Source organism: Cibotium barometz, chromosome 20 (assembly GCF_041138505.1).
Source record: "Cibotium barometz isolate CiBa-2024 chromosome 20, ASM4113850v1, whole genome shotgun sequence".
In the NCBI taxonomy this organism is placed as follows: domain Eukaryota; kingdom Viridiplantae; phylum Streptophyta; class Polypodiopsida; order Cyatheales; family Cibotiaceae; genus Cibotium; species Cibotium barometz.
Window position 1 is genome coordinate 39,519,529 of NC_141065.1, and position 72,089 is coordinate 39,591,617.

The 72,089-nt window shown below is 41.5% G+C and overlaps 1 protein-coding gene and 1 pseudogene across 2 annotated transcripts; one reads left to right on the forward strand and one right to left on the reverse strand.

Annotated features, from left to right (window-relative positions):
- Positions 1 to 8,448: 8,448 nt before the first annotated feature.
- Positions 8,449 to 9,038, forward strand: LOC147627853 (uncharacterized; annotated as a pseudogene).
- Positions 9,039 to 25,098: 16,060 nt separating this feature from the next.
- On the reverse strand, positions 25,099 to 46,512 carry LOC147627854 (serine/threonine-protein phosphatase PP1-like). Of its 2 annotated transcripts, XM_086814829.1 has the most exons (5): positions 46,117 to 46,495; positions 45,876 to 46,073; positions 25,758 to 26,317; positions 25,440 to 25,655; positions 25,099 to 25,356 (listed from the first exon to the last, which is right to left on the reverse strand). In XM_086814829.1, the coding sequence occupies exons 2-5, from the start codon at positions 46,051 to 46,053 to the stop codon at positions 25,342 to 25,344; spliced, it is 969 nt and encodes a 322-aa protein (XP_086670955.1). In that variant the 5' UTR covers positions 46,054 to 46,073; positions 46,117 to 46,495; the 3' UTR covers positions 25,099 to 25,341. The 2 variants fall into 2 exon arrangements, with proteins under 2 accessions (XP_086670955.1, XP_086670954.1); XM_086814828.1 differs by having other exon boundaries at positions 45,876 to 46,512.
- Between the last annotated feature and the right edge of the window lie 25,577 nt (positions 46,513 to 72,089).

A 72,089-nucleotide genomic window follows, 5' to 3' on the forward strand; every position in this document is an offset into this window, starting at 1 on the left:
GATAAAATTGAGGATCATCTCTCTTCATATCTTTTTAGCCCCAAGCAAATACATCCACATATGATTTTAATAAGTTCTCGAGTTTTTCTTTAAATTATGCATCTAGCTTACTGACACGAACTATCTTTGGATCCTCCGCATCGCCCAGATGCATGTCTTCCAGCTCATGTACTGTGACCTTGTGGTCTATGCTTCATTGCTCTCTCATGATTTTCTTCTACCTGGATGAGGGCATGAACTTCCTTCGGTACACCCACATCATCTAAGATAGTGCTCTCTAATGCAGAAGATTGGACCATATCTGGAGCTGGACTATAATGGGAAACAATCTTATCCACATCCACTTCAAACAGTGATACTAAATCTAGATTCTGGTTAAGGATTTCTTCCTCTTCATCCCATCAACTCCTTCGAGGTAGTTCAATTCTTCAGCACAAAATGGGTGCATAGGTTCTTGTAACATATCACAAGATGCCACTTATATACGGACTTTCTTCTTCCGATTTCGGATTGTAATTTGATCAGTTTTCCAATTGTGTTTAATTTTTTCTTGCCTCAAACATGGTCTGCCCAACAACATGGGATTCAACCACTCCCTCCATCTTCAACACAATGAAAGTAACTGGAAAGTAACATCTTGCTATTTGGATTTTAGAGTTTTGGAGTCTGCCATTCGGCTTTACTCGCTGATCTTCTGCCATTCGGATGAGAAATGGAGCCTATTTTAATTCTTTATCCAGGATGCCCAGTTCTTGGTGGGTTATATCCGTAATGATATTTACTCCACCTGGCTGGACTTTGAAAGCACACTAATCCTCTTTGTCTTTCGGAGTACGGATCACTATGGTTAGTACCTTAACAAGGCCATCTTCTTCCCATAAGCTTCCGGACTAGTTGTGTTCAGTAATTGGGTGCCAGAGTCAGCAATTGGTCCAACGTCATATCCAACTTCATATTTTTCAGATCTTCCCAGAGATCATACTCAAAAGCTATTTTCTTTCCACTTTCAGATTGTTTCTTCCTTCCAGACTACCGGATAGTATCTTGTTGCTTTGACTAACTTATCATCTCTAGGGTCTGCTCCCCCATTTGGCTGACGATTTCTACTTCCTTGGACTTGTATTCACGTCTCTTCGGCGGAGTATCATCGATTTGGATGGTTTTCCCACATCTATGCAAATTGGCACTTTCTAACCTCCTTTGTCTATTTAGACTTCTTTCACGCATCCCAATGTGTACTGGTACTTTCCAGCCTCCTTCATCCATTGTCAGTTCCTCACGGAGGTTGGATTCTTCCTGGGCCATCCGTAACTTCTTCTTACTTTGGCCTTGGATATACAGGCTCTCTAGAAGAAGGAACGACAATCGTACTTTTCCTTATGTGCTTCTTTGATGGCAAAGTTGGACGTATCATTGGAATCTGAGAATGAACCTACTGATTGTTCCAAACCACCCCTTGTGCTTCTTACACTAACTTGATAACTTGTTCCCAGACATGCTTTTGGTCCACCCAATCTGTAGGTTTGTCCTTTGCCCGTGTCACTGCTAGTAAAACCATCGGTGGACTGTCTTCCACTGGAGTAGGCTCAATCTAAACCAAATTAATTGCTGAAGCCTCAGAAGTAGACCCCTCTGCCTGACTTTGTTGTAATTCCCCTTGCTTCTAGACTGGAGATTCAGACTTACGGTGACCTGGAGCTTTACAATAATAACAATGAAAAATTTCGCCTACTCCTCTAGATCTTCCCCGCCCATAAGAAAACAATGCGGTGGTGCATTAGCATTTGCTGGATTGACAGGCACCACTTTCTAGACATAAATACTGGGTTTCCTTGGTCCTACCGCTTGAGGTGGTCGATAAACACGACTGTTGTATTGGAAGGCTTTTGTGCTATGTGTATTGGTCATGTAGATTGCACAATATGGGGTCAGCTTACACTCCTTCTTTGTATGACCTTCATTGGAGAACTTGGTACACCAAACTCCGAATGAAATTCGAATCCAGTCCCACCCACACTGCCTCCGATAAGCTTTGCCAATACCACCAACAATCGTTCTCATCAACTTCCTTATTTGGCTTCTGACTCTATTGCTTCTAGTTTTGGTGCTTGGAATCTACATTTGAATTCGAATTTGAGTCCACATTCAAAGTGTCCTCCACTTCCTGGTGGTCATCATTCGAGGAATCTGAGTTGTGCTTATGCTTTCCCTTCTTAGAAGTGTGACTTGTCAATTGTGCTCAGCACGTGCGGATGGATTCCACCCTTCCACTAATGCATCAAAGCCCTCGGCCGTAAGATACACCAAAGTGACAACTGGTTTTAGCTTCTTATGTAATCCACAAACAAACCATTTCCCTATTAAAGCTTTAGTAGGCCAATCTACAAGATCCACCCAACTACAAAGAGTGTGGAAACGGGGCGCATAATCCTTCATAGGCAACCACTTCTATTTTAGCTGAGGAAGCTTATCCAACAATTGAGAAGATATTTTGTCTTTCCAAAACTGATGAAGGAAAGCATCCCAAAGGGCCTCAAAGGTAAGAAAATGGTTAGGACCATATTGAGCATGCCAATTGGTTGCTTCACCATCAAAAGTGCCACTGAAAGCATTGCGCTTGGTAACTATGGGAACAATGGGTGGCATACCATTAGCGCGCTAGATATTTTCAAAATTGGTGACATAAGTATCCGGATCTTCCTTTTTCTGGCCATTGAACTTTGGAAACTTCAAGGACACCCAATGAGCCATTCTGACAGGTGGCAAAGTGGCAATACCAAGGCCCAACGGAACCAAAGCAGGAACGGCAATGTCGAGACCGCAAGGAGGACACCAGAGATTAATAAGTTCCGTGCATGAACAAGGCCATCTGGGTGGTCAAGATCGATTCTTTGTCAGTGGAATTCTCCTCCCATGCATCTTTGAGATTTGAATTATACTAGGTTGGTGTCATTAAGGGAATTATCATCAACCCAGCACGCGATGAGGCAAAGTCTTTCTCGATGAGCGGCATAACATTGCCTACGGTCGGTCATGTGGTCCATGGCAATCAAGAACCATACCCTTGCTCGTCCTAGAGAGTTTTTAGACCATCTAGTTCCTATTTAGTATCAGATCAAAGAGCACACGCATGCCACTCAATAAAGGAAAGAACTGACGAAAATCATCAAACCACATGGCACAGTGAATACAATGTAAAAATTGATGGCAATAATAACCCGACCCATTTGAAAAATGAATGGTTTTGAATTCAATGCGATCAATAATACCCCAATGACTAGCTAATAAATATTTTTTGTTAGATTATCATTACCATGATTTAACGTTCTTATTGTCTACTTTTCATCTTTGGCCTACAATATTTTACCAAAGTTTTTGCTTTCTTGGCTACTATCATCATGTTTGCTTTTCTCTCTGCTCTCTTTTCACTAGTTGCCTTCATAGCTTTCTTTGCCTTCACATCCTACTCTGTCCTCCACACTCAACAGCCACCATGGTGGAATTTTAAAGGCTAACAGCAACCATGGACATCAGTCTTAACAAAAATAGGGCATGGCTGAAAAAAGTGGGCCTATTACAGTTTTCGTCCATGCCATGGAGTCAAATACAACCTGGCCCTGAAGTTCTTAAACAGTTGCTGGAGGTGTAGAAGAATGCAGTCATCAAAACTTCATATGGTAGCTTTGCCTTCACTCTCGAATATGTTTCTCAAGTATTCAATCTTCCTCCCTTAGAAAGCGCAGTCACACCAACTACAATAGAGGAGGACATAGAGTCCTATTTTGGCTCCAAAGGATCAACTAAAGGATACAAGCTCAGCAATCATTAAGACGCCCACAACAGATTGCACGTTCGATTAATCGTCTCGTTAAAATGATCATCTTAACACATAAGATAACTTACATGTTAAAGAAGGTCATGGGGTTAAATTTGTATGCCTCTGTAGGGAAGCCAGTTGCATGGGCTAGAATTTTATGCTAGCAACTACAGGCAGAATTAAGGAATATTGGGCCTAATTCCAAGACCAAGATTGGTCTGTTTATTCAGTTCATGCACCAAGAAGTTTTGCAGAGCACACTGGGTTCGCAAATCGGCCTATTGGAGGCGCATTTGGTTTCATGCAGAGGGATAAGCGCAGTAAGAAGAATCAAGTGCAAGGCAATGCCACTCTACAGAGAAGAAACACAAGAGAAGTAGTAGCATATAGAAGGCAGCTGGTCATCAACAATAGCGCTCTGCAGGAAATATCTTTTTCGGATACAATAGATGATATCAATCCGAAAAAGATATAGGCTACTTGCAAATATCTCTCCCTATGTGTAGACAAAGCGGTTTCTCTTCAGCACCACAGGGAGTAAATGATATCAGAGAAGAGCTCTGAAAAACAAAGGAAGAGTTGCAAACACTTACAGCCGTTAAACAAAGAGTATAAGTCCTTGAAGGGAAGCAAACACATTTTAGGAGTATTATTGATATGCATGCTAGGGAGCTCTCTCAAATTAAATAAGATAAAGTGCAGATGCAGCAGGAGATCACAGGACCCTACAGAAGAAGTGTATACATGCTAAGCTCCAAAGTGAACATCTGCTAAGCTAGCATATGTTTGCCATGGAGCAGCATGAAGCTCAGGCAAGGGCAGATAGAGCAACTCTACAAGTGCTACAAAGTAGAATCAGTGCTTTGGATGCACCGGATGATGCAGAAGTATACGCGCTATCTAAGTGAAGTCAACACATATGAAGCTCACATTCGTGATCTTATGGGGACACTCTGCATGGGCTACATTGAAGAATTTAAAAATATTATTCAACTAACACGCCATCCGGATGTACTCCGACAACAGAACAATGATGAATTCGGGAGCAGGTGGACCCAACAAAGGAGCTAAACAAGCTAGAGGAATGAGACATTCTGGACAAGCTACACAAAGTCAGCAGCAGTAGATAGCCGGAGAGACCACTTATACAACTCAAGAGCGGTCTATAGGAAAAGATAAAGGTGACCAAGCTGGTCCATCAAAATATCCAACATTGAATCAGCTTACAATGCAATATGTTTTGATTCAAGAGTAAGCAAGAGCCTTTTATCATAATGCGAAGAAATTCAAGAATGAAGCTGAAGCATTGAAGTTTGGGAATCAATAGTTGGAGGAGCATAATGCCCAACTAGAAGATCTAGCAACTCGGATTCGCGCAGAATTAATAAATTAAAGGAAAAAATTGTAGGCACTAAAGATACAATGAAAAGAAAGGAAGAATGCAAGTTAAATTTTTAAAGACTACAAGAGGAGCACAACGAATATGCTAAAGCAAGTGAAGAAAAGATAGGGGAACTCCATGGATCAATAAATGTGCTAGACAGGGAGTTACAAAAGTGCTCAATATGCATACTAGAGGTAGTGGAAACATTATAATTGAGTGATTTGCCTCTTGCCTCAAATTGGCGGTAGCTGTACAGAAAATAGTAGCACACTTCAACAAACTTGTACAGTCGTTAAGCCAGCAACCATCGGATGACCACCATCAGAGAGACAAAGTGCAGAACGATCTAGAAGATTCAAGAAATCTACACACAAGGCTCAGGGGGGTTAATCTTTCAGAGGTATGGGTCGTGCACAATGCTGAGGTGCCGTTACCTGATTATATGGTTACAGTAAAACCAACCAGAAGCAGAAGAGTACACACAAGACGTAGAGGAAGCTGAGAATCTGGATAATCCAACACATTCTTTCTTTAGATTATTTACAATCTCAATTTCATTCACATCCATCAGCCCATATTATAGATATAGATTTTAGAAATCCTTTAGGAACCCGATTTGGTTTTCAAGAAGATTTCTTTGAAGAAGTGACAGAATCTGGTTTCACTTTTACCTATCCTCGACATCAAGTGGGTTCGACTTTCATCCGCGGGGCGGCGAACTGCCCCCCCGCCCCCCCAACCGGTGTGCTAGGTGTTATCCCATAGATTTATCCTTAGTTATTTATTACTTATCTACCAAATAAGCCATGAGAATTCAATCGACATATTGAATGTATGTGTCATTCTGTACCACACCTGTTAACATCTTAAGGTGTAAAGCACACTATTATGTATTCAATTATTCATTCATTCAGAGCAGTAGTAGTAACATTAGGGCCAAAAACGAAAAAAGGGCCCTTTAAGGTTTTGATTAAAACACTAATTAGCTGAGGTTTTAGTAGAATGAGATCTCCAAATTTGGCTGTTCAGAGGCACTTTTGGTCCATTTAAGAGATGGGCCATAATAAATGCTAACATTCCTTAAATCATGTCAGAGGTACTTTTCAGTTCGTTATTCTCAGTGTTATTTGAACTTTTGAAACGTCTATTGTACAAATATTCCCACCAAAATATTGAAACGTCTATTGTACAAATATTCCCACCAAAACACGTCCGTTTTTCCTTTCGTCTCATCATTTGAGTGCTCTCTTTTTCTTGCGCTCTCTCTCTCTCTCTCTCTCTCTCTCTCTCTCTCTCTCTCTCTCTCTCTCTCTCTCTCTCTCTCTCTCTCTTCTATTCTTTTCTATTATACCCTTACATAGTGGATTATACTCTAATGTCTATCGCTAACTCTTTACTCAATGCAAGAGAACGCAGATACAAACTTGCTATTAACATAGATCAGGTCTACTCATCTTGGAGAAGTATTCATCTCACTAAGCATTGTTGGACAAAGATGAGGCAAATAAACTACGACTAGAGGGAAGAAAGCACATTGACTTGTGGGTAGATGGAAGTATTTATCCCAATGATCCTTCAACTCGTAAACCTCCTCCATTTGTAAATGTTCATGACTTGATTAGATTTGTTGTTTGGAGATGGTTTTGATGGTCTGCTTGGTTACTGTATGAAGTTATATTTTGCATCTTCTATGTGCTCAGTCCAAATGCATCAACTGATTAGATTTATTGTTTGGAGATGGTTTTGATGGTCTGCTTGGTTACTGTATGAAGTTATATTCTGCATCTTCTATGTGCTCAGTCCAAATGCATCAACTGAAAGAAACTTTATTAACATCTCAAAAAACTATTTCAGAGCTTTATGATAAGATTAGAGAGCTAGAAGCTGTAAACCACTCCTTATTAAAAGAGAAACTAGTAAACTTGAAAGAAACCCCATGAGGATTCAGAGAGAGAAAGAGAACTTTAAAGAATATAAGTGAGTTGTCTGAAAGCAGTGGGGCTAAAAAGAGGAGATTCAACCTTGCAAAGAAATGCATCTCTCAAATTTCAAGTATTAATATCCGTCGAAATGAGGAGAGAATCAAGCTTCTCATTGAAACCATGAACAAGGCAGACCTGGTCAGAATTCTTCAATCTCCAGAGAATACAAATTTGAGAGATCTTACTCTTAAAGAGTTGGTAAGAGACTTAAGGACCATTGTGAAACCAGATGAAATAGTAGAGACTTGTGAGACTGTGAGTATTAGTCGCAAGGGTTACCAAGCTCTTTCTAGATTATGGTTCCAAAATCTTAGATGCAAGAGAATAAGGGCTTTTGGTTTGCCAAGATCCCTTTCAGTTTCTACTGCTAGGACTGCTATGAATCAAAAAATTTCGAGTATTTTTGGAGAGTACATACATATTTAAGGGATAATGCCTTATGAGAAGCAGAAGAAAAAGAGTACATTTGTCTATAATGCATTTAGCAATATATGGGTGGATCTTAGAAAAGTACAAATTGCAATGGTGCATATGTATAAAATTATTGTAGAAGAATGTGGTGTGTGCTAAAGTTTGTGTTGAAGTTAAATGAGGCACAAATCCAAAAAGGACAAAAGATGGAAAGAGTGAGCATATCTATAATGAACAGGGCAATTGAGTACAGCAATGGTACAGGAGAGGAACCAGAACATAAAATCCAATCAAAGATGAAGCTTGGTGGGTTGGTGCAGCTCAGATACCAACTGAAAATCATCAAACCCTCAAATGGTTGTTCTCCCACACAGGTATCCCTAATATCATTCAATCCCAAAGTACTGGTGGAGATATGTTGATAGTTGATGGAGTTGGAAATTTCAAAGTGGAATGGCATTTGGGTGCTGACTTAAAGACTCTCAAATTTATGGTTGGAATATGCAACGAGGATAATGCAAAGTATCCTTGCATTTATTTTATGGAAGGTATGGGATCAAAAGAGTGGAGCAGTTTGCGACCAGCAAAAGGAGAGTCCCAATGAGAGACTCTATAGATCTGAGTTTAAGAATGTTCACATATGCACTTTGCATGCATAGATAAGAATAATTGACAAACTTCTGAGTTTGCATCTTGATTATGCATATTCTATTAAACCAACATCGTTGGCAGATCAATGTATTTATAAATATGAAGCATTGTTATCAAAAATGGGCTTTCATGGGGGTCAGGTTCATTTAAGGAAAGATCCAATAGTTTCAGGAAAAACACGAGATGTCTTGGCAGATGTCTCCATGGGAGGTGCAAAAGCCAGAAGATTTTTAGGAAATCATAGTCAAAAACAAGTGAATGTTACATGGGATTGTTGGAAAGAATTGTGTGAGATCACAACAAATGTTGCCAGTACACCGCAGCTAGCAAATATTAGAATGGAGGTTTGGAAGCATCTTGATATCTTTTTAAATGTTCTTAGACAACAGAAGACATCAGCTACATATGCGCAAGAGTACAAAAGTTCTATTACAAATCTCATTCAAATAATCAAAGAAGCATGGGGAGAAAAAGATATCACATACTATTTGGTAAGACGCCTTTGTATTCATGATACACTCAGTGGAATTGACATATGCTATTTATTTTTTTTTGTTATGCAGCACATCCTCCATGTACATGGGCCATATTTTGTTGAGGAGCATGGACCCCTAGCAACATACAATAACCAAGGGATGGAAAAGTCACATTACCAGACATGCACATCATTCTTTCGGAGCACAAGACATGGTGTGGAGGGGCTACAAGAAGCAATGCTCTTGCAGAGTTATTCAATTGGTTTTTCAAAAGACAACTACAAAGAATGCAGAAAAATGACATTTCGGACACATAACACTGTCAAAAAAGAGAACTATTGTATTCATAAATTTGTACAAAAAGTTATCTACTGTAATCCGGAGTATGTACAAAAAGTCTATTCCAACGTTTTCCCATCATCATCCTTTGTCAGTGCTCCCCTGGAGCGTTTTCCTTCTATTGTAGCCACCTAGTGTGTTTACATCGGTTTTATTTGCAACTAGAGCATATGCAGAGTATGTCAAAAAATATCATGCTCTAAAGGCGGAAAACCCAAGGCAATAACCAAAAATTCTAGTAGCAGTTGTCTTCTCAAGAAACATGATTTTGTTAGCATTAGCTTGTATAGTTGAGAAGCCATACAGTTTGCAGAGAGCTTTAATACAAAGTATAAGCCAATCTGCATCCTCAAAGAACTGGCTATGCAACACATGGAAAATATTCTCATCCATTTTGGAAAAATAGTGTCCAAGTGCAGTATCTTTCTTTCTAGAGCCTGCTTCCCTTGAGCCTTTACCTCTCCCTAAGAAGTTATCTTCATCTACTAGCTCCAACTATAAATAAGAGGAATACTATGAAATTATTGTAAGTTAAAACAATAAAATGTATGGATTCAAATTCATATTCATTTATCTTTTGATTTTCATCTTGTTCAAGTATATCTGATGTCTAGAGTTTGGACACACCACCAACTGCTTTCACTATGCATTTTGATGGAGTCTTTAGCCCTTCCAGGCAATGTGGGGCTGGGGGGATAGTTTTATTTGAAAGAAGTATGGGCCAAGGGTAGGGAATTTCCAGAGGCTATATCAAATAATGTGGCTGAGTACAATGCATTAATTTGGGGATTAGAAGATTGCATAAAAGATGGAATTAAAGAGGTAGAGGTTAAAGGGGATTCACAATTGGTCATCCGACAAATGAAAGGAGAATATAAGGCAAGGAGTCCTAATCTCCAAGAATTGTATAAAAGGGCAATGGAGTTTAAAGAAGCTTTTGAGTTTTGTAAATTTGTGCATGTTAACAGGAAGGATAATCAAAAGGCTGATGAATTGGCTACTAAAACCTTGGCTTCTTTCAAAGTATCTACTCTTGCATTAATGGATACAGGTTGGCCTGAGCTCCAAGATGTTCAACACTATCTAGATACAAGATACTTCCCTCCTGGATTGAATCCTCAACAGAAGCAAAGGCTTACCAAGAAAGCTCACCCTTACACAATTCTAGGGGATGTTCTTTACAAGCAAGGTAAGGATAAGATTCTTAGGAGGGTAGTGAGCCTGGAAGAATCTAAAAGGATTATGGGATTATGTCATGTTTTAGGCGAATTTCGGCAGTTTTATAGTCTTGTAGTAAAATGCTCATAACTTTTCGCTCGGTTGCCCATTTTTTAAAGTTTTTATATAGGCGTGAAGCTCTCTTCAGTCTCTACGTACCTATGTAGTCCTCTTTTGCACAATTTATATGGATTCAAAACTACAGTTCTCTGTGTATCTCTATTTTTATAGACTTTTGACCATTATTTCTTCTTAATAATGATTAATTCCTTCTAATCTCTTATCAAAAGGTAAATCCCATGTGTCTATCCTCTTGTAAGTGATTGCTATATTCTTTTACTTTAATATGTTCCGTGCAAATCGCCCAATTCGAATGGATGAACCTTACCAACATTCCCCATATGTTTTCGTTCACATAGTCCTGAGTCGAAAGATTTTCTTCTAACAAAGAATTGCCCTCTTGTTTGGAGCTGCCAAACTAATAGAATTTCTTGCTTCTCCTGAGCCTTTCATCTTTCCTTCCATGAATTATGATCTCACCTTTGATGTGTTTATCTTTATCTTAACCTAGGGCGAGAAAGGGAGGTGAGGAGGCTGTGAGGTTTCATACAAGTGTGTTTTGATTCTAAGAAGTGATCAAAGTCAAAACCCCAACTTTGTGTCACAGTACCACTGAAGCTCTCCACAAGCTGCCACTCAAAACTTGTTGAAGGGAAAGATATCTGAAGTTAAAACTTGTATTAAAAGAGAAAACATATTTGCAAAATTGAACTACAACTTACAATGTGCTTGCATAGGAATATGTTGAGTTGGAGGTAAGTACATATCCCTTGCCATGTAAACATGTTGGACCTGAGAAAACCGGCCTTCAAATGTAACCTTGAAAGCAGCAATGCGTCCCTTCCAAGGTATTTTATATCCTCTCTTTTCGTTTCTTTTCACCTTGTGAGATCCCTTGCATGAGGGCAACATAGTAACCCAGTCATTTACAATGAAACTCTTGGGTTCCCAAGTTCCATCATCCCTTTTGTTGTGTACGACACAAGAGCTTATTGAATGAGAAGGACGTCTTGTGGATTCCATATAGAATAGAAGCAAGAGAATGAGACAATGGAACTCAGTGAGGTCAAAAAAGAGATGAGAGAGAGCTAGAAGATGCAATGAAGCTCAGTGAGTTCGAAAAAGAGATGAGAGAGAGCTAGAAGATGAGAGCTGAAAATGGTATGGACGCCAAAAGGAATATTGGAGGTAGTTTGTCCAAACTTCAAAAATTTCGGCATTAACTACTTGCCATCTTTTTTCAAATCTTTTGACAGATTTTGTCAGTATAACGAATCCTAGGGACCACCACAATCAGTCTGAATTTGGAGATTTTGGCTAAATTAGAGGAAAAAAGCTCAAAATGGACTCTACTACCTCCAAAGTAGAGGAGACAAGAATACCATATTGTTGTGCACATGGCACACTCTCTTTGGCTCTTTTCTTAATCACACGAGATTAGTAAAGGGTCCTTTTTTAGGCATTTTTGACCCTAGTGATATACTCAGTCCACTGATGGCTTGTCGATTACCTGTTCTTTATTTACTTGTTTGTATTGCTGTCTTTTAATGTTCTATAATTATTGTTGTATGTTAACATGTGTAATTGTATACGTTGGCTTTTCTGTGGCTTGCCGATTACCTGTTCTTTATTTACTTGTTTGTATTGTTGTCTTTTAATGTTCTATAATTATTGTTGTATGTTAACATGTGTAATTGTATACGTTGGCTTTTCTGCCAAATAGACCTTAGTCTAGGCACCTTTTCATACACACACTTCTATCATAACATGTGTGAACATGCTTAGAGGTGTCTTTTCATTTTTACCTTTTCACATACACGCTCAATAAGCACCACCAACGTGAATGTATCTCGCGTATTCTCTCATGTAATCCCAATGAATAAACGAAGCTTCAATGGCAATATGTCTCTGTATCAAGACATTAATGGTATTTTTCTCCACAACATCAAGCAGTGGCCTCAAACACCAATTCAAGCCCAGCAGCAGCAGCTGACATTCTATTGAGTCCCAAACCAAGCTGCTACTAGAAGTGTAAGGCTTCTATGAAGGGAAGCCCTATATTTAGGTTCCAAAGTCATGAAAACCTGCACCACAAGCCTCTGTAAATAAGCATCATGCTATCAAACATTAGACCAAAGATGGAGTGGAGACCAAAAGACATGCCTCCATGAGTCCAACCCCTATTCTTAAGTAGGAATGGAGAGCAGTGGGTTCTACCTCGACTTATGTGTCAACACGACCTTCAAAGAAGGTGAAGGAGTTTGTGTGGATGCCATGTATAGTGGCCTTACCCCCTTCAACGAAGAGCCACCCATGGTGCAAAATCCCAAAGAGTACCATGCACACACTTCCATGGCAGCACGGTCCAACAATCCCAAGGCTCAAAAAGATCATGACGACCCACAACACCATGTGCACCACACAACAACACCATCTTGCTAGCTTGAAGTGGAAAGACAAAGGTCAATCAAGCATGCCAATAAAGACGGGGGCAATGATATTAAGGCTTTTGTCATGAACGTGCACGAAACTCTCCAAATTCACTCGATGAGGCCACACATTAGCTGATGTCAAGGCTTTTTTTGTGGATGGGCAAACAACTCTCCACACCCGCACTCACCCATATGTGCACCCACACATATATGTACACATACGCCATCCCCCTCTAAGACTACCCCCTCCCCTTTTAGGCCTTTTTAATTTTTCTCTCCCTTAGACACTTTAAAACTCTTTCCCTTTAAAAAAAAAAACTTTTTAAAAAAAGATACTATGTCATCACGTAGGCTCATGTTGTCACATTATCCTCATTTTTTTTAAATAAAAAATGTTGCACATCATCGTGTAGGCTCATGTTACCACATCACCCCCAAAAGAAACTTCAAAAAAAGGTGCCACATCATCCACATGATCACATTGCCATGTCATCACGTTGACACATCATCATCACACAAAAAAAAAATCTCAGAAAAGTGCCACATCACGTAGGCTCACATTACCATATCATCACCCAAGAAAATAGACATCATCACGTAGGCTCATGGGTGCCATGTCATCACCAAGAAAAAGTGACATGCCATCACGTATGTTCACGTTGCCACATTATTAAAAAAATTAAGAACAAGTGCCACATCATCACACAGGCTCACATTGCCACATTATCACATAAGTTCATGTTGCCACATCATCATCACACACACACACACACACACACAAACAACTTGAAAAAAAAGTGTCACATCATCATCGTACGCTCAAGTATACCACATCATCATCATCGTACGCTCAAGTATACCACATCATCATCTTAAATAAAAAGATGTCATGTCATCACGTGCACTTGTGTGCCATTTCATCGCGTGCACTTGTGTGCCATTTCAACGCATACGCTCACGTGTGCCACATCATCAAAAAATTATTTAAAAATCATAATACTTTTCTTAAAAACTTACTTTTTTGTTATTATTTATTATTTATTTCAAAAAATATATAGAAAGAGAGAAAGCAAGAGACAGAGAAAAGAAGAGAAGAAGAAATGAAAAGAAAGAAAAAAGAGAGCAAGAGAAAAGAAGACAAGAAGAAAGGAAAAGAAAGGAAGAGAAAGGAAGAGAGAGAAGAGGAAGAGAGAAAGGCAGGCTGCAGCAAGAGAAAAGAAAAGAAGAAGAGAGAAAGAGAGAGATAAAGAAAAAGACAAAGAGAGAAAGAGGCATGAGAGGGCATATAAGAACCTCCCCCCAGAAGAGAACCAGTTAGAAAACCTAAATAGGGAGGAGAGCCAACAATGTAACCAAAGCTGACAAAATCCCAAGACTCAACCGAGTTCCATCTTGCCCTCCACAAGATGTAAAACATGCCTGCAGCCATGCTAATCAAATGAGGTAGATGCCCCGGTCACTTCAAATCCAGGTCCCACGGTCGACATTGTTCCATAAGCCACTCACAACGCTCGCGATTTGCTAGTGTACATGCCATACTAGGTGTCCTAAATTCTTTCATTCTCATGGACAACCCAACCTCTTTAACAGCCTCCTTATATCGGTCACCCTCACTACACATCACCACTCAATTTCCTATCCCAAAACATTATAAAGAGTCAAAGAAAGCATACAAATAAGTGTCAAAAACAAATAAGTGTCAAAGCGTGTTGGAGTTTCCACCAACAAGAGCTTCTACACGGTTCCACCTTTTGCCCAATGCCCATGCACGATACCTACAATAAATACACAAGCTCTACATCTAGTAGACACATCAATAGACACCGATATCTTAAACAACTACATTAAGACTCATCGTCGCGATAGTCCAAGTACGTTTCTAGATGGGGGACCATGGTGGGCATAAGCCTAGACCATGGTACAACCCATCGCCTAGACATTCCTCAAATTAGGAGGAACCTTCCGTGGCCTTTTCTTCATCCTCGACACCCATTGATCCACATTGCCTCTATCCCTAGAGCTTGCTAATGCTAAATCCCTTGAGCCATAGAGGCTGCCTATCTCCATTATAGCTATAGGAAAATCTAGCAACCATGCATCAATAATCTAGAGATCTTCACTCCCTAAGAAAAGGGATGTTGAGAAAATGTTAAAGAAATCATTAAAGAGAGTCAAAGAAATCAATGAGGTTGAGAAATCTTCAACTTGGAGAAGCACAAACATAGGGGCACAACTTCCGCCCATTTCCCATGTTTGGTTTCAAAGGATATTCCTGATGGCCCCAGATGATCGAGAAAAGATAGCTTTTGTTACAGAATGGGGAGAATTTTCTTCCAATGTGATGACATTTGGTACTCCAGCAACATTTCAAATAATGGTTTAAGAAATTTTCTATGATTACTTGAACACATTTATAAAAGTATTTTTGGATGATTTTAGTGTCTTTAGCAAAATGGTGGAGCATCTCTTGCTTTTGACAGTCTGTCTCGAAAGATGTCGGATCGCTCGTCTGAGTCTCAATCCGGCTAAATGTGTATTTGCAGTCACCAATGGAATCTTGTTAGGGCATGTAGTGTCCAAAGTCAGGATTGCAGTAGATTCCAAGAAGGTGGACGTAATTAAAGATTTATTGGCACCCCGTAATATCAAAGAATGTGGCTTATCCAATGTACGTATCTTCTCACAAAGAAAGATGTTCTGTATGTGTGGACAGAGGCATGTCAGCAAGCTTTTCGATATTTACACAACTGATGTTGGCAGTCACACCGATTGTTCAACTGCCAGATTGGTCCATACCATTCCATGTCTTTGTTGATGCCTTTGCTGTAGCATTTGGAAGTGTACTTATGCAAGAATCGGAGGATGGCTAGTTCTAACCAGTTTATTATGTCATTCGGATGTTGTCAAAGAACTGACAATAATTGTTCTACTATATACCGGGAAGCACGTGGAATGATTTATTCAGTGAAGAAATTCTAGCATTATCTTTTGGACAATAAATTTACTTTTCATGTAGATCATCAAGCTTTGGTATTTTTGGTCAATAAGCCCAATTTATCAGGAAAATTAGCAAGGTGGATGTTGATTTGAATTTATTGTTCGTCATACAGGCAATCAACATGCAATTATCGCCGATTTGTTTTCTTGAATAGACACTAGAGAAGCTCTGGAAGGTGTATCATATCAGTTATCGGATGCGGATTTGTTTCGGATTATTATAGCTCCAGATTGGTATGACGAAATGTTTATGTTTTTAACAGGAAGTTTTCCAGATGGTATGAGTAGAGATCTTTGGAAGTGTTAAGCTCTTCAAAGTAAAACCTTTTTGGTAATTATGGGGGGGGTCAATTATATAAAATGGGTATTGATCAAATAATCCGCAATCCAAGCACATGAGAAATAAGAAGTATTAATGCAAGCACACCAAGGTGTAAGTGGCGGCCATTTTTCTAGAGAAGTAATAGGCCGAAAAATATTTCAAGCTGGATTATGGTGGCGTATAGTATTTAAAGATGGATTATTTTGGCCTATAGTATTTAAAGATACATGGAATTTTGCTCAAGAATGTGATGTTTGTCAGCGCGACGATTGGGTCAGCCAAGTGCATTAGACCAGATGCCACACAATCCTGTGCTTCCAATGAAACCTTTTCAAAAATGGGGTTTGGATTTTGTCGAACCATGTAAACCTCTAGCTTCAGAGAACCAGCAACAAATATATTTTGGTAGCCACAAATTATTGTACCAAATGGGTGGAAGCCAAAGCATTAAAAGATAATAAAGCCAGCAACAAATATATTTTGGTAGCCACAAATTATTGTACCAAATGGGTAGAAACCAAAGCATTAAAAGATAATAAAGCCAATTCTATTGTAAAATTTCTTTATGAAATGATTATGACAAGATTCGGATGTCCAATTGAATTAGTGATCAAGGTGGACATTTTTTGAATGGAGTAATTAAAAGATTAACTCAATACCACATGATTATTCATAAAAAGTCCCCAATATATTATCCGCAAGCCAATAGTCAAGTTGAATCTTCTAACAAAATCTTATTAAGAATCTTGAAGAAAGTAGTTAATGAAAACCGGACAAATTGGGATCAAAAGCTGTATTCCGCAGTTTGGGCATTCCGGACAGCTTACAAGTCAGCAAATAAGAAAAAATCATTTTCTATGGTCTACAGACTGGAGGCGGTAGTTCACAAATTCCAATATGGAATTTGTGGTGCCCAGCTTAAGAGTGGTAGTGTCTGCCAGATTATCTTCCAATGAATTCGAAGCACATAGATTGGAATTGTTATTGGCCCTGGAAGAAATGTGCTTGCAAAGTGTCTGGACATCTGATGTCATTCAATGTCCGAGAGAAAGCTCTGAATCGATCGCAATACAAAATTCTAATTTTTTGATGTTAATGATCCATTTTTATTGTTTAATTCCAAGATGGGTCCACATCCGAGTAAATTAAAATTGCAATGGACGGGCCTATACCGTATATATTTCTAGACTCGGTACCGGCATTTTTGCATTAGTGATACTGGATGGTGTGAAACTTTCAAAGCCCATAAATGGTTTCCAGTTTAGGACGTATTTCGGACGGTTGCCTGAACCAACGTCTCTCCCAATGTACACTGTTTCTACCATACATGCATCTACCACGTGCCATAGTCCACGTTGCACTCATGCATTGGTTCGTGCATTACCAAATGCATTACCAAATCGGGCCATTATTACCATAAAATGGGGCGACCTTTCTTTAATCATTATTAACTCACATCATCGCCGTGTTCTTTCGAATAGAGTGCATCTTCATTATAGTCATTGTCGTTAAATCATAAGTAAATCTTTTTTCCGTTAGATTATCATTACCATGTTTTAACGTTTTTATTGTCTACTTTTCATCTTTCGCCTACGATCTTTTATTTACTAGATTTTTCGCTTTCTTGGCTACTATCATCATGTTTGCTTTTCTCTCTGCTCTCTTTCCACTAGTTGCCTTTACAGTTTTCTTTGCCTTCACAGCCTACTCTGTCCTCCACACTCAGCAGCACAGCCACCACCATGGCGGAATTTGAAAGGCTAACAGCAACCATGGACATCAGTCTTAACAGCAACATGGAATAACTAGAAAAATTGGGCCTATTACAGTTTTCGTCCATGCCATACAATCAAATACAACCTGGCCCTAAAGTTCTTAAACAATTGCTGGAGGTGCAGAAGAATGCAGTCATCAAAACTGCATATGGCAACTTTTCCTTCACTCCCGAATATGTTTCTCAAGTATTCAATCTTCCCTTAGAAGGCGCAGTCACACCAACTGCAACCAGAGGAGGACATGGAGTCCTATTTTGGCTCCAAAGGATCAGCCAAAGGATACAAGCTCAGCAATCATTAAGACGCCCACAACAGATTGCACTTTTGATTCATCGTTGAAATGATCATCTTAGCACATAACTTATTAAGTAAGCAACCACCGGATGACCACCATCAGAGACAAAGTGCAGAACGATCTAGAAGATTCAAGGAATCTACACACAAGGCTCAAGGTCAATCTTTCAAAGGTATGGGTCATGCACAATGCTGAGGTGCAGTTACCTGACTATATGCTCATAGTAAAACCAGCCAGAACCAGAAGAGCACACAGAAGACGCAGAGGAAGCTGAGAATCTAGATAATCCAACACATTCTTTCTTTACATTATTTATAATCTCAATTTCATTAAGACGCCCACAACAACAGATTGCACTTTTGATTCATCGTTGAAATGATCATCTTAGCACATAACTTATTAAGTAAGCAACCACCGGATGACCACCATCAGAGACAAAGTGTAGAACGATCTAGAAGATTCAAGGAATCTACACACAAGGCTCAAGGTCAATCTTTCAAAGGTATGGGTCATGCACAATGCTGAGGTGCAGTTACCTGACTATATGCTCATAGTAAAACCAGCCAGAACCAGAAGAGCACACAGAAGACGCAGAGGAAGCTGAGAATCTGGATAATCCAACACATTTCTTTACATTATTTATAATCTCAATTTCATTCACATCCATCAGCCCATATTATAGATATAGATTTTAGAAATCTTTTAGAGAAAAGCGGATTCGGTTTTCAGAAAGATATCTTTAAAGAAGTGACAGAATCCAGTTTCACTTTTACCTATCCCTCAACATCAAGTGGGTAAACGACTTTCATCCGCGGGGCACACTGCCCCCCCACCGGGGTGTGCCAAGTGTTATCCCATATATTTATGCTTAGTTACTACTTATCTGCCGAATAAGCCATGAGAATTCAATCGACATATTGAATGTAGGTGTCATTCTGTACCACACTTGTTAACATCTTAAGGTGTAAAGCACACTATTATGTATTCAATTATTTATTCATTCAGAGCAGCAGTAATATACTCAGTCGTCTCACACTGATGGCTTGCCGATTACCTATTCTTTATTTACTTGTTTGTATTGTTGTCTTTTAATGTTCTATTATTGTTGTTGTATGTTAACATGTGTAATTGTATACGTTGGCTTTTCTGTGCCAAATAGACCTTAGTCTAGGCACCTTTTCATACACACACTTCTATCGTAGCATGTGTGAACATGCTTAGAGGTGTCTTTTCATTTCTACCTTTTCACATACACGCTCAATAACCACCACCAACGTGAATGTATCTCGTGTATTCTCTCATGCAATCCCAATTCATAGATGAAGCTTGAATGGCAATATGTCTCTGTATCAAGACGTTAATGGTAGTTTTCTCCACAACATCAAGCACTGGCCTCAAACACCAATTCAAACCCAGCACAGTCGACATTCTATTGAGTCCCAACCAAGCAGCTACTAGAAGTGTAATGCTTCTATGAAGGGAAGCCCGACATTTGGGTTTATCCTCATTTTTGAAAAAATAAAATAAAATAAAGTTGCACATCATCATGTAGGCTTACCACATCACCCCCAAAAGAAACTTCAAAAATGTGCCACATGATCACATTGCCATGTCATCACGTTGACACATCATCACACAAAAACCTCAAAAAAGTGCCACATCACGTAGTCTCACATTACCACATCATCACCCAAGAAAAGTGACATCATCACGTAGGCTCATGGGTGCCATGTCATCACCCAAGAAAAAGTGATGCCATCGCATATGTTCACGTTGCCACATTATTTAAAAAATTAAGAACATGTGCCACATCATCACCCACACAGGCTCATGTTGCCACATTATCACATAGGTTCATGTTGCCACATCATCATCTTAAATAAAAATATGTCATCACGTGCACGTGTGCCATGTCATCACATATGCTCATGTGTGCTACATCATCAAAAATTTTATTTAAAAAATCATAATACTTTTCTTAAAAACTTATTTTTTTTATTATTTATTATTTATTTCAAAAAATATATAGAAAGAGAGAAAGCAAGAGAAAGAGAAAAGAAGAGAAGAAGAAATGAAAAGAAAGAAAAAAGAGAGCAAGAGAAAAGAAGACAAGAAGAAAGGAAAAGAAAGAGAAAGGAAGAGAGAAGAGAAAGAGAGAAAGGCAGCAAGAGAAAAAAAGAGAAGAAGAGAAGAAGAGAGATAAAGAGAAAGATAAAGAGAGAAAGAGGCAAGAGAGGGCACATAAGAACCTCCCCCGAGAAGAGAACCAGTTAGAAAACCTAAATAGGGAGGATAGCCAACAACGTAACCAAAGCCGATAAATCCCAAGACTCAATCGAGTTCCATCTCTCCCTCCACAAGATGTAAAACATGCCTGCAGCCATGCTAATCAAATGAGGTAGATGCCCCCAAAGCAGCGAGGTCCCGCGGTCGGCATTGTTCCATAGCCACTCAACCCTCGCGATTTGCTAGTGTACATGCCATACTGGGTGTCCTAAATTCTTTCATTCTCATGGACAACCCAACCTCTTTAACAGCCTCCTTATATCGGTCACCCTCACTAACACATCAACACTCAATTTCCTATCTCAAAACATTATAAAGAGTCGAAGAAAGCATACAAATAAGTGTCAAAAACAAATAAGTGTCAAAGCGTGTTGGAGTTTCCACCAACAAGAGTTTCTACACGGGCCCACCTTTTGCCCAATGCCCATGCACGATACCTACAATAAATACACGGGCTCTACATCTAGTAGACACATCAATAGACACCGATATCTTAAACAACTACATTGAGACTCATCGTTTCAATAGTCCAAGTACGTTTCTAGATGGGGGACCATGGTGGGCATAAGCCTAGACCATGGTACAACCCATCACCTAGACATTCCTCAAATCAAGAGGAACCTTCTGTGGCCTTTTCTTTATCCCAGACACCCATTGATCCACATTGCCTCTATTTCTACAGATTGCTAATGCTAAATCCCTTGAGCCATAGAGGTCGCCTATCTCCATTACAGCTATAGGCAAATCTAGCAACCATGCATCAATAATGTAATGATCTTCACTCCCTAAGAAAAGGGATGTCGAGAAAATGTCAAAGAAACCAACAAAGAGAGTCGAAGAAATCAATGAGGCTGAGAAATCTTCAAGTTAGAGAAGCACAAACATAGGGACACACCTTCCGCCCATTTCCCATGCACGTCTCACCTGCATATTTCACTACTATGGGAATCACATTTTTTTCATATCTCGCATGACAACACAAACACATGTACCTACAACTAACCGTCAACACCTACTCTCTAGGTACATCACTTGATGAGGGAAACCATGGCGGTCGTAAGCCTGACCCATGGTATGACCATCGCCTAGAGAACCCTTGACCTTGCAGGTATCTCCAAAGAGCTTCAATGCATGCAATCTCTAATTTTCAACTCCAACTCAACACCAACGCAACCTCACCTTGGTGGCTACGATATTCGCCACGATGAAGCCCAATGTCTAAGTACCACGATATGAGCTCGAGGTATATATCATATCACCCCAATAAGATCTGAACCGCTATCTGCGTATGCAAATCATTCCATGGTGGTCTTGGTGCTCATTCCACCAATCACAGGTGCGGTCACAAGATACAAAGCGCTTCTACTACTACTTAATTTTGAAGGATCCCAACCATTTCCACAAGAGGCCTTGTAAATATATCGCCTATACCGTTCATGTCACCTCAATAAGTTGCCTACCACTAGGGCTATCTAAAGTTTCGCACAAATATGTCCTGCATCCATCTCTGCAAACAGCAAATCAGCCCCCAAACTATACCACATCCTGGACCATCCATAACTTTCTATCTCGGCAACAGCTTCACCACACTGACTTGGGTGACGTCAGAACGCGATCATTGGGGGAATATGTTAACCACTCAGTAGATTAACATGGTTTTATCCACCCGACCTACCATAGGACGCTTTGCCATCTTATCCGCTTGAACACGTACTTATCTTTTGTAAAACAATGTTGGAACATATAAAGCGGCCTTACCTTGTACTTAATGTTGAATAAGGAAAGTCTAAGGACTTTATGTACATACTTCCTTTAGACTAACAATAGAGACCAGACTAGTTTTTAAGTTTGGCCAACCTCGTGTGAAAACTAGTCACTTATATATGTGATATTTTTTATAATAAGCAATAAACAATCATTTCCTTACAACAATAGTTCACATGCGAGCTCTCCTCTTCCCTCTTCTTGCTTGCTTGTATCTTATTTGATTCATGTACGCTTGCTTGAATAGGTTTGCTTGTAGGTTGCCCTCTTCCATGAGCTTTTTCTTTTCCTACCTTTTGTGAGAGAGAACCATCGTAAAAGACCATCTCTATTTGCATCCATCTAAACGAAGAGAGCTACCTTTTCACCCCATTGACAAGGAGCATTCCGATGTGACAACGAACGACGGACGAGCTAGTGCACCCACATCAAAATATACGTGTAAATCAATTAGTTTATTAAACAAATTTACTTAAAGTCTCAAGATAGTTATTTTTGGATAATAAAAAAAGAGAATCTAAAATTAAATCTTGGATCACATATTGTACTTCTCCATGCATGCCTATGCAAATAACTTTCAAAAAAAGTAAATTTTCCAAGACGTCTAATTGCAAGCTTTTACCCATAGGAAACAATTGCAAGAACACCAATGGATACAAACCAACGTAAATGAATTGTACACTTGCATTTCTCTTGGTTACAAGACCCTATTATCATTTCCAATATGAATTGGACATGTAAGAACTCCATGAATTTTTTCCATGTTTAACTCCAATTACCTAAATCATGCACGCAATCAAGCCTCTTATGTAATTAAAGCATAGTTTTTAAACCGCAACCATTCGATACACACAATTAGACAGTGAAATTTTCACCTTTCATTCTTCAAAAAAATATCATGAGTTTTGTTATATGGAAGTTTGCACAAGGAATCATTAATCCACTAATCACTTTAGTTACACATGAATTTACAACCAACACTAGCCACTACCATTCAAAAGACCAACTATTGATTGATTTCCAAGCAAAATTAAAATTAAAAAAAAGCTCATAATCCTCTATTAATAGTCATGAACCACTACTAAGGACTAAGTACTAATCACCTACAATCATCATAGCCCATGCAATTAGTACACTCAAACTTCCACAAGATTTGGCTAACACTCAACACCCAATCATAGGCTCCAAACCATACACGAAAGTAAACCACCCTCAAGCTAGAGATGAACACATCCCCACACCCTCAAGGCATGCTCGTCTTATACCACATCTATAACCTTTACGACGAGGACTGACTAATACAACCAACTAATGGACCAACCACAAACGAACCACAACCTTAACTAACCAATGGACCAACCACAAATGAACCACAACCTTACCTATGTCCTATAACCAATTAACATTGTTATAACAACTATCTCTAACCAATCTATAATCACTCGCCTCACGATGCCCAAACACAAGACATCATTTATGAGATGTCAACGTGTCAAAGAACTACAACTAGCACAAAGGGTACAAATCCATGGACACCAGAGAACCTACGAAAAGACTCTGCCCTCTAATTTGACTGTTTAGGTGGGTGCAAAGCTGAGAGATGGTTTTGAAGTTGATGTTTAGTAATCTCAACCTTTAATATATCACATCCCACTTCAATCTGTTCATGGAGATTATTACGCTACATGTTTTCACCGTACTTATAACGAGTTCATCACTCACCAAGTACTGTTGGGACTCGGCAAAGAATGGAACCAAAAGGCTCGCCTTTTTTCTTTTGTATCAATGCTATGCATGTGTCATTTGCCAAGCATTATAGCGATGTATCATGTCATAATAACTCCATATATTAATCCACATGTAAAGGTTCCATTCGACTTCAGGATGAGAAAGACACCATGCACGTAGATTGCAAACAGAACCAAACCATCATAAGAGTTTTTACCTAAGTTTGATACTATTTGCACAACAATAGCTAAAGGGATAAGGTTTTGTTGGTAAGTAATAAATGTAGAGAGCAGCTGATACTTCAAAAGAGGCTTCTTTTCTTCACAAGGTGATTAAATTAACTTCTTTGAGACTTTAAGATTTAGTTCTCAAAAGAGAGATTCAGAATTTGGTGGCAACAATAGTGCCGTTGCACAATATGGTACACTTGGGCCTAATAGCTCAGGCTATGCAAGCTACAACTCTTGCCACACTGCAGTATGGCATCCATTTTCAAGACAGTACTCGACTCGATGCAGCATCATTACAACACAAGCTCTGGCACCATGTTGCCTGTTCACCTTGGTGTAAATGGGTACATGTGTAGCACTCAAAACAAGAACTCTGCACTTCAGTGGTCTTGGAGGGTCATGTTAGGACCTTTAGTTTCAGGGTCCAGGTAAGTATCTAACTTCCAGCCCTTGGTTTGCATGAAAAGCGAAGGCAGGCTTCATGCAAAAAGTAACTCAAATTTTCTGAACAACTTTCATTCTCCGAAGGACAATTACCTAGCAAAGAGGCAGTCAGTGAGTGCAGCAAGCTGCAACACAGGTTCTGCATTCAGCGGTTCATGAGTGCACACACTGCTGGCTATGGCAGGCAGGCTGTGTGAAGATTGTGTGCAGACAGACACTGCAAGCAATGTGACCAACCCACTCACAGCGGAGCCTCCTTTGCACATGTCCACAGTGAAGCCACCCTTGGCCTCGATACCCTGTGCCCCATGGGCAGGGCAAGATGGCCCACGATGGGCCCCCTCCAGCCTTTTTCAAAATCCCAAAACATGCTTTGCATTGAGATCTTGCTCTTAATTTAACTTAGGGGGCATTGGTAATACATGTCCTCTTTGCTGGAGCAATAAACTTGTTAAAAGATAATTAGTTAAGTAAGAGCACCCGAGACTGTTCAAAGAAGCATCTGCTTAGCTCACAATCTTGGATAAAGATTTACACAAAGCATACCTACACTTGGCTGGACCAACATATAAGCAACCTTATAGAAGCTCAGCAAATTGTGTGTCAAAGGCTGCATTACGCATACACCCATAGCAACAAAAAAAAAACAGAGTTTCAAAGCACAATAGATGTGCAAGATCTGTTGAAAAACACCTCGTACTTCATGCTAACGCTACCAACTCCCAGACAGCTAGCTTTTGCCTCCCTGTAAAAGGAACATCTTGTAAGTTCTAACAATCAGAGTTTCTTACAGAACTTACATGCTAACTAATGATCACATGCACAAACCTTCCGTGGTGGAGTTCCTGTCCTCACACCAGATAAGCTGCCAAAGCCAAGCTTGCTATTCTTTTCCGCAGGCTTCAATATTTGAAAAGAGCACGTAAGCGACTCATCCACACTCATCATGGCACCCGCATTGTCAAACTCGCCACAGTAATTAGGGGCAGAGAAGATTGTGACCAGAGCCCTGTTAGCAAAGAACTCATAGCCTTCCTCCACTACCTGTCATTACAATGCCCAGCTTCAAGCATCATTATCATCAATAGTCATATTTAATCGGACATCAAAAGTTAAGAAGCAGCAGAGCTAAGTGAAGAACTTAACCTGATGAGCCCGACAAATTAGGTCCAGATCATGCGCCCGCAGAAATTCAGTAACTTTGTCTGTCCCAAACGTGTATGAAACCCCTCTATTGTTATCTCCCCATCCTACCATATCCTTCTCTGGGTCCGACCAGAGCAAATCACACAAAAGCCCTGCCTCCGGAACATCTGTCGGCCGTCCAATGTTTCGCACTTGGTCCAAGTTTTTCAACTCTGGTGAAAGTCCTCCATGCATGCAAAGAATCTTCTCATCAATAAGGGCCGCAACTGGCAAGCAGTTGAAGCACTCAGTAAACGTCTTCCAAAGGCCGACATTGAATCGCCTCTTGCACTCATCATAGAACCCATATATTCGATTGATGGAAGCACACTCATGGTTGCCCCTAAGCAAGAAAAAGTTCTCTGGATACTTGATTTTATATGCAAGCAGGAGACATATAGTTTCTAAGCTCTGCTTCCCACGGTCAACGTAATCCCCAAGGAACAAATAATTGGCCTGTGGTGGGAATCCCCCATATTCAAATAATCTTAGGAGGTCTGAATATTGACCATGGATGTCACCTGTCCATCAAACAAGCAAAGCATTGTCAGTATTAAAAAGATGAAAACAGCACTGAATGAGAATAAAAGCACACATCCACTTAACAAAATGTCTCTGAGATACATTTAAGTGAAGGGCCCGACTTTACAAACCCACACGTCAGAGTTGAGAATCTAAATATCCTTAGCCCCACGATCCCATGCCAAAATTAGATAGGGACATCCTTTTTAACCATAGAGATGCCCTTACGTTGCAATCGGTAAATGTGTTGCTCGTGTCTCCTTTCAAAGAGGAAGCTTTGGAAGAGTCTACACTGATAAAGCAACCACATGTTGCCCTATGATCTCTCAACCCACATATCAAAAAATGAGGAGCCCCAAACCCTAAATCAGCCAATTAATTACTTGATTGCTTCAATTGAACATAACACACATCCCAGCTTGTTTGGAGAGGGTTTCTCACTTCATCATAGTTTTTCCATACGGCAACCATACGGCAAACGCATACGGTATGGAAGTACCAAAAAAATACGGTTCACACTCCCAAGAAATTCCATACGTTGGATACCATACGGCACCCTAAATTTAAGGAAAAACATGCTACATATGACACAAAAAACAAAGAAACTTGAAACTGCAAAGATTTTGGGATTAGAAAAAACATAAATGATGTACAGCCAGAATCCAAACTCCGGACTTTATATTACTGTAACTTGTTTACATCATACATGTATGATCAATGATGTATCATGTAACATGTTACATAAGTAGGGACTAGGGAGTGTGGGGTGGGCAAATGCCAAAACCTGTCACTTGTAGGCATAGTTTTTTCATACGGCAACCATACGACATACGTGTATGAGTCTGGAACTATGAAATAAGTATGGTTCAAACCTTGGAGATATTCCATACGTGGGATTTCATACTTGATACTTAAATTAAAGGGTAGACATGCCATTTTCAAAGAAGTGAACCATGAGAGACTTAAAGTATGTGAAAGCCATGATAGATGGTCTATCATGGTTTTCACAAATTGACCATGTTTCATCCGTCATGACTTTCACACATTGACAACTAATCTCTATGTCTAAAGAAGATGCAAAACATTTTCTTTTTTGGCTGGAGTATGAAAACTTTTTCCATACGTGACCATACGCGACCATACGCATACGGGTATGGAAGTATGGAATATTTTCCATACGAGTATGAAAAAAACTATACACTTCATTCATCTCCTAGCCTCTTCTTTCAGACATCATATCATGGCATGCCCAAATCTATTGTGGGGGATAGAGATCCTCGAACCACCAATTTATTTTGGCAGGCATTGTTTGATAACATGGGCACGAAGCTGAATTTTTCATCAGCATATCATTCTCAAACGGATGGTTAGAGTGAGATCACAAATTCAGCCATACTTGATTTGCTCAAATGTTATGTATCTGAGCAAAAATCAAATTGAGAGAAATACTTACCCCTAGTTGAGTTTGCGTAAAACAACAACACGCATTCTTCAACTGGGAAGGCTCCGTTTGAGATAGTTTATGCTAAGATGGTGCTACCACCTATCCTAGGAACTAAAGATGCGATCTTTGCAACGGATGAGTATGTCAAAGATTTGGATACTGCTTTTGCACAAGTACGAACAGCCATAGAAAGATCTCAGACTCACCATAAAAAGGCAGCTAACAAGCACAAGAGAGAAGTAATTTTCAAGGAAGATGATTGGGTATTACTTAAGTTCAAGAAAGCACGACTTCGGAAGCGGCCACGTAAAGAAGGCTGTAAGCTATCAAACAAATATTAGGGGCTATTCCTGATTTTGCAAAAGATAAATGAAGTGGCTTATAGATCGGTATCACCAGATCATTGGAAAATACATAATGCTTTTCATGTCAGCTTGTTGAGGCCTTATGTGGGACCAACTCCTATGGAACTAGTTTTGGAAGATCCACCAAAGGTGGATGGATGAACTTCAGGAGGTATTACAACCTGTGCACATAGTTTTTCACAAGGAGCATAAGCATGCAGGAGGCAGTAACAGTTGTAGACCTTGGGAAGACTAGCCGCTCACTGAAGCTCCCGCCTTCACCCCTGCTCACGCTGCCTGCTCGCCCCTCGCCTTCCCTCCCTCGCGCCCCCCCCCCCCCCATCTCGCCTTCTCGCCCTCTCTCGCGCTGAAGCGCCCGCCCCCCTTCTGCTCGCCATCGCGCCCCCCTCACCTCTTCAGCACCCCGTCCCCCCCCCCTCCGCCAGCCCTCTCTCTCCCCCCGCCTCTCCTTTCGTGCTGCTCCCCCCCCCCCCCCCCCGGGTTTTTTTTCTTCGCCGCCTTACCCCCCCCCCCCTCTTGCTGGTTTTTCCGCCCCCTGGGGGTTCTTCCTTTTTTTTTAATCCTTCCGCCTTCCCTCTCCGCCCTTCGTGTGCAGCTCTGTTCTTGCAGGTATCGCATTCGCTCCGCCTTCGCCACAGCTTCAGACTCTGATGGAGGCTCCTCCCGCCCCACCTCAGAGGGACTCTTCTGCAGCCCCCTTGACCGCCCTTGAGGATACCCCCATCAAGCTTTCTCTTTCGCCAAAAGAGGAAGCGAGCCTCACCGCAGAGGGAACGCCTCCAGGCACATTCCACCATCTGTCGTATAGTCGGCACTCGCTCCAGCAGAGGGGAGATCCGGGATCTTCTTCAGGCCCGCCTTCTTGCAGACGTAGGCAAGATCCTGGACGTTCATCTTCTGGGCCGTGGACACTACCAGATCAAGTTCGAGACTGCCCAAAGCGTGGCCCAGGTCCTTGCCATGAGTCCCCTCGACATCAGGGGCGCTCGGGCATTCTTCAGACCTTGGCAGCATGGCTTTGACCCCGCAGCGACCGAGCAGGGAGAGCGCCTTTTCCATGTTACTGTTTGCTTCCCTGGACTCCGCCGCGAGTACCTTCCGGTCCTTTCGAGGCTAGGAGCACTGGTGGGCTCGGTGCTCAAGACTGGCCCCACTGCAACCTCAGTGGTGGCTAGAGCAGCTGGGCTACCTTCGGTCAGAGTCTTGGTTCCTGACATCTTCTCCCTTCCGAAGGTCATTCAGCTACCTAGGATGGGGGGGGGGGGGATGGATTGATCAGAGAGTGGAGTTTTCGGGGCGCCCGAACCAGTGCTTTATTTGCAGACACGTCGGCCACCTGGCCAAGGCTTGCCCTCGCATGAGACCCCGACCTGCACCGCAACAGCACGCCCCTGATGGCCCGCCCACAGATGCGGCTCGACAGGTAGCCTCCGGGACACCTGCTCAGTCCTCAGAGACCTCGGAGTGGCAGCCTGGACAGGGGCGCCGTCGAGGGAGACAGCCCCGGCCCCCAGCAGCACGCCCAGAGACCGATGCAGCAGCAACCACACAGACTCAGCATCACTGGGTTCCCGTGAGGAACAGCTTTGCTTCCCTCCAAGAGGAGACCCCAGCGCCGACTGAGGACCAAGAGATGCCAACACCCCCTCCTTCGCCCCCACCCCCCCTCCCCCTCCCGCCTCGCTTCCTCCTTCGCCTCCTCCCATCCCCGTTCCGGTTTCGACAGCGGCTCCTTCCCCACCCCCTTCTCCCCCCCCTCCTTGTTGGGGTAAAGGCATTATGCCCACCCTTATAGTGTGTACAAGCCCATAAGTTTTATAGTACATAGTACACTTAGTACATTAAAAGTACTAAGTGCACTATGTGCACTAGAGCAAATATACATGTGTGATAGGGGAGTCACACACTCATACTTAGTGAGTTGACTTATCCCCACATGTCTCTCCCTCTCTCTCTCCCTTCTTCTCTGTGTGTGTCTCCCACATGAAATCCTAACTGTTTCAGCTGAGCTTCTTTAGCTCCTTCAACTGGTATCAGAGCTCGACCACCTCCCTCTTCTCACAGTCCCTTGTTGATTACTCTACTGGTCGCTTCCTACTGGCCGTACCATCTGCACGTGATCACCCTGCTGTTGGTCGCACTGTTTATATTGCACCTGCTGGTCTTACTTAGCTGGTCGAAGAGCCCTGTCTATTGCTGGTCGTACTGCCCTGGCTGCCCAGCGTAGGCAGCCAACAGACCACGCAGCTAAGCCAGGCGTGCCCAACCACAGCGTGGGCTGCTCAGCTGCTGCCCAGCAGCAGCCACGCTGCCCAACCAAGCAGCCAACAGCTGCTGCTCAGCCAGGCGCACCACAGCGCAGCAGCAGCATCATAGCGCAGCCAGCTCCCAGCCTGCACAGCAGCAGCTCTCAGCTCGCAGCACCAAGTCCAGCCAGCTCCCTTCAACAGCCGTACAGCACACAACAGCATCCATACCTGCACAGCAGCAGCAGCAGCATCAACACACAGCAGGGAAGACTTTTATGCCTTGAACCCTCAGTAATCCACTTGCAGTCAAGGGGCTTTTGCCCAATTTCTGTCCGGGACTGTTGTATGCGACTGTCAAGGTCTGATTTTCACTCATTTGGACAGCCAAGAGAGCATTTATTGCTACTGTATTTGCTGGTACAGATTTGGTACAACTTTGTACAAGTTTTCGCATGGCTGTACATCGATTTGAGTGAGGAAAAGGCTCATTTTCAGCTGCTGTACTTGCCGGTACAGATTTGGTACATCATTGGTGAGCACTTAGTACTGTTGTGCAGTATTTTGGAAGGGGAACAGAGCACATCTAAGGTGCTGTCATAAATCTGCAGCAACCAGATTTTGGTGATTTTATCACATTCAGTGGGAGGAGAGTTGCATTCGTGCTTCCGCAGTGGGAGATAAACTTTGGGAGAACAACTGTGAGCACTTTGTGTGCTTTGGTGCAGTGTTTGCACATCTTGTAGGGAGTCAGGCATTGACTGTGTCAAAGGTTGCATATTGCTATGGCAACCACAGGTGAGAGCTCTTCATTGCTTCACATCAAGAAGCTTGAAGGCTCACATAATTATGACATTTGGCAAACCCAGTGCTATAATGTGTTGCTCCAGAAGAAGCAGCACAAGCCCATCAAAGAAAGGGGTGTAATGCCCGCTTCTCTTACTGCTGAAGAATGGGAAGATATGGATGAGCTGGCAAGATCCACCATCATGTTGTCTGTGTCAGACTCTTTACTTTTCAGCATACGTGAAGAGAAGACAGCTTGGGGAATGTGGCAAAGATTGCAGGACTTGTATGCCCAGCAAAGTGCCTCAAGCAAAGTGTATTGGTTGAAGAAACTCATAGGTCTTCAAATGAAGGAAGGGGTGTCTATGACAGCCCATCTAAATGAGTTTCATGGAGTTGTCAACCAGGTCATTTGTTGCCAGAGACTCTAAAGTGGACACTCTTTACTTCATGCATGCTGCTGTTTGTCACCATGCTAATGTAAATGCAACCGAGCAGCCGGAAATCTCTATGTGGCATAGCCGGTTGGGACACATGAGTATCAAAGGAATGGAGCAATTGTCTCGTTTTGGTTACTTGCCTTCTCTAAAGTTCTCAAGTTTTCAGTTTTGTGAGCATTGTATATATGGCAGGCAACTCCAGTGCCCCCACAAGAAAGCTCTTGGACAGAAAGATGCTCAGTTAGAGCTTGTGCATACAGATGTATGTGAGATGCCTCAGCTTTCTTTGGGAGGGACAAAATATATTGCGTCTTTTATTGATGATGCCACACGCAAGGTGTGGGTTTATCCTCTTCGTTTGAAGAGTGATACATTCTCAGTGTTTGAGAAGTTTGTTGCTCATGTTGAGAATCAAACTGGCAAAACACTGAAGGCTTTGCGTTCCAACAATGGTGGAGAGTATATGTCCAAACAGTTTCAGGACTTTTGTGATGCTAAAGGCATCAAGAGGGAGCTCTCTGCTCCTTATGATCCTCCACAAAACGGGACAGCAGAGAGGATGAACAAGACCATTCAGGAGAAGGTCCGTTCTATGTTGTCACATGCTGCGTTACCTCATGGTTTTTGGGCTGAAACTGTTATGACAGCCGTTCATCTTATAAACAGGTCACCTAACACGAGGCTTGGTGGGAAAGTGCCAGAGGAAGTATGGACAGGGAAGCCTCCGTCCTACAAGCACTTGAGAGTGTTTGGTTGCGTTGCGTACGTGCACATACGCAGGGAAATACGCACCAAACTTGATCCTAAGTCTCACAAATGCATATTCCTAGGATATGGTGACAGAGGTGAAATGGGGTATAGACTTTGGGATCCAGTGAATAGAAAGATTATACGCAGCAATGATGTCATTTTTTTATGAAACATGCATGTATAAGGAGCCTACAAGGCAACAAGAGCCTGGCAGACTCATCTTTGATGATGATGGACATCATGGACAACAACCAAGGGCTGTAAATCAACCATTACAGCAAGAAAACCAGCCCTTAAATGGTGCTGAAAATGGTCCAAATGGACAGCCAGAGATGGCAGAAGATATCCCTATGGATATCCCACAGTTAGAGGAGATACCGGGCATGATCTTTCAACCTTATGGCATGGAACAGGAGCCACCAATAGGTGATATGCAGGCTGGACAGCAACCTGCAAATGATGATCATTGGGTACGGAGGTCCACAAGACCCTCCAGACCCCCTGACAGGTGTGTTCCAGGGGTTGACTACTTGATGCTCACTGACTGTGGGGAGCCCTCTTGTTATAAGGAGGCTTTACAGAGGGCAAACAAGGCTCTTTGGGAGCGTGCTATGAAGTCAGAGATGGATTCTCTGCACAAAAATGGAACATGGAAGTTGGTGCATTTGCCTACAGGCAAGAAGGTTTTGCCATGCAAGTGGGTTTACAGGCTCAAAGTTGCACCTGATGCAAAGCCAAAATACAAAGCCAGGTTAGTGGCTAAGAGCTTCAAGCAGGAATATGGTGTGGACTTTGATGAGATCTTCTCTCCAGTGGTCAAAATGACCACACTTAGAGCTGTATTAGCTTTGGTTGCTCATGATGATCTGGATTTGATTCAGATGGATGTGAAGACTGCTTTTCTTCACGGTGATCTCCATGAGGAGATATATATGCAACAGCCAGAGGGTTATGCAATGAATGGAAAGGAGAAGCTTGTATGCAAGCTGAAAAAGAGTCTTTATGGGCTCAAACAGGCACCAAGGGAATGGTATCATAAATTTGATACATTCATGAAATCCCAGGATTTCAGGAGGAGTGACATAGATCACTGCTTATACACCAAGAAAGCTTTGGATGGCAGTCTATTGATCCTCATCTTGTATGTTGATGATATGTTGATTGCCGGGAAATCTCGTAAAGAGATGGATGCCTTTAAAAAGAGGCTGCATCAGACCTTTGATATGAAGGATTTGGGTGATACGAATCACATTTTGGGTATGCGGATACTTCGGGACAGAAATCAGCATGTGTTGTATTTGTCTCAGAAGGAATACATTGGCAAAGTTTTGCAGAGGTTCAATATGGAGGGGGGGAAGAAGACTAGTACTCCTTTGCCTCCATATGTGAAACTCAGTGCTATGGACAGCGGATAGTGACAGGACTGATATGGCCAAGATTCCGTATGCTTCAACTTGTGGCAGTCTCATGTATGCCATGGTTGCTACCAGGCCGGACATTGCATTTGCAGTGGGAGTGGTTATTAGATACATGGCCAACCCTGGCAAGAAGCATTGGGAAGCAGTGAAAGGTGTCATGAGATACTTGAAGGGCACACAGGATATGTGCATCTGCTTTGGCAAACATGATGCATTAGTGCATGGTTACACGGATTCGGATTATGCCGGTCATCCAGATAACCGAAAGTCTACTACCGGTTATGTGTTTACATTCACAGGAGGTGCTGTGTCATGGATATCCACGATGCAGAAGTGCATTGCCTTATCTACTACAGAGGCCGAGTATATTGCAGCCACAAAGGCTTGCAAGGAGGCATTATGGCTATCTTGGTTAGTGGTTGATTTGGGTTATACAGGGGATATTCCATTGTTGCATTGTGACAGTCAGAGTGCCATCCAGTTGGCAAAGAACCCTGTCTTTCATGCAAAGACGAAGCATGTGGATGTGAAGTATCACTTCATCAGAGAGGTGATAGAGGACAAGCTGATTCAGCTTGTCAAGATTCATACGGATGACAACCCGGCTGATCTGTTGACAAAGAGTTTGCCTCCAGAGGGGTTTGCTCATTGCAGACACTTGATGGACATTGGATGAGGCCAGTTTCAGCCTTGATATGGCCTTGTATATTATCATGTACATGCTGATTTTTTCTTTTCCTTCACTTAAGGGCACATTGCCTTTAAGTGGGAGGTTGTTGGGGTACAGGCATTATGCCCACCCTTATAGTGTGTACAAGCCCATAAGTTTTATAGTACATACTACACTTAGTACATTAAAAGTACTAAGTGCACTATGTGCACTAGAGCAAATATACATGTGTGATAGGGGAGTCACACACTCATACTTTGTGAGTTGACTTATCCCCACATGTCTCTCTCTCTCTCTCTCCCTTCTCCTCTGTGTGTCTCCCACATGAAACCCTAACTGTTTCAGCTGAGCTTCTTTAGCTCCTTCACTCCTCCCCTCCCCCGCTCGCCTCAGCTCCTCGGGAGGCCCTGGCAGTCCCCTAGCGTTCACCTGCAATCCGGAGGGCCACCACCATAAGTTCCATACATACCTCTTGGTATACCTCCATACATACCTGGTTGCATACCATAGCTCCTAGTCATGCCCATGTTGGGTACACCAGTCATGGAATGAAAGACAGAGCCTCCGCCAAAGTAACCAGGATGAGAAGGATTAGCAGGGTTTCCATAGATAGGTGGGGAAAAAGAAGAAGAATCTAGGTATGGCTTAAAATTTGGGTAGATGGGAGCCGAATGTTGAGGCTTAGTTTTCTTCTCAGACCCCTGCTTCCGTGGTTTAGAATAAACTTTGAAGTTGTGGAAAACGTGAGTCCTTCACGAGTTCCATTAATCCCTCCATCAAGCTCTGCATCTTTGCTTCATAGGTGGCATCATCATCTTCAAATTCTGGCATATCGAGAGGTATTTCTTGCTCGCTTTCCTCGTCTTCTTCGTAGTAGTCCTCTTCCGAAGACAAATCCTTCATCTCTGCACTAGTTCCAGCCATAGTATTAAGTGTGTCGACCACAAGCTCGCCCTCTTGAGAAAGTTGACGATGGATCCCAGCGATGGAACCTTGAAACCGGCCTTCTCAAACTTGACAGGCGGTAAGTACGATTTAAACACACTTAAATACTTTAATGAACTGAAATATTAAACTTTGCAAGAGAAAAAGAACAAGTAAAAGAGACGGAGCTAAAGTGCTCCTGCACACGAGACCGATTGGCCCCAAAACCGGTGGCGCCCTCGCAGGTATTTATTTATTATTTTTAGTCGGCGTAGCCTTTGTAAGGTTTCCGAGAGAAGCACTCCAGGTCCCACACAGAGAGAGCCCCTCCTGGAAGGTTTCACCCAGACACGAGTGGGTTACAATGGGCTCTTTTTATACAACTTCTAGCTAAAAAGCCCAGCTTTTTTTTATGAAATCTCATTGGATGCTTTTATTTTACAGAAAAACACACACACAGGAAATTTTTCACGCAACTCTTCTCTCTCTGTGCTTTGGCGTCAAATTCTCTCTCCTGCTGCTTTTTTTCAGGTTTCAATGCTGCTCTCTCTCTCTCCCCTGTTCTGCTGCAGCCTGATGCCCTTGCCACGTGGCAGTGCCACGTCATCAAGACGGGCTGCCTGGGCTGCTGGGCTGCGCTGCAGGGCTGCCCTTGCTGCTGCGTCATCATGCTGCTCTCTAACCGCTGCCCTTGGCCACCCCAATGCTGCCCCACCTGGCTGCCCCATAACTGCTCCTCATGCAGCCCTTTGGGCTGCCCTTGGGCTGCCTTTTGGGTGGCCCTAGGGTAGCCCCTTGGGCTGCCCTTGACTGCCCAACAAAAGATGAAGACTCGGTCGTCGTTGAAATACCTGTTAACAAGTTGGGACAGTAGAACATTTGGATCTACAGCCCAACCTAGATGAAGACTCGGTCGTCGTTAAAATACCTATTAACAAGTTGGGACAGCACATGTACATACATATGAGCATGCACACACATGTACACACACACACCAAGCATGTATCTGTACCCACACACGTGTGTACAAACTTACACATGCACATACAAAGTAAAACATGATCAGTGAATGTTAAACATGCTTAAAACATAATCACAGTGCTTAAGAAAAGAGGTAAAATACTCAGTCTTGTAACAAGCAAGGTTGGAAACAACCATACATGGCTGTTCCGGGCTGATGTGGGAATGTTGTGGGCTGTCGATAGCTGTCCTACATGTGCTTAAAACCGGAAAAGCTCTCCAATTCTGATGAGGAACTTAGAATCATAGTTGTTTCTCGCACCGATACGAACCCATTCGTACCGTGCGGTTCGTACGGTGCGGTGCTGAACGATATCGTACGGTTTCGTACAGTACAAGTCCCCCCCCCCCCCCCCACCACCACCACCTTGAGAAAAAAAATCCAAATTTTAAAAAAATATATAGAAAGCCTGCTTAACGAAGATCCCAAATGCCCGCAATACTTTGCAACTTGCGTGTCCACGCAGTATTCCATATGGGGTTGCTGAGAGACCTAAAAAATCTAGCAAGGTAGACTGGTAGTGTACACTTGATTGGTAGGATGAGAGAATCTTGCTACATCACTTGGAGATCCCTGGTATAGGTACGCTAGACAGTCAGATCCTCAAGTTATGTACGAGGGAGAAGATTTAGACATGGCCATTTTGATCTAGAGAGGAGTCCCTAAACCTATCACCCTAGATGCACTGCTCGTATTTGTGTAAGGATGGTTCCTTAGTCATAAACGCTACACTGGGAGACCTTTGGTATTACATTACCCATGCACGTTCTTTTTTGAAGACAATTGGGAGATCCAACTGGGAGAGACACATCTCCATGTTCTGGTTCCTCAAGCACTGCAGACTCCTCCCTTCCCAACCTTCCCTCACATTCAAGCTTGAATTCCATAGTTTCGAAGTGTTAATAAAAAAACCATATTTTATCATACGGTATCCGAAAATTTCATATCGTATCGAAAACTCCCGTACGGTATCGTATTTTTGTACCGTGACAACTATGCTTGGAATGCAACATATGTTCTCTTTCTGTTTTCATCTTGTACTGGAAGATTTAGGTGCATGCCAGTGGAGAATCCCTGGGCATCCGCAAGGTTATATCTGAAGCTGTAAACCGGCCTTGGCCTTCAGACAAAACCAAAGGGTGGTGCAAAACAAACTGAACACAAAACACTTCAACACCTTTGAAGACCTAGAAAAGGAAAACGAACAGGGAGAGCTAGAGTGCTCCTACAAACAGTACACGGACACCGATTGGCCCCAAAACGCAGTGGTACCCCTTGCGGTATTTCTTTAATATATTATAAGAGCTTTGATATTTCTTTGGTATTTCACAGTAGAACTACTGAAGCCTGCAAAGACCCTGCATCATGGCTTCTTGTTCACTCAGCATCCACAAACAATTCCAGCTAATGTTCCCATCAAAAGACTCTTTCACATGAGTCTTGCAAACAGAAGCTTTCTCCCTCAGTCAAGGCTTCCACAACCATCCATAGCCTCACCCCATAGGCACCATCACACACTAACACATCTAGTGCTCCTGCATCACAAAAAAGACTCCAAATTGTTTCCCAAAAGAGAACTCGCATCACAACACAGCATACCATACAGTCGACACACCTGTACCATCCCTCTCACCGCCAACAAGCCCTTGTTCACCAACCCAAGGCAAAGTAGTCACCAACTGTCATGTGCACAGTGTGTATCTACCGTGTGCTACACGCACGCAAGACTAGCTTCGAGGTTTGGGGAAGCTTGGAGCTAGGCAGGCTGATTGGCGAGCTGAGTTAGGGATAGACTAACGGGCGGGCACCCAAGTATGGACGGGCGGGCGCCCAAGTGTGGACGCTCGATGATCGGCCAAGAGCCTATAAAAGGGTGGCCAAGGTTAGTCATTAGGATATAGAGAGTCTCGCGAGTTTGTGAGAGCTCTATGGTTTGGAGCCTAGATCTAGTGCAGACGTGCACCTGCTTTATGCAACCGAGGCCGACAGCAGTCTTCTCGAGGCCCGCGAGGGTAGCTTCGCGGTGGTATGGGACGTCACGAGGTAGAGGCTGGTCGGTACGTCAACCTAGTTAGCTCAGCTCGTGGCTCGGTGGGGACAGCCAAGACTGTGGGCTTGCCCACGGCTGTCATGGTTGGGAGGTGAGTCAGGCCTGCACCCCCTTCTTGTTTGTTTGTTTGTTTGCAGGTTTCGAGTCTCGAACCAAGAGCGTTCTACGAGGAGATCCTTGGGGATTTGACAGTGGTATCAGAGCATGCCTCGTGAACGAGTAAGTCGGTAGGTAGAGAAGATGAGATCGAAGAAAGGTATGTGTTCAAGAAGCTTGCTGTTTTGTTATACATGCTGCTGATTTTTCAAAAAGTATGTTTTTTTTCCGTCAAAGAAACCCAGGATGATGGAGATGGTGGTCTAGAAAGGGTTGATTGCCTTGCAAGAAGTAGGTTGAAGACGCTTGTGCAATAGTATGCATGAGTCGGGTGAGAAAAACAGAAAAAGCACGTACGAAGCCATTCGTTCAGCTCGTATCTATGATGATACAATAGTTTCTTCCAAGTCTAAACCCGTTACCAAGCAGGGGAACAAGCATAAAAGAAAGTTCTCCGCACCTATGGCTAACACGATTGAAGGCAACTCTTCGGACTTCGAAGAATTCAAATTCGACTCCAGCGAAGAAGAAATGACTCCTTTAAAGCTCAAGAAGGAGGGACGTCGTTTTATCTGCGAAGAAAAAGGACACATGCGTAACGAGTGCCCAAAGCAAAAGGGTGCAAAGACCAACGCAGGACCCAAGCCAAAGGCAGCTAACCAGTTGTCTTGACAGGTATGTCGATTACTGTACTTTCTCGCCCTAGTACTTGTTCTGATTGTCTGTTCAACTCTAAAGTACTTGGCTTGCATGATCTTCTCCGCGTTTATGGAGAAGTGAATGGCCATAAGATTCAGATTCTTCTAGACCCTGGCAACTCACACAACTTTGTTAACTACAAACTTGTGCAAAAATTAAGTCTTGACACGACACACAGCGATCATACCTATGAGGTACGCCTTGCAGGAAGGCAAGTATGGGATCGAAAGGTGGAGATGCTTCCAATCCAGATTAAGGACTACAAAGATACTCTGGAATGCTATGTTATGCACCTAGAAAATGTAGACTTGTTATTAGGGATTGAGTGGTTTATGACTCCTCAAGTCCAGATAGATTGGTCTAGTCATATTTTTTCTTTTCAGCATAGCGACATCCAGTATAGTATTTTAGGTGATTGTATTCATCCCTCTCAGGGAACTCTTGTAAATACAGTTGATTTTGGAAATATAATGGATTCTTCTTTGTATACCGCTTTCCATTGTGTATTGATTCCACTTTCTTCCTTTCTCATCCCTTCCATGGATGTAAATGAATTAAGTGTGTTTGAAAGCAAAGAATTACAGAAGATACTTGATTCGTTTCAAGATGTATTTCCTAAGGAACTGCCATTGGGTTTACCACCTGAACAGGCAGTAGATCATCGTATTGACTCGATCCCTGGTGCCCATCCTGTCAGTATTCCACCTTACAGGATGAGCCAAGCTGAGGAAGATGAGTTGGCTAAACAACTCGAAGATTATCTGAGAATGGGCCAGATCCGTCCAAGTAAATCACCTTGGGGTACACCTGTGTTGCTTAGGAGAAAGTTGGACAACACCTGGAGAATGTGTATAGATTACAAAAGATTGAACAAGCTAACAATTAAGAACCGTTATCCTCTCCCTAGATCAGATGACCTGATTGAGTCCGAAAGGCAGTTCTTTTGACATGCCTTTCATGAATACGTATCTGGTGATAGCCAGTACGTAAATCTATCTTCGTAAAATATTTCGCTCTTGCTAACCGATAGGTATGGCCATTACGAGTTTCTCGTATTACCTTTTGGGTTAACCAATGCTCCAGCCACTTTCCAGCAAATGATGAACGATCTTTTTCGTGAACATTTGGGAAAATTTGTGGTGGTGTTCCTGGACGATATTTTGATATATAGTCGTACTCTTGAGGACCATGTTAGACACCTCACGATTGTCTTATCTATTTTAAGACAGAATCGACTATATGCTAAATTAAGTAAATGTGAGTTCTTTATGGCCGACATCATTTACTTGGGACACAAGATCACTCGAGATGGATTGAGCATTGACTATGACCGAGTTCACAAGGTTCTGGACTGGCCTATACCGCGTCCAGTGAAACAACTTCGTTCTTTTCTCGGTTTTGTTGTTTTTCTTCGGAAATCTGTACGGGAGTACTCTCAGCTCACACTACCGATGACCGACTTGTTGAAAGGTCGTGGACATAAGTCCAATCAGCCTATCATTTGGAATAAAGATCTAGATATGGCCTTCAGACTTTTGAAAGATAAAGTCAAGGAAGCACCTATCTTAGCATTACCTGATCCTAGTCGACCTTATGTTCTTGAAACTGATGCCAGTGACTATGCTATTGGGGCTGCTCTATTTCAAGATGGTAGACCGGTTGCTTTTGAAAGTAAAAAGCTAGACGACACTCAATCTCGTTGGCCAACCCTTGAGAAAGAGCTTTATGCTGTGATTCATGCTCTCAAGGTTTGAAAACATTATTTATATGGCTTCAAGTTTGTGGTATTGACCATCAATCAATCAAGTATGTGTGTGATGCGGATGATTTGAGAGGAAGGAAAGCTCGTTGGGCTAAGTTAATGCAAGATTTTGATTTTGAGATTCGTTATTGGAAAGGATCCATGAATAATGTGGCAGATGCGCTTAGTCGAATTAGAGAGGTGAATACTTTGTCGTTCACCGAGATTTCTACTGACTTATTTCAGTCATTGAGAGGGCTTTGCAGGACTGATAGTTATTTTGGTCCATTTTGGCAGAAGATCCAGGACGGGAGCTCATTGATTGACCAAGACTCAATGACTGAGCAATCTACCATTCAGGCTGCAAGAGACCAGTGGATGATTCGGAATGGTTTACTATTCCGTAATGACAAAATTTGTGTACCACAGATCCCGGACATTCGGTCCAAGATCCTTAAGGAGTGTCACGACGCCCCTTCTGCCGGATACCCTGGGGTACACAAGACGTTCTCATTAGTGAAATACACTTTTTATTAGCCAAAGATGAAAGGGTATGTAGAAGATTATGTTCTCAAAAGTCAAATTTGTCAAGCAAATAAAGCTGAACGCTTTAGATAGGCTGGGTTGTTGCATTCTTTGCAAACCCCACGTAATAAATGGGAAAGTATTTCCATGGATTTTATTACCGGATCGCCAAGAACACATCAAGGCCACGATTCTAGTTGGGTTGTGGTAGATCGCTCGACAAAAATGGCTAGATTTTTACCGACCCGGAAGACTATTATAGCTACGCAATTAGCACGGCACAATTGTTTAGACTGTACGGGTTACCGCAGGACATAGTCAGTTTTACTAGTGATTTTTGAAAACTTGTTTTTGAGAAGTTGGAAACAACTTTGAATTTGAGTTCCTCTGATCATCCTCAATCTGATGGCCAGACTCAAAGAGTGAATCTGATTTTGGAGGATATACTTCGAGCATATGTATCCAAAAGATGAGTTCATGGGAGGATTATCTTCCTATGTTAGAATTTGCATATAACAGTACTAAGCATACGAGTACATGTTTTAGTCCTTTCATGCTTTGTATGGTTTTCAACCTAGATCACCTCTTACAGTAGGATTCTCAGGACTTCAACATGATGCAGCACGTAATTTTTTGCAAGATATGCAAGAAATGTTACAAGTTGCGAAGGAATCTATTAGAAGTGCTCAAGACCGAGACAGATTTTATTCTAATAGATATCATTCACCCAGAGAGTTCTCTGAAAGAACGATGGTGTATTTGCGAGTTCCGAAAGATTCCGAGACTTTACGGACAGGTCGATCTCCGAAATTATCCCCTAGATACTGTGGACCATTTCGTACTACACGATGGATTGGTTCAGTTGCATATGAATTGGATTTGCCTTCTCATGTGAAAGTCCATCCTGTATTTCATGTCAGTAGACTTAAGGAAGTAGTGGGTGGAACAGATCAGTTAGTTACTCCTCAAGAAATTATAGATGTCGAGGACATGACATTTATTCCGCACAAACCTGAGAAGATTCTTGGATTTCGTGAAAGAAGATTGCGTAATACGCTTATCACACGGAATACAAGATCAAGTCGAAGGATCGTGTTGAGGAGGACGCTACATGGGAGACATTAACTACTCTTCAGAGAGATTACCCTGGCTTTTTAGTGAGCTCAGGAGTGAGCTCAGGAGTGAGCTCAGGAGTGAGCTCTTAGAGGAAGGGGAGTATGTCATGTGCACAGTGTGTATCTACCGTGTGCTACACGCACGCAAGACTAGCTTCGAGGTTTGGGGAAGCTTGGAGCTAGGCAGGCTGATTGGCGAGCAGAGTTAGGGATAGACTAACGGGCGGGCACCCAAGTATGGGCGGACGGGCGCCCAAGTGTGGACGCCCAATGACCGGCCAAGAGCCTATAAAAGGGTGGCCAAGGTTAGTCATTAGGATATATAGAGTCTCGCGAGTTTGTGAGAGCTCTATGGTCTGGAGCCTGGATCTAGTGCAGACGTGCACCTGCTTTATGCAGCCGAGGCCGCCAATAGTCTCGAGGCTCGCGAGGGTAGCTTTGTGGCGGTATGGGACGTCACGAGGTAGAGGCTGGTCGGTATGTCAACCTAGTTAGCTCAGCTCGTGGCTCGGTGGGGACAGCCAAGACTGTGGGCTTGCCCACAGCTGTCATGGTTGGGAGGTGAATCAAGCCTGCACCCCCTTCTTGTTTGTTTGTTTGCAGGTTTCGAGTCTCGAACCAGGAGCGTTCTACGAGGAGATCCTTGGGAATTTGACAGCCACTGCTCTCTCTTGATTACCTCAAGGCACCTATCAAGCCCACCCGAGTGCTAGTGCATGATCACACCCTCTAGCTTAAAGCCATCCACATACTCTCTCTCTCTCTCTCTCTCTCTCTCTCTCTCAAGCCTCTTGAGTCTTGAGTCTTCCAACTTCCAAGCCTCTAGGCTCTAGGCCTCTCTCTCTCTCTCTCTCTTCCAACTTCCAAGCCTCTAGGCTCTAGGCCTCTCTCTCTCTCTCTCTCTCTCTCTCTCTCTCTCTCTCATTCCTCAAGGCTCAAGACTCAAGAATCGAGCCATCTTTCAACCATGGCATCCTCCTCACGTGCCGGGGCTTCCCGTAGAAGGACAACGGGATGGACATGGTGGGAGGAGGTTAACTACACCCCATCCGCTCATGGAGGCGGTTCTCGCCCATGGGTATGCAAGCTTTGCCCGTACCGGCAAACGGGTGGCGCCGACAAAGTGCGAGCCCACCTCTTGCATGAGAGTGGGCATGAGGTGAGCTTTTGCACGAATGTCACGCCCGAGAAGAGACGGGAACTTCTTGACATGCTTAGCGTCTACGAGGCGGTCGAAGCAACACGAAGGACACCACGAGTGGCCATGGATCCCGCGACGATGGGGAGAGAAACTCAAGCCTCTACAATGGAGTCATGTGGTGGATCGAGATCATGCACACCATCACCTTCACCATCAAGTCGGAATGTTACTCCATCCACGACGCCGGCACCCTCCATCTCCACGGCCTTTCAACCATTATTTGGCCCACGACAACAATCTACACCTGGGGAGAATTGGAACCCCAAGTTGAAGGAGGAGGTGGATATGGCGGTGGCCCGCTTCTTCTTCCACGACCACATTGCCTTTCAAGCGGCTAGGTAACTGCAATCGATCATTGTCAATTCATCATTCATGTTTTCATCATCCTAGCCCCCTTCTCATTAGTAAATTACTTTCTTGAATAGGTCGGAATACTTCAAGGTCATGGTTAAGAAGATTGGGGAGTATGGCTCAACCTATACGCCCCCCTCATCCGAGAGCTTGCGCACTACATTTCTCGAGAAGGAGAAGCGCATTGTAGAGCAAGCGGCCGACAACACAAAGCGGCAATGGGAGAGGAACGGAGTCTCCCTCATTGTGGATGGATGGAGTGACACCCGCAAGAGGAGTATTCACGGCGTGGTTGCATATTCCCGCGGAGAGATGTACTTCATCTCATCTCATGATGCATCCGGCACTGGGAAGAGCGCGGATGTGCTTGCGGCGGAGTGGGCTACCCCGAGCATGTAGTGGGCTTTGTTGCGGATGGTGAGCCTTTCAATAGGGCGGCGGGAGCTATTCTCCAAGGTATGTATGGACACGTCATGGTGTCCTTTTGTATGGCTCATTGCCTAAACAACCTCCTCAAGGACATCGGGGCATTACGATGGATCAGCCCACTCATTGAGGAGGCCAACACCATGGTCTCCTTTGTCCTCAACCACCAAAGACTTCGGCATGAGTTCAACAAGAGGTCATGTCTCTCTCTCCTCAAATATTCCGACACCCGGTTTGCCTACAACTTTCTCATGTTGGGCCAGATTCCTTCACCGAGTGGGAGATGAGTCAACAAGAAGAGCAACAAGAGGATGAGGTGCAGGAGCAGCATGCCAGTGAGGATGAGACTGAGGATGAGCTTGATGCTTCTTTGGCACAAGCTACCCATGACCATGAGGCGAGCACTTCACGTGGATGATCATTCATGGATCATGATTCATGGGCCTTACTACTTGTTAGAAGTCATCTCCTGTCTAGATTTATACACCAGGGCCTTTGTTGTGGGTGTGCCCGCCCTTATCAGGTGTTTTATCATTTTTCCTCACTCCCCGCATTTTTTTCCTATTTTTTCCCATTTTTCTGGTGGACTAGAGCTGGCCGACTGTACTTGATGCAGTCGTGGACCCTCAGAGCTGGCCGACTTGCTGCATGCTGCTGGTCGACTGGCTGCATGCTGCTGTGGAGCCTTTTTCAGCAGGCCGACTGCACAGGGGAGCACACGAGAATTGTGGGAAGCATACCTGTTGTGATGCTAAGTGTCCCTAAGAGGTGTCACCTTTACATATCATTGCTTACATAAGATCGTTCTAAGGGGTTGTTCCCACACATAAATGAACCTACACTTGAGCAGTTGTTCACACACACTAGAACCGCTTTATTTAAGCCCTAGTTCACACACAAACAAGTACAAGTTTACACAACCACCTAGCAACTTTTTATTTACTAACCCATTACACAATTCACTACTGTGAATATGAATGTTCCCAACACTATCCTCCTATATGCCGTCAATAACCTACATGTCTTGATCCAAAGCCCGCCATCAGGGAATGTAGGAAAAAAAAACAGTTGAGGAATGATGCAGGCAGCAAGAGAACAGAAGCCTTGGGTGAAGCTAGGGTGGAAATAAGGAGATTAGTGCTCTTGAAACTAAAGACTGACCCTAATCGTGCAACTACCAATAGGACGAGCTCTGTTAGAAGAAATGAAAAATCAACGATCAACCTTGACAGCACCCATAAAAAGCAAATAACTCGAGGACTATACATGAGAGAGTTTGGTAGGCACACCACATATTTTGATGGGCGCTTCGAGCTCCAGCAAGTTGGGCTGCTGTAGAAAGATGTCCTTGGATTGCTGGCATAACTGTCTGATTTCCACCTCTGAAAGCTGGACCACTTTGCCCGGCCGTGCTATGCGCACTTCGAGAAGCCTCGTTATGATGTCATCCAGTAAGGCAGGGTCCATAGGCCGCTGCCCAAAAAATCTCTGCAAAGAGACTGTCTTCGAGACAAAAGAAGCCTAGGCAGGAGAGAGAAAACCCTTCTCGCATGGAAGAAAAAACCTGAACAATATTATCTTGGAAGAGAGAAAACCCTAGAATATTTCTAACAGGATAACTGTACGGGATAAGAAACTTCAGAAAATGTCTTGCACGCCTAACACGCAGACAAAACTGGAACTCAAACCGTAGAAGTTCTGCCGCATAAAGAAGAAACCCTAGTTAGGGAGATATCCCATCACCGCTCTCCCTCTCTGTCCTCGCGTGGAAATGATTTTGGTGGATGACTTTGGCCTGTTGTTCGTCGAGTCACAGCACTGAGAGAGAGGCAGAGCCTTTTCCAACAAAGCAAGGATCCACAGAGAAAGGTAATCAAAAGGGGAGGCGGAGAGACCGAATTTGCACTAGTGCGTATAAGCCAGCAGAAATACTTTATATGTATTATGTATATTTATAAAGTGCTTATTTTAGATTTTAGACAAATTATTTGGTATGTATATTAACTTAGAAAATGTCCAAAAACTGCAGTACAACCAAGTAAGATCTAAACTACTGATCTCTACAAATCACTTTTGTTTTCGTTTAGAATTTTGCACAAAAAAATCTCATCTTTTCTCTTCTATCAAAAAACAAGACTGCTCCCAAGATATATGATAACCCGGCAAGATGTTGGCCTCCATCATTGCTTCAGTAGTCCATCCACAAGGGGATTGTTTTTCCAACATTCCTCCCTTCTTAGACCAAATCTTGACAGTGGGTCTGGTTCTCACACGGTTTTCTAAAAAAACAACAAAAGTATGATCATCCTGCTTTACTTTACAGTACCACCTTTGAGTTCTTGGTCCGAATTTGGGGGGTCTCTTCTTCCCTTCTCATACCTCACCTGCACCATACAGATCAGCATTAGGAACTCACTCCTAGTATGCTTGAAGCTCCACCAAACCCTGGGCAGGAATAAAATGATGTCCCTTTGCAGATTCAGTAACATCACATCTAACTGAGTACACCTCGTCTTATTCACATTGCATACAGACCAGCACATACACACACACTTATGCATCAAGTCTGACTCTTGCAAGCTAGTACATAAAATCTTCGTAAACACAATGGCATTCCTGCTAGATGAGATTTCCCACAGAATACAAGCTATGTTGATGTTAAATAGCAATCTAGTATGTTCATCACTAAAGGACCATTTACCCAAGATCCAGTCCCCCCAGAATGTTTGAATACCCAAGCTCTTCTCAATCCATTTAGACAACTTGGACTAGATTCCTCTAATTGTTGGGCAATCCCAAAACACATGTTACCATCTTCAAGTGATGACCTACACCTAGGACAAATACCACTAGAGATATTTATCTTTTGAAGTTTGGAGCCAGCCCACATACATACCTTCCACATAAAGACCTGGAATTCCTTAGGAATCTAGCTGTCCGTGTTGGGATTGGGGCGTGGTAGGGTGGAAGGATGTGGATCATATAATTTCGGAATATCATTTATCTAGTAGGGAGAGTGATCTGGTAGCTCAGGTACTGGATCTGTGTTCTATTGCTACTGATGTCTCGGTCTGGATTAAAGAAGAAGAAGAAGTGCTCTATTTGTTTGAAGCATGAGCATTGCACGAAGGAGTGTCCATACATTTGTGAGGAGTGTTGCATGGGAGATGATTGCAAGAAGTTTTGCATGTTTGATTTGTGCACAAAATTGCATAAAATCACATGAGGTTCCATAAAGCATCATCATACGAGAAGATGAGGAGATCTAGAGAGAAGTTAGATGATTTTGAAGTTTTGCTTGAAGATGCATATGAGTATCATAAAGTGCATGAGGGTAGGAGATGTAGATCTTGTTCTAGCAAGAAGAGTAGAGATGCCGGTGATTGGAGTGAAGGGAGTACAAATGGGTGAGAGCCATGAGAGCCAACAAAACCCAAAAGATACCCCTAGCCCAACATTAGAGCTATCTCATAGTAGTTAAAGATTATCCATCAAAAGAAGTGATGAGAATGATGTCATGGTGTATTAGAGTTTGCATTTCTTGTGCAATTTGTGATGTATTGCAACATAGCAATAAATCCCAAAAAGATGATGTTTACTTGCATGAAAAGCATGTTTGTGATGGAGATGGGATGGAAAGGATGGAGCCTAGAGGCATAATTGAGGATCTAGAGAGCCAAAGAAGCCACATAGAGTCCCAAGATGGCCCTACACTCACATCTAACACTACCCACCACAATAAAATGGTTGATGAAAATTGTGATGAGGTGATTGAGAAATTCTTACTTTTTCTTGATGATGTGGATGATTATGATGTGCATAATTCTTGCATTTTTCATGATGAGCTGATTGATGTTGAGTTATTATTGTATGATGGGGTATGATGGGGTATGATGTGCATAATTCTTGCATTTTTCATGATGAGCTGATTGATGTTGAGTTATTATTGTATGATGGGGTATGATGGGGTATGTTTACCTATCCATGCAATTGACATTTATGATGAGCATGATGGGGCTTTAAAGCTTGTCCATGCTAAGGAGAGGTGTGAAGATGGTGGAGAATTTAATAGATTTGAATGCCATGATGAATATAAGTGGTCATATTGTCCATTAATCTTCAAGAACATTGAAGAAATTCATCAGGGAGCAGTCAGTAAAAGACAGGAATGTTTTCTTGAAAGTCAGGTATTTTACCAAATGGTGCAACTGATATTTGATAATCCATTGGATGTTCAAATTGACCATCGACAAATGCAGGAGAGGCAAATTTCTGCACAACCTGAAGTTGGAGCAACTCAGTTTCAATGTTTATTGAATCATATTTTCAGATCTGTGTTTATTTTTGGAGTTCAGTTTAAATCTGAATGGTGTGTGACTTTCATTGAAGCAAAATACATACTCAGAATGGATCAGATATGGAAGAAATTGAATCAGATTGAAAGAGAAGCAGTCGGGGATTCTCAACAAAGTCAAGGGAATTTACAGCTGCAAAGAGATCAGTCTTTGTGTGATCATAATGAAGGTATAGAAGATGAAAGGAATCAGATTTCAGTGCAATATAATGTTGTTGTAATCATATTTCAGGGATCAGAGATTTTCCTTTGTTCAATAACAGTTCAAACAGATCAGAAAATGATCAAATCTAGTCAAGAAGGAGTGAAGATTAATGAAGATGTAAGGATTTGTAAATAGAAAGCAATCAACAGAAGTCAACTAAAACAGGAAATGGAAGAAGTGGTAGAGAATATGATTTCAAATCAGGATCTAATTTCAAAACACTCATTTTCAACAGTTTATGAATCCAAAATCCAAGCTGACAGAAGAGAAGTGTTTATTCAGTTTGTGTTTCATGGAAAAAATGATCAGAATACAGTAGAAGTTGCATATTTGAAGAAAAACTCATTCAAATGCAAGTCAATTTTTCCTGTCAAGAGGGCAGAGCTTCAAACTATTTAGAAATCATGTTTTCTAGCTTTATGGGGATCAGATTATGTCATAGGAGCAATCAAATCAAATCAAAATTCTGTCAATAAAGTTTTTGCAAAGACAGGATTGAATCAGATTTTTGAGATTTTTAATCTGATTTTAAAGAATGATCAGAAAATTCAGTTTCAGGTTTTGGGAGTGTTATTCCAATTCAGAATATCAGGGATATACAATCATATTTCAAAAAACAAAATTTTTCAAATTTCAAGAATTCTGACTTATGCAAAAATTCAAAAACTTCAATCTGACATCATGTTGGGAGTGGTCTCTCAGATCAGATTAACAGAAGTATGTGATCAGATTTTGAAAAATCCGAATTTTCAAAAGACAGATGGATTTGCAATTTTAGGAGATTTTCTGATTTCAGATTTTCAGAAAGAGATTGCAGATTTTCAAGTTGCAGGATCTGAAAAACAGATTTTAGAGAATCAGATTGCAGATTTTCAAATTTCAGAATCTGAATATCAAATTTTAGAGTTACAACATGCAGATTTTCAGAATTCGAAATTTCAGATTTCAAATCAGAATTTTCAGAATGCAAATTTCCTGAAGCATATTTTTCATTTACTGAATCAGTTTTTGAAGCCAAAGATGTATGCAATGGTTTCAATTAACCAACTGTTCATGATGATCATGATTCTAACTCGTTTGAAGTACATTGGAGTGCCATTTTTGGTACATGTTGAAGATGTTGGAGGATCTTTATCAAGATATGTTGCAGATGCTAAAGAGTCATGCAGATTCTTCTGTCCTATTCCATGTTCTTGGAGTATGGATATCCTTATTCATTTATGGTTCTTCATTTTTAGCTTGTATGAAGCCATATGGATGTATTCTAAATCTGCAGAAATCAGATTTTGCTAATTAGGGATTGATGGGTTCAGGTCAAATTTTTGGGAAAAATTTAGCCACCAGGCTGTGTTAAGGCTTTATTATGTAATTCCTAGACCTTAGTCAAAGGGCTTTGGGGGTAATGGAACGTTGATTCTGATCGCTAATGAATGAAGGAGAAGTTCTGCTATGTCTTTGCGTAGTGTTTTATTATGTCTTTCTTGATGTTTGTGCAATCATTTTGCTGTCACGATGAATCAGAGTCTACGCTCTGATATGCTCTGAATGGTGTTGAGGATGTATTATTTATTTATGCCTTGTACAGAACCTTTTAGAGGGCCATGTACAGCCCTCCACAACTTTCAATGAAGCCTCCTAGTTTAAAGATTGGACCTGGTTCAATGGGGTTAGACTCGATAGAATTACTACCAAGACACTATATGAAGAGATAAGCAAAGGTGAAGCTAATGTGAAATATTGTAACAAAATCAGGAAAGTCAATTGGTGCTTGAGTATCTAGAGGAAGAGATGGAATCTGATCTAGAATTCACTGATCCCAATGAAAGATCAAACCTTCCTTTGGAGAATATGTTTACTAGCTCTACCTCTTGGCTATAAATTACTACAAAGGAAGTTCTCAAGTGGGGTATGTCCTAGATGCAAATCAGCCAATTGAAGAGGGAAATAATGCTTTTTGGGATTGTCCTACAACAATAAGGGGGCTCTAGGGGAAAATAGGTAAATGGGTAGAAGGCAACTTGGGGCTAAAAGGGTATTGGGGAGATTGGCTTTTGGTGAGAATAGTCAAGGAGGCAGAGGAGATAGATCTAATATTTTGTATTATAAGATATTGCTGCTTGTGGGAGATTTGGGTTTTTAGAAATCTGATGATATTCAATAAAGGGACTAGTCGGGGGTAGAAGTGAGAAAGATGATGTTCAAATGTGTGCACTTCTGTTGGTCTGTCGACTATGTGAATAAGATGAATAATACTCTATATGCTGAGATAGTTCACGCATTGTAGGCATGGATTAGGTGATTCATGCCTCTAATGAGATGTTATTACATATTAGGGTTCCCTATAATGTTGATTGATTGATGGTAGGTATATACTAGGAAGATATCAGAGCTAAATACCCCAAATTTAGGCCCAAATCTAAAAGGTGGTACATGAAGGAAAAGCAACCAGTGGACATCTTTGTGGCCTTGATTGAAAATCCTCTAGGAAGAAGACCTGTGGTAAGATCTGGACAAAGGGGGAGTATTTTGAAGAGCAGACCCCAAAGGGGTTTACCTCTGAAGTGTTGTTGTTTGCTTGTATGCAGTTGAGATTCCATCTCTCTTAGGGAATGTCCGCTTTTGTGTGGGAAGATGAGAATTGGGAACTGGTTTGTGATCTTCTTAATAGGGATTGGGACTAGAGAAAATATGCAAGTGGCTGAAAGCTTTTTGTAAAGTTCTACTGTAATATTATTGTTCCCAAAAAAAAGAAGGAAACATTTGGCCTTGCTACACTACCCTCGAGGATGGACTTGTCAAAATAATTAACTACTTTCCTCTCTTGCATTGTACACACATCGCCTAAAATATAGACAAGTTGAAGCCCCCCCATACTCAAGGAGAAGCACCTCTTTGCATGGTGGAGGCATAGCTAATGGTTCAAGCGTTATTGCTTGTTGTTATTAGTTAGTGTCCCCTTTTTGCACTGGATCAAGCAAAAATATTTCCGATGCCTACAAGGGTTCAGGTGCATATAGTACAAGTAGGAAGGGTAAACTTGGCTTTGATGGGTTGGAAGCCTTTTATGCAAAAATACAAAGCGTTTTCTATTGATGGACTCACCACCTCAATGCGCATAAACCTACATAGACACAACATTCTAGGCATATGTGTAACGACACAACATTCTAGGCATATGCGAACGACATTCTAAGAATATGCGTAATGACATGGCTTTAATGGGTTGGAAGCCTTTTATGTAGGAATATGAAGCTTTTTCTATTGATGGACTCACCACCTTAATGCGCATAAACCCGCACAGACACAACATTCGTGATGACACGAGTGTATCATTTACCACAATTAAACAATTGGGGTATCATTTACCACAATTGGTGTTTAGGGGAGAGGTTGAGCCCTTTGTAGTTGGACATTACACACGCACACTTGCATGGAGGCCTACAAAAGAGACCAGAGGAGCACCCATCATACTGCAAATTGAATCTAACTCTAGTCCTTCGTTAATGAACAAGATAACTAGAGAAACATTAATGGGAGACACGAATGGGAAAGGAATCAATCATGTGCCTTTTACATATACGAAGAATGCACAAACCTAAAGTCATCAATGATGTATTCAATGTGCCATACTCTGTAACCACACTTTCCTTGTTGCCTCTCTCATTTCTCTTCTAATAAGCACTATTTCGTGTTAGCAAACTAGGTAAGCACTATGTGAGAATGACCAAAATGAAGGGTGATCATACTATGGCTTCACAAATGTAACAAAGCTTAAAAGGGCTCATGTAATTTGGGCCCAAGGCCAAGAGATTGTAGAATGGAAAAACTAGGACCATGCCCATGGACACATTAAAGTGTAATGTGACAGGGTTAGTCATGTATATAAGTCAACATAAGCCCAATTTGGGCACTAATCACTTTAGTAATGGAAAATTAACATTTCTTTCCCTAATTATCATCTTAAGTTAAGCTAATCCATGTTAAGCTAGGCAATCTAGGCTAATCATGTAGGTAGCTTTCTTTCAGTATATCAAAGCTCTTGTTTTGATCCATTTCAATTAACATTTCTTTCCCTAATTATAGGATAATCATCTTAAGCTAAGCTAATCCATGTTAAGCTAGGCAATCTAGGCTAATCATGTAGGTAGCTTTCTTTCAGTATATCAGAGCTCTTGTTTTGATCCATTTTAATTAATTTTTTGATTTCCCCAAATTTGAAAATTAATTCTCTAGTTTTCCATCAATCTTGCAAAGAAATCTTGAGAAATTACATTTTGCTAATTTTCTTAGTCATTTTCGAATTTTGATGAGTTTGGGCTTATCTTTGGAATTTTCTTAGTTTTCAAAATTTCATGTAACCTTGGTGCATCATTTGATCCATTTTCCTGCAAACCCTAGCTTCTTCCATGGGAGATAACCTCTTGCTAGGAGCTTCTATTCACCACTTCTTTTGCACATTATTGAGCATTACTAGCCTCTCCAAGCTTTATGTATATATACATGTATATATATATATATATATACATGTAGTGATCTTTTTCACTTCCAAAACCTTTATTTGGCTAGCGGCAATTTCTCCAATGAGCCTAGAGATTCATTTGATGAGATTACACCCAATGGTGGGGCAAGTGGAATGCATTTGGTGCTTCAAAATGTTGTGAATGGCTTCCCAAAGGGTTCTATTAAGTAATTTGCTTCCATTTCTAAAGCTTGGGACCCATTTGTTTTTAGTTACCTATGGGCTAAAATTCCATGTATTTCCATTGATTTGCATTAAGAAAGTAAGAAAATGGCATTGGCTTTGGCTAGAACCTTGATGTTTCATTAAGGGCAAGTTTGGCCACATTTGTGAACTCTATTGACCAAGAAATAACTCCATCGAAGCTTCATCCATAGTTTCTTAATTCTTGAGGGTCTCTTGAAGCTTGCCATTGCCATAGAAGCCATATGCTTACATATGTGCTATTGATTGATTGCCATTTAAAAAATAATAATGGAATGATTAATTGATGTATAATGGAGACACAATGCTTACTTTGGGATGCATATGATGTGGATGGTTTTACATCTTGTCAGTTTGGCCTATGATGTAAGAGGCCTTGAATTGGAATTACTTGGTGGAAGCAAGGTGTTATGCCACCTTATGAGATGGGAATGATGAAATGAGCATGAGTACATGCTATCTTGTAAGTGAACTCTCTCACAAACTTGGTTTGCAAGCTTAAGTACATTCAAATTTTAATTCCAAATGCTTGTAGAAATCTAGTATAGTGAGAGGGTACCTTTGGCACTAGGTGGAGTGACCAAAGGGGAGTGTGTCTTGAACCTTTTGTGTAATGAGTGCCTTGGTAAAGTGGTACGAAAGGAGATTAGGTACATGGTGTGAAGACATGACCTCAACCCTTGCCATCAGATTTTAAACCTTGGGAAGACTTGGCCAAGAGATCGGCAAGTAGTGCTTCATCGTCGACACACGTTAGTTGGTAATCAATTTGGTACTGACTATGCAAGGCAATGCACTGAAAATGTTCATGGCTTTCCATTGAGATTTTGCAATTGATGCCCAAAGGTCATGTTGAAATTTTTCAAAAATTTCTTGGGAACATGTGATGGACATTGATTGATGCATTGTTGAGCAATGGATTGTTGCCATAGACAAAGGGATGCTTCAGATGCATGGTTTTAGGGTTTTCAATAATCTTAACAGTTTTACAACAGAGGACAAAACCCTAATTTAGTAAAAGCGGTTTTGGGTTGAAGCAAAAGTGGATATAGGGTTGGATTCCCCACTCCTTAAGCCCTCATTCTAGCTCTTAACCTCTCCATTCAGACACCCGGGTCACCGAATAGGTCGCATTTTGTACCAGCTACTCTGTTTTTTATAGTTTTGATCCACTTAGTCTGAACCAAAATTAACTTCATAGTTGGATAGTACACTCTTGAATTATCCTATAGAACCAAAGAACTCCCAAATCGAACATCGTTTCGGGAGTCAAATGCTAATTTACTACTGGTTGACTTTTTACAAAAATTGGAGTTCATGAGCTTATCCAAAGGTGAATCAACATTTTTAAGATGATGTTGAAGTCCAAACCCAAAGAAACTACAAAGAGGCCCTTGAGCATGAGGTGGGCACATCGGCGGATGCAAGGCAAGATGCCTAAGGGGCTTTGCAAGAAGAGATCAATGTCAATGTCAATGAGGGAATGCATCAAGAGGCTAATGTACCACATTTGCCTAATGTTTTGCAAATGCCCAAGGATGGCGGGGACATGAACATGAACACCATGATGTAATTCATACAAAACAGACTTGATAGAATAATGGACCAAAGATTTCAATTTATGATTGTTTTATTAGCAAAGGAGTTGCATGATGGGCTCACCAGTTTGAGGTAAGATGCAGGCAAGGGCAAAGAGGCTTATGGTGGCCCTATGGTGCATCCATATACACCAAACAAAATTCAACCAATGGGACCCCAAGCTCATGGGCCTTTTGTAGGAGTTTCATATGCAAATGCATCACATAATAGTCCTCAAGCTAGTATGCACCATGGTGATAGAAGTCATAAATATATTCTTGGAAAGGAGAATTTGCCTCCATTATTGATGCATCAAGGTGGAATAAATGTGCCGAGTATGGTCTCTTCAATGCAGGGAAGGAGTTTGGACAAAGGCAAAGGTGTAGTTTTGGAAGAACCAAGGGTGGATGGAACTTGGAATCCTTCACAAATGGGTGGTTCTCATTTCAATGAGATGGGAGGTTCTCACTTCAATGAGATGGGAGGTCATCACTTCGATGTGAGATGGGTCATCGTCATTACAATGGAATGGAATCTAGTCATGGTAGGTCACATCATCTCAATGAGATGGGAGGTTCTCAATTCAATGAGATGGGAGGTCATCACTTCAACGAGATGGGTCATCATCATTTCAATGAGATGGGAGGTTCTCAATTCAATGAGATGGGAGGTCATCACTTCAACGAGATGGGTCATCATCATTACAATGGAATGGAATCTAGTCATGGTACGCCACATCATTTTAATGAGTGGGGGTCAATCATGTTAGACCATTTGAGCATAGACCACATGATTGTTCATCAAGGTGGTGATGAAGATGAATTTAAGGGAGTTAAGGATAAGAGAACATTCACTAAGTTCAAAGGTGAAGGCTTAACCACAACGGAGTTTGAAGAATGGATTGATAAAATGGAGCTTTACTTTGAGCTTAGCTCTCGTAGAGTGATAGGGCCAAAGTGTTGTTTGTTGCTTTGCATCTAGAAGGCTATGCCCATGCTCGATGGTGGCACTTGAATGCTCATGGCTATTTGATCACTACTTGGATGGACTTTAAGAATGAGACAAGGAGAACTTTTGTTTCAGCCCTTAATAGGTCAAAGATGGTGGAGAAATGGGATTATCTTACTCAAACGGGCAATGTCAAAGATTATGTACATAAGTTCATGAAGTTTTCACTTCATGTGGGAGGCTTAAGTACAAATTGAGGAAGTTCATCAAAGGGTTGCAAAACAACATTAGGGTTACTCAAAGACGTGAAACCATCAAGGAGGCCATGCTTCTTGCAGATATTTATGAGGCAAAGTATACACATGGAAGCGGAGCAAGGCATGGGTTTAGGGCTGATTTTGGTACTTCAACTCTATGTGTAAGACTGAAGTGGTGTTGCATCTCACTAGGAGATAAATTTTCAAAGTTGGCAACTCTCTTTCTAGGCATTCAAATGATGGGAAGCAAGTTGATACAAAAGCATCTAACAAGAGCAAGGTTATTGTGGTGAAGACCGCATTAATAATGACTTGAAGAACAAGGGCTAGTGCTTCAAGTGTGGTGACAAATGGAACAAGGATCATTGGAAGATTTGCAAGATTCTCATCAAACCTTGCTATGAAGACACAGAGGAGGATGTGGATGATTATGATGATTGCTTTGAAGATGCCAACAATGAAGTTGAAGATGTGGAGAATGATAGCAATTTTTCATTTGATCCGGGTGGATCAAAGAAGAGTGAAGTTGAATATTATGATGGGTTAGTGTCGCTTATGTGTGTTCATGATGATAAGGATAATATGGTCACCTTGTGCAATATCTCTAGTGATGCCTATGCCGGTTGCAAGTACATTAAGGTTGAAGGCATCATAAATGGGAGGGTGATGCATGTTTTGGTTGATAGTGGGAGCACACATAGCTTCATCAACACAAAATCCATGTGCAGTCTCAAATTACAACCCATAGCTTTACCCTCGTGACCCATAGCTTTACCCTCGTGGCATGAAGTTCAAGTGGCTAATGGGGCAAAGATGGATTGCACATTGGTATGCAAAGATGTGAGTTTAATACTCAAGGTTGGTTTACTTGTCTTAGATATGGGTTCCATTGACATCGTATTAGGGTGTGATTGGTTAGCAACTCGTGGGTTATTTCACATGAATTTACAGCAAGGATATGCGAGGAAATGATGAGGTAACATTGACCCCAGAACTCATGTGCCAGTATCAAGATGATCAATGCGACACAACTTAAAAGGGAGCTTAATAAAATAGGATGCATATATGTATTAAGCAAGCGATCAATGAGGAAAAGGGTGAAGTTATGCATAAAGGTATAAGGAATTGCTAAAGGAGTATCGAGATGTGTTTCAAATGCCACAGTGCTTGCCGCTAAAATGGGAGATAGATCATGGGATAGAGCTTGAGTTGCACACCAAGCTCGTTAGATTGTCAAAAGTGGAGATGGATGAAGCGATGAAGCAAGTGTTGAGATTACAAGCTAGATGAGAGTTGGAGCTAGGCACAATATGTGCTGGCATGGTAGTAGGCAGTAGCATGTGTGTGGTAATAAATGGCCGCGTCCAGCTGGCCACAGTGTGTGGACATTAGTTAGGGTTATTTGGTGTGTGAATACAGCACATGTATAGTGTGGTGTGTAGTCCTCTTCTATTATGCATTGTGTGAGAATGGATATGGCTTCCCTCTATGGTTAGGGTTTGCTCTCTTATATGTGTGCTCCCTCATTATCAATCTTTTATCATGGTATCAGAGTCTGGTGCTCTTTATTAGGGTTTTGTGAGTGAGTAAAAAAGAGGGAAAATTTCTGTTTTGGAGCTATCCATTGGAGCTTGGAGCACACCCCTACTCAATATATCTGAAAGCTAAGGACCACGGGTAAGCAAAGATAAACACCCCCTAGTAGATCTCCTGTCATAAGAGCTACCTGCCCAATTTGCATCTATGTAGCCATATACATCTCAGCCTTTACCATGCTTATAAAGAAGGCCATATACATCTAAGCCTTTACCATGCTCATAAAGAAGACCATAATGTGATGTGGTCTTTACATAACGTATGATCCATCTCACTGTGTCCAAATGAGGCTTTCTAGGGCTTTGCATAAACTGACTCATAAGCCCAACATCATAACTCAAGTCTAGCCATGTAATAGTCATGTAAATGAGGCTTTGCATAAACTGACTCATAAGCCCAACATCATAACTCAAGTCTAGCCATGTAATAGTCATGTAAATGAGGCTGCCAACCATCTTGCACATAGATGGATCTTCCAACTCCACCAAAATCAGCCCTCAACTTCACATTTTGCTCCAAGGGTGTACTCATGGGTTTACACCCAGTCATTCCATACCTAGCCAACATATCCAATGCATATTGATGCTAGATTAGCCATATTCCTCCATGATCTTTAACCACTTCAATGCCAAGAAAATACCTCAAATCCCAAGTCTTTCATATCAAACTGCCCACTCAATGCCTTCTTGACATCCATAATATCTGTAGCATGATCACCTGTCAGAATCAAGTCATCTACATAGATGACAACCACAACAATCCCATGATCTGTCTTCTTCACATATAGTCAAGAATTTGCCATAGAAATCTGAAAACCAATAGAGATAAGATATCGGCTTATCTTATCACTCCAAGCATGAGGTGCTTATTTCAACCCATAAAGTGCTTTCTTTAACCTACATAAATGAATGGGGTACCTTGGGTGTACGTAGCTCTCTAGCTGCTCCATAAAGACTTCCTCTTGCAAATCACCATTTAGAAATGCATTCTTGATATCCATTTGATACATTTTCCAACCATTTGCTGCAGCCATGGCAATAACTGATCTCACAGTTCCCATCACTGGACTAAACGTCTCATCATAATCTAAGCCTTGGGTTTGTGCATAATCCTTAGCAATGCTTTATGATGCTCAATCGAACCATCTGACTTGCATTTCACCTTATAAACCCATTTACAACCAATGCCTTGTGGTAAGGCAACCAAATCCCAAGTATCATTATAAACCAATGCGTCCATCTCCACATCCATTTCCTTTTCCCATACATGTTACTCACATAGCATGTAATTTCCACATGCTTTACCAAAGAAGTCATATATGCATAGTGCATAGCATAACCATGGTATGTCAACCTGTCACAATTGGATACCTGACTCTCTGTGATCTCCTCAAAACTTGTGGATCACTCTGGACACCTGTCACTAGCATGTGGAGGCACATATCTCTCTTGCTTTGCACGTGGTGTGCATAAGACTGGTATGCCAAGTTCCTCATCCAAACTCTCCAAACTAGATGACTCATATCTTGTAATCCCAATACCTTCAACTTTCTTCTTTCCTTTGTCCACAACACTACTACTAGTGCTTGCACCATCATGCCTCAAAACACCCTGACCATGGACGTACACTGCTACCACGTGACTCTTGTGGTCCAGACATAGAAGTAGAACTTGCTTATGGCAAGTCCAAATGAACATCATCATCACTAGAATCACTGGCATCCTCATCCTTTGCTTTGTACCAACTAGCAAGCTCATCAAACACCACATCTCGTGAAATAAGCACTTGCCTAGTATGTGGATTGTAACATTTATATGCTTTGCAATCCTGTGCATACCCAACAAAGATACACTTTTCTACCTTAGGATCAAGCTTCTTCCTCTTCTCATCTGGCACATGCACATAAGCAATGCTACCAAACACTTTTAGATGCCCAATGTCTGGCCTATATCTTGTAAGATTGTAAGATGCATCTCTGGTGTACTCTCATGTATGGTAGCTGTAGGTGTCCTCTTAAGCAAATACACCGTTGTGATGCATGCTTTTGCCCAATAAAATTTTGGCATGCTCTCTCATTTAGGATTTTCCTAGCCACATCACCAATGTCTCTGTTTTTCCTCTCAGCAACACCATTTTGCTAAGGTGTGTACTTGCATGAAAGCTACCTTCTAATGCCCTTCTTCCTCAAGAAGTCTTCAAATGCATGTGAGGTGTATTCACCACCTCCATCTATCCTCAAGCATTTGATCCAACAACTATATTGCATTTCTGTAAATGCTTTGAAATCCATGAACTTTGCCAACACTTCACTCTTCTCTTTGAGAAAGTAGATTCAATTCATCCTGCTATAATCATTGATGAAGGTTACAGAGTACCTACTGCTGCCACTAATGGATGGGCTTTGTGCATGCCCCCATACATCACTGTGTGAACGATCTCAAGTGGCCTGATACTCATGTTGCCTTCTCTAGGGAATGGCAACCTTGCTTGCTTTCCAAACTGGCAAGCATCACATACATTCATACCCCCATCATATTTGAATTTGGGCATCCCACCAACTATGCCTCTTGATTGCATATTCTTCAACTTCTGTATGTTCACATCCCTAATACGTTTGTGCCACATCTCAATATCTTGTACCACATTACGGCTTTTAGAAAACATAGTTGACTTCAACTCTGGAACACCTGCATGGTCCAATTTGAATAACCTACCTTCTTCCTTGCCCTTGGCAATAACTCTACAGCCATTCTTAGAGTCCTCAACAAAGCAACCACGCTCGTTGAATCGTACCTGGAACACCTTGCTCCAATTTGGAACACCTGCATCCAATTTGAATAACCTACCTTCCTTCTTGCCCTTGGCAATAACTCTACAGCCATTCTTAGAGTCCTCAACAAAGCAACCATGCTCGTTGAATCGTACCAGTAATCCTTGCTCAACCATTTGGCCAACAGAAGCCAAACTCTTTGTAATGGAAGGCACATACAAAACATCTGACATAGACTTCACCTCGCCATTATGCATCACCAAAATGGCACACTCTCCTAGCATGATTGATTGCATGCTGATTGTCATCACCTGTCTTCACATATCCTTTTTCATCCATTGGTTTCATATGCTCAAACCATTCACCATGGCAAGTCATGTGATTTGATGCGCTTGAATCCATATACAATGTATCATCACTGTCTCCATGTATCATCACTGTCTCCATGTGTCATCATGGAACCCACTATATGCTTCATTGCAAACAAATGATTTGCACTACCATTATGACTGTTGGATGCAAAATTACCACCATGTATAATTGCCACCATGTGCTCTACCCCCTCTCAATTCATGTGGTTTGCGATAACAATCACGTGCCATGTGACCAAACTTTTCACAATTGTGACAATCCATATGTTACATAGATGATTGTTGGCCTTGCCAACGACCTCTTCCATGAGCATTACCTCAATCTCTTTGAGGTGCATAACCATGACCACCTCTAGCATCAAATGATGGCAAAAAATTATGTTGAGACTATGGTGACCTATCCTACCAACCATGTCCACCTGCACGTCCTCTTGGATTGAATCTCCCCCTGCCTCTAACACCTCGAAAAGTATAAAATGCTTGATCCCTTGCACTTTCATTTGTGCTAGATGAGGAACCTAAACCAAGTTTTTATCTCTTCCACAATAAACAATGAAATCAGCTCATCAAAGTCTAGGGAGTGTCCACCTCTAACCCTGATAGAGGTTTCAAATGCCTTCTATTCTTTACCCAAGCCATTCAATGTAATGGCTACCAAATCATCATCATTCATGGAGGCACCAATAGATGATAATGCATTAGCACATTCTTTGATCTCCTGCCCATAATCATTTATGCTCCTATTGTTGTGAGTCACACCATGTATTCTTTACCCAAGCCATTCATTCAATGTAATGGCTACCAAATCATCATCACTCATGGAGGCACCAATAGATGATAATGCATCAGCACATTCTTTGATCTCCTGTCCATTATCATTTATGCTCCTATTGTTGTGAGTCACACCATGTATTTTCTACTTCAATTGCATCTTCTTAGGTGTTAACGATATCTTAATATATAGTAAGAGCGAAAAAGAGCACTTAATGCATGTAAGGGTTGTTTTGGATGCTTTAAGAGCCAACAAATTGTATGAAAAGGAGAGCAAGTGTACTTTTATGGCATAAAAGTTGAGTATCTTTGACATATAGTGATCAAGGAAGGCATTACGGTGGATCCAAAGAAGGTGGAATGTGAATGTGTTAAAAATTGGCCTATGCCTACAAATTCCACTTAATTGAGGGGATTCTCGGGCTTATCATCATTTTATAGGAGGTTCATCAAGAGATATTCTTATATTACCACTCCTCTTACCATCAAGCTTAAGAAAGAGGCTTTCTTTTGGGATGTAAGAGCTTCCAAGAGCTCAAGGAAATGCTCACATTATCCCCTATACTTGTATGCCCAAACTTCACAAAGCCATTTATAGTTCAAGCCAATGCATGTGGAAGAGATATTGGGGATGTTTTATTTCAAGATCATGGAGTAATTGCATTTGAGAGCTGAAAGCTTAGTGAGAGAAAGAGATTGTTATGAATGTCTATGATCAAGAGATGTTAGCAATAATTTATGCAATAAAGAAGTGGCATCACTACTTGTATGGGAGTCATTTCTTTGTGAAGAGTGATCATAGAGTACAATATTTTTTGTCTTGACCTACACTATCTCCAAAGCAAAGAAGATGGGTGGCTACATTGCAAAACCATGATTTCAAAATCTCTTACATGAAAGGAAAGGAGAATGTTGTGGCTTATGCATTGTCATGTATGTGGGCATGCATTGTCACGTATGTGGGCATGCATATGCATGGAAATTTTGAAGGTACATAAAGATTGGATATTGGATATTGGATATCTATCCAAGAGGAGTACCTATTGGATGAGGATGTGGCACCAATGTGGCAAAATTTACAGCAAGGTCCCATGATGATTTTTGAATTTTGAGCTTCGCAAACAATGGACTCATTTACTACATAATAGGCAAAGTAATAGGCAAAGTCTACCTTGTGCCTACATTGAGCTACAAGAAGAGAGTGTTAGAAGAGATGCATTCTTCTCCGTTATTGGGGAACATGGGGATATTCAAGACCTTTGAGAAGGTGCGAAAAAGAGTTTTTATTGGAAGGGAATGTGAAAAGATGTGTATGTTTTTGTGACAAGTTGCTTACCTTGCCAATATAAAACAAAGATCCCACACATAAACCCAGTGGTTTGCTTTAGCCTTTGCCCATTCTCAATGGAAAATGGATGCGTATTTCTATGGATTCCATCATGGGGCTACCTCACACAAGGAGGGGATAGGATATCATATATGTGGTTGTGGACCGCTTGACAAAAGTAGCACATTTCATTCCTTCCAAGGTCAAATTTTTAGCATCTATGGTGGCAAAACATTTTGTGGATCATGTTTCCAAGTTACATGGAGTGCCACAACAAATTGTTAATGACCGAGATGTGAAGTTTATGAGTATATTTTTTGAGATCATGGGGACTTTTTTGACATCTAGCACTGCCTATCACCCGACGGCGCGGCGGACAAAGCAGTGAACAAGTGGGTGGAGACTTAGTTGAGGCATTATTGCCATGATACGCCATGTGTTTGGGATGAGTGGTTGCTACTTGCCAAGTTTGTAATAGTATGCATCATGAGAGCATTGGCATGTTACCTTTTGAGGCACTCTATGGGTACAAGGTGAATAAGGGGTGAATCCTAATGCAAAAGAGCAGATGGAAAGTAGAATGCACTCTTACAACAATGCAAAGATAATATGAAGCAAGCTCAAGAAAGGATGAGACACTATGCAAATGCTCATAGGAGAGACCCTTGGCATGCCACCATTTGAGGCACTCTATGGGTACAAAGTGAATATGCCAATGATGGTTCAAAAGCAAGAAGGGGTGAATCCTAATGCAAAAGAGAAGATGGAAAAGTTGGATGCACTCTTACGACAATGTAAAGCTGAGTAGAACACAAAGCTTTCAATAGATACAAGTGAGCTTTTAGAGGACCCCACTACGTACAGGCACATAGTGGGTAGCTTGGTCTACATGACCATTACTAGACCAAACTTGAGCTATGCTATTGGAATTGTGAGTCAGTTCATGTAGGCCCCTAGGAAGCCACACTTGGATGTGGCTAGACGGATTCTCAAGCACATAAAGTCCGCAATTGATTATGGACTTTTCTATGAGGATGGTACAAAGATACAGCTACATGGGTACATAGATGCTTGATTAGGCTGGTAGTGTCTCAGTAGGGTAGGAGATCTACCAGTGGATTTATGGCTCTAACTATCTTAGTTAGGATAGCACATATAATCTCATTGGTCCTTTCAACATGGCCATTAGCTTGGGGATAGTAGGGTGAGAATTTGCAGTGTATTACCATGAATTTTCTCAGTAGGAACTTGATCACATCATTGATGAAGATCACATCATTGATGAAGATCACATCATTGATGAAGTAAGTCCCTTTATCACTTACTAATTGGATTGATTCGAGTGGAGAACCAAATCTAGTAACCATATCCTCATAAAGGAATTTGGATGTTGCTCTAGCATCAGCCCCTTTGTGGTAGCACTGGCCTCAACCCATTTGGTACAATAGTCCATTAGCACAATGATAAAACATGCTTGAGTTCCTTAAGTAGTTGGGCTAATGGGTCTCATGAAGTCAATATCCCATTTCTTAAATGGATGGAGAGAGACTAACAGAAACTGTAGGGTGTAGGGGCATTCTGTCTCACGGTTGTGAACTCGAGTGAAATGCTAACATTCATTGTAGCCTTTTATAAATTTTGGTGCATCTCCAAACAAGGTAGGCAATTACAAAACTACTTAGTAGGACTTTCTTTTTGTGGTGGTGTCTGCTTTGGCAAAGAAATATCCACTTGCCACACCATCAAGGACATCGACATATTCAAATTCTCAAGGACATTGCCTCATAATTCCATTTGGGTCCAGCTCATATAGTTGCCCTATAATTGACTGGTAGGGGGGCTACCTTTTTAATAAGGCATTGTGCTTTGTCTCGATTAAGGGGTCTCTCTTAGAGCTCATATAGTTGCCCCCCACAATTGACTGGTAGATAAGGCATTGTGCTCTGTCTCAATTAAGGGGTCTCTCTTAGGGAAGACGATTAGCCTATCTCTTCAGTCCATTCTGGAGCAATGTTGAGTTTGAATAGTGGGGCATTGAGTAGTTCCTCCACTCTAACCGGTAGTTTGAATAGTGGGGCATTGAGTAGTTCCTCCTTCACTCTAACCGGTAGTTCTCCATTAGAGATATGTAACAAGTGGTTAGAATGCACATGTTATGATTCCTTCTACAACATGTTGAAAGTTGTGATCTACATTAGTTGTAGGCACACTACCTTAGGATGGTGGATTTAATACTTGGAGACCTTAGACTATGATTTTATTAATCATAGTTTACAACATGTTGAAAGTTGTGATCTACATTAGTTGTAGGCACACTACCTTAGGATGGTGGATTTAATACTTGGAGACCTTAGACTATGATTTTATTAATCATAGTTTACTTGGGTAACATTAGGAACTCAAGTAGTATGTGGACTAGGTCCACTAGGCATGGCAAGTGGATGCAAGTGGCATAGCAACTTGCTCTAGGTGCCTTCTTCTCTCCAGGTGTATAAATACCCTGGCACTTCTTATTGTATCGTATGTTAAAATTACAGCAATGTGATGAGCTATGGTGGATCAAATGCTAGAATCAACATCATTAACAAAGAGATTAGATGATAATTAACATGTGATTAGATGATAATTAATATATGATTAGTGAGTAATTAAATGATAGCTTAATGTAGGCATGGATAATCAAAAACCAGCAAATTCTCATTAGGCCAATCAATTTATAGAGTTTACATCCAAGCATCTAATCCCACTGATTTCTCCTTGATTCACTCCACCTCTTTTGCTTGATTCTCTCCACCTCTCCAAGAATATCTCCACACCTCCTAAATCTCCTCATGCTACCCTTTATTCTCTCCTAGTAGATTCTTCTCACCTTTTCACAGGTTCTCTCACATTTACACATTCTCTTTTACAGCCTCTTGCCAAGGGCTTGTTCCCACACACACCCTATTCACTTGTATATTTCAACATCTCCCCTCAAGTGAATACTTCTAGCACACTTGGACCCTATACCAAGTTTCCCTCTTACTTGATAGTCCACGACCAGTGCCTCAAGTCCCTAAACTCATAGTCCTTGACACACTCTCTCTCTCTATGTGTCCAAGGCTACTACAAGTGCCCGTGACATTGACTAAAGTGCTCACACATACATCTACCACATGGCCTACATCATTGCGGTGGCTCACAGGTGGTTTTACTCTATTGGGGCAGGTTACATTGGGTTGTGGGGTTTCTCTCTCTCTCTCTCTCTCTCTCTCTCTCTCTCTCTCTCAGAAAAGATGATCCGACTCCACTTCCTTGGAGCCTCCATGAAGTTTGCCGATGTTGTTCCTTCTCCACTGGGTTTGCTGTGTAGCAGTCTTTTGCCATGTGTCCTAGCTTTCCACAGTTGTGGCAAGTGAAGGTCCTTCCTCCTACTCTGCCTCTTCCTCGTCCTCGTCCTCGAGAGAATCCTCCTCGGGTGAAGAATGCTTTTTCTTCTCCTGCTATTGAGTCAAGCCATTTCTTCTCTTTGCCTCTGCTCTCTTGCTCTAGTAGAGCTCCTATCTCGTGTAGCTTCAATTCAGGTACATTCTTTAGTGTTGCTATAATATTTTCATATTCACCTTTGTCCACACTCTTCAGAAGCACTGCTAGTGCCTCATCATCTTCTACCTTTTTGCCAATAGTAGCTACCAGTTAATTGCTTAATGCTTTTATATCTATTCAAGTGTGTGTTCACTTTCCTTCATATCCAATTTGAAGAATTGCATTAACAAATTTATCTTTGAATTTTTAGCTTGTGTGCCAAATAATTTATTGAGTTCATCCCATGCATCTTTTGCCCATTGTATCCCTGTGATGTGATGAATGATTTCATCATTTAAACTGAGTGCAATAAGTCCCAATGCTTTTTCATTCCTGCTCTTCCACTCATTTTCCCCTCTCACCTCTGGGCATTCATCTCTTCCCTCCTCGACTAGCCCCCACAGATTTTTCCTCATCAAAGCAGATACATGGTTTTTGTCTGCCATGTGTAAAATTGCTCCCCATTAAATTTGGCTATTTCTTGTGCTGTACTTATGATGATGATAAAGGGGGTCTTACCTCTTGATCCAATTTCAAGATTCAAGGGCAATGTCTACCCTTTTACAATATGGTGTTTAAGAGATGATTACAAAACAGATTTATCAGCATAAAATCACCAAAAATTACATTAAATCAAGGCTAACCAATTTGTACGGAATGGTTGGAGTATCAAACCATCTCCAAATTGCAATTTGAAGTTATAGGGATCTGTATATCAGATACCTAATGGTTAATTTGAACCCTCAATTGTACCAAAATATAGTGATTAACACTGATTAATCATTGATTAGCAAATTAATCCTCTGTTTTGTGTGCAAAAAACAGAGTATGCGGGGAGCCCAGATCTGAGGCCTTAGAGTTCAAATGAGCTCAAATCCTTTTTCAAGGCCATCAATAGCAATTAGTCTAGTAGAGGATTAAGCCAAGAAACACAAGATTTGACCAAACATTGAATGCTTAATCTCTGTTTTACCAAAGTCACATGCACATTTGATGAAGAGCTTGGATCTCATTGTAGACTTGATCAAATTAAATTCTGACTTCATCAGCTTGTAGAGCATGCTTGAAAACCCCTGGGGCTAAGAGGAATTAGACCCATTGCAACTAGAGAAGACAAGATCTCATTTTTCCTCAGAAAAAATGACGCCTGCTGCAAATCAGCAAAAATCGGGAGCTGTGGTCGGCGGTTTGTTGCGCTGATTCGCTTGGCTGGAGCACAATGAGTTAGCTAGATTTGCCTTGAAGGGCTTGCCCTAATGTTGCTCCTGGAGGGAGATCAAGCCCCTCCCACTGGCTGGGGGTACAGTGAGCTAGTTGAAAAAGAGGTAAACATATTAATTTTCTACTAATCCTAATTTTCTACAGTGAGCTAGTTGAAAAAGAGGTAAACATATTAATTTTCTACTAATCCTAATTAGCCAATTGATTAGCAAGATAATGGGCTCACACATTGATGGATTTAGGCTAGGATCTGATACCATGTTAAAATTATAGCAATGTGATGAGCTATGCTGGATCAAATGCTAGAATCAATATCATTAACAAAGAGATTAGATGATAATTAACACGTGATTAGTGAGTAATTAAATGATAGCTTAATGTAGGCATGGATAATAAAAAACCAGCAAATTCTCATTAGGCCAATGCCTCAATTTATAGAGTTTACATCCAAGCATCCAATCCCACTGAGATTTCTCCTTGATTCACTCCACCTCTTTTGCTTGATTCTCTCCACCTCTTTTGCTTGATTCTCTCCACCTCTCCCAGAATATCTCCACACCTCCTAAATCTCCTCATGCTACCCTTTATTCTCTCCTAGTAGATTCTTCTCACCTTTTCACAGGTTCTCTTACATTTACATATTCTCTTTTACAGTCTCCCAAGGACTTGTTCCCACACACACCCTATTCACTTGTATATTTTAACAATGTGGTGGACTCCTTTGTGGAGAGCAATAGTAGTGAACCTTTGTGGTACCAACACTCTTGTCATATGTCTATTCTTTGTGCAAGTTTTGTTTCACTCTCATGTAGCATTTTGTGCTAGAGACAAGCCATCTATGCTTGGTGTCATAAGATATTGCTTAAGCATGATCAATTGTTGGTTTACTTTATTGTTCATTTGGATTCATGATTCATTTCTAAACCAAGTAGATTTAAGATTGGGTTAAGATCTTGCTTGATGTGTAAAGCTTCCTAATCTTTCCACATGGTATGAGAGCCCCCCTTCCTGCCAAAATCTCTTGAGTGGCACATTGTGTTGAGAAAGAGAGAGTGTTTTGTTTGAGAGCATTTGTGAAAGGCATTTAAAGGTGAGATAGATTTTTGCAATCAAGTGAGAGTAAAAGCCTATCTAACTCTATGTGTGTGAGAGAGAAAGAGAGTCTTAGTGCAAGAGAGAGAAAGAGTCAATCTATGTGAAGAAACTCTGCGTGAGTGGTAGATCTCTAAGAGTTGCACTCTATTTTGTAATTATTAAAGGCTTCTTTTCTAGATGAGTAAGGTTAGACTTCACATTTCAATAGACACAAACTCTTCTCTGTGTGAGCTGTAATAGGGACTTGTAGTGGCCATAAGCAATCCGGTGCTTGAGCAAACTTTTGCATGTTGTGCGAGTCACATAACCAGTAAATATGTGAGTCACATAACCAGTAGTTATGCAAATTTACAAGTGTGCTTCTCCTTTGTGGGCATTATAGTGCAGTCTCTAAGCCTTGCAAATTGGTAGAAAAGTTATGTGGCTATGTGTGAGATGTTGAGCATTCAATACCTTCTCCATGCTACACTGATTGTGCTTGTGTGTTTGCCTTCTTCTAAGCTCTAGGTTCCTGCAAATGATGTAGCAATCAGCTTGTAATCTGGTTTTTTGGTGAGCTAGAGTGTGGTTGTGCATGACAACAACAAATAGCCTTATTAAGGCTCATTTTATTGCTGGTGGCTTTTGGCATGTATAGAGACTACACAAATTTGCACTTGGGAATCTACTACAAGTGGTGATTCTCAATTTAACCATGATTGGTTGAGTTGATACTATTTAAGGCTGATTCATAGCATGTGTTGACACTTTGAAGCTTCTTCATTAAATGTGGATAAAGGTGACTTGTCTATTTTGAAAAGATGCAGGGGAGAAGAGATCTTGAGCTCTTGCAACCAAGCACACACACACTCACACAAACCCTAGAAGAGAACACACAAGGTGAGAGGCTGAAAATTCTTCTTCTTCTTCACATAACAAAAGAGGTCTACAATGAAGATAAAGTGACTAACACACATAATAGAGTATATACAAGCGGTCCATAATGTGAACACACTAAGAGGAGTGGATAGATGTGCACTAGTCAGTGTAGTCCAAGTGCCGAATCTCTGGTGAAGATATGTCAGTGCCAGCTACCAAACCTGCCAGTGATATAAATGTCGAATAGTCATGCAAGCGCCTCGTGAGTGTCAGCTCTCACAAGGAGTGGATAGATGTGCACTAGTCAGTGTAGTCCAACTATCGAATCTTTGGCGAAGATATGTCAGTGCCAGCTACCAAACCTGCCAGTGATATAAATGTCGAATAGTCATGCAAGCGCCTCGTGAGTGCTAGCTCATGTTGAGCTTGACATCTCAACACTCCCCCCTCAAGCTCAACTCCAGCTCATGAACTCCAAGCATATCTCAAAATCTACGGAGCTTCTTAGCTCCCTAGGCCTTCGTGAAGATGTCAGCAACCTGATCCTGTGTGCTGACGTAGGCCAAGTTGATGTCACCTACCACAAGACTCTCTCCCTGATGAAGTGGTAATGCACCTCAATGTGTTTTGTTGGCTGTAGTAGGAGTCCTGTTCATGATATAAACTGTTGTAGACAGCCTTAACCCAAATAGCTATGTTGTATATTCTTCTCTACCATCAATGCTCGTGCTATCTCTGTAATGTGCCTGTTTTTTTTGCTTAGCAACTCCATTTTGCTGTGAAGTGTATCTACATGTAATTTGTCTCTGAAGGCCATTCTTTTGCAAGAATTCAAAGAACTCATTGGAGAAGTATTCTCCCCCTCCATCTGACCTTAGGGACTTCACATGCTTTCCTGTCTGTTTTTTAGCCATAACTCTGAAATTTTGAAGATGAGTGAACACTTCACTCTTCTCCTCATGAAGTACACCCACACTTTCCTCGTGTGGTCATCAATGGATGTTACATAGTACCTGTAGCCACCCATAGATATAGTCTTCACGAGACCCCATACATATGAATACACAACATCTAGCACATTCCTGCTCACATTTCTGTCATGTGAAAATACATGTTTTGTTTGCTTTCCAAATTGACATGCTTCACAAACTTTTTGCATACCTTCAACTTTAAACTTAGGCAGCCCTGTCACAATTTGTTTAGTCTGCCACATGCTTCATTCTTTGCACATTTACATGTCCAATTCTCTTATGCTAAATGTCTGTATCTGCAACAACTCCTGAACCATTTGCAAACATTGCATCACTCACTTTAGGCATATTCACATTCAATGTAAACATTTTGTCCACTGTTGCCTTTTGCAACCATTCTGCACTTATCTTTGAAGTCTTTTGCATAACAACCACCATCAGGGTTAAACCAAACCTACAAACCCTGGTCAATCATCTAGCCAATAGAAACCAGATTCTTTGTAATGTTCAAAATATGAAGTACATTTGCAAGGTACTTCACTTTACCATCCTGCATATAGACAATGGCACATCTCCAATATGGGCAATCGGATGAGCAGTGTCATCCCCTGTTTCAACAAAGTGTGTTCTTTCAAGACTCTGTATTTCCTTGACCATTAACCATGACTTGTCATGTGGTTTGAAGCACTTGAATTAACATACCATACATCATCTTTACATGCTGTTACATCATCTTTACATGCTGTTACATCATTTCTAGACACAACATTAATCACATGTTGCATAACAAACAACCTCTCATTATCCTCATTTGTTTCTGCTAGAGGATGCATAGTTGTTTTGCTCCACTTTTCCATTTCACATGTCACTCTATTTTGTATAGCAATCTACCTG

Bases quoted from the DNA above. Each gene is read 5' to 3' on its own strand.
- LOC147627854 (XM_086814828.1), bottom strand. From the start codon at position 46,053: ATGGACCCTGCCTTACTGGATGACATCATAACGAGGCTTCTCGAAGTG. The intron at 26,318-45,875 runs GTGTGCCTACCA...TTTGATGGACAG, and splicing joins AGCGCCCATCAAAATATGTG to GTGACATCCATGGTCAATAT. The intron at 25,656-25,757 runs GTTAAGTTCTTC...TTGTAATGACAG, and splicing joins TAATTTGTCGGGCTCATCAG to GTAGTGGAGGAAGGCTATGA.